Source organism: Nicotiana tabacum, chromosome 20 (assembly GCF_000715075.1).
Source record: "Nicotiana tabacum cultivar K326 chromosome 20, ASM71507v2, whole genome shotgun sequence".
Taxonomy (NCBI): domain Eukaryota; kingdom Viridiplantae; phylum Streptophyta; class Magnoliopsida; order Solanales; family Solanaceae; genus Nicotiana; species Nicotiana tabacum.
The window spans coordinates 78,996,980-79,069,068 of NC_134099.1; the positions used below are offsets into that span (position 1 = coordinate 78,996,980).

Genomic DNA, 72,089 nt, shown 5'->3' on the forward strand with positions numbered 1-72,089 from the left:
CGATCCGCGGTACACCCGGCATAGCCAAAGTGACCATCTTAGCATGACAGTTAGAATAGCACGACACAGAGATAGCCAATCCATGCCCAAAATGACATCAAAATCCACCATGCTCAATAGAAATATATCTACTCGGGTCTGCAGACCCCCAATAGTCACCACACATGACCGGTACACACGGTCTACAACAACAATGTCGCCCACCGGGGTAGATACATGAATAGGTAAAGCAAGAAACTCACGGGGCATCCCCAAATAATGAGCAAAATATGATGACACATAAGAAAGGTGGAACCAGGATCAAATAATACAGAGGCATCTCTATGGAAGACTGAAACAATACTTGTAATGACAATATCTGAAGTAATAGCATCTGGCCTGCCTGGAATAGCATAAAAACGAGCCTGGCCACCGCCTGATCTACCTCCCCCTCTGGGGCGACCCATGGCTACCTGACCTCCACCCCTAGCTGGGTGGGTGGGTGGTGAAGTAACTGGAGCAGAAGTCGAGGGCTGACCCCTTTACTGAAACTGACCATCACGAAGTCGAGGGCACTGCCTCCTCATATGTCCAAACTCTCCGCACTCATAACAACTACCCGGTGCTGGAGATGGGGACTAAAGGGAACCACTCGCACCGGAGTGACTAGCATATGCACTCAGCACAGAAGAACCCTGAGCTGATGGGGCACGAGATGATCTTTGAGTTAGGAGGGCGCTAAATGAAGGCTGGCCCTGCTGGGACCCCTAATGACCACGACCTGAAGATGCCCAACGATACTCTGAACGGGCCGACTAAGCAGGCCTTAAAGAACGACCTCTACCATGTTGGGACTGGCCCCTCGACGGAGCTCCACTGTAACCACTCGATCCTCGAGGCCTCTTGGCCTCCTTCTCCTCTCGCTTCCTACGGTGAACCGTCTTAATCTCATGAGCGATATTAACCACCTTCTCAAACTTAGCACCCAATACTCTCTCTCTAGTCATCAAAATACGGAGATGGTAGTTAAGGCCATCCACAAATCTCCTGAGACTCTCACGATCTGTCAGAATCATCTAAATGGCATGACGAGCCAACTCAGAAAACCTCATCTCATACTAGGTCACGGTCATACCCCCCTATGTCAACCACTCAAACTGCCTACGCAGCTCCTCTCTGCGGGACTACGGTACATACTTCTCCAAAAATAGAGCGGAGAACTACTGCCAAGAAAGGGGTGCCGCACCGACTAGCCTACGCCTCTCAAAATCCTCCCACCAAGTTAAGGTAGCCCCCGAGAACTAAAAGGTGGTAAATGCTACACTACTAGACTCAAGAATCCCTGATGTACGGAGCATCCTCTTACACTTGTCAAGAAAACCCTGGGCATCCTTGCCCTAAGCACCACTGAATGACGGAGGCTGTTGTCTACCAAACCTTTCAAGACGACGCTGCTCATCACCCGACATAACTGGTACCATGAACTCCTGAACTGGTGCAACCGACTAAGCTAGAGGTGCCCCCGGCGTCTGTAGTCCCTGCACTACCTGCTCAAGTGTGCGAGAAGCGGGGGTCTAATTGCCTCCCCCGGCTTGTGAAGTAGTTGCTGCGGTAGTTGCTGAAACTACCTGAGCTAGGCCAGTGCAAATTGATAAGATCTGTGCCAAGGCCTCCTGAAGACCCAGAATCACGATGGGCACAGTTGGTGCCTGAACTGGTGCTGTTGGAGCCTGATCTAGAGCCGGGGCAGCTGGGGGATCGATAGGTGCTGCCTCGCTGCTCTGCCTCTGCCACGTTCATAACCGCATCCCCGGCCTCTGGTGGCCTCAGTGGGTGGCACTGGTGGTCGTCCATCTCGTCCGGTAGCTCGCGTCCTCACCATCTGTGAGAGAATGGAATAACAGAAGTTTAGTTCTCGGATCAACAAAGTCGCACGACCAGAATTTCAAGAATATGAAGTTTTTCCTAAAAGTTCTGTAGCCTCTCGAGGATAAATACAGACGTCTCCGTACCGATCCGCAAGACTCTACTAGAACGGATCATGACTTGCGAGACCTATGTAACCTAGACTCTGATACCAACTTGTCACGACCCCAACCCCGGTCGTGATGGCACCCAACACACTGCTAGGCAAGCCTGACCAATTAACAACCAAAACCTATTTCTTATATAGTCCATTATTAGCTAACACAGTTAAAATACCAAAACACCATATTAAATGTCCGAAACCAGAGTTAAATAGACGGAGTTTCAAATGATAAAACTACTACTACATAGCCCATATAGATTCGATATCACAAATTTGAGCCTCTAATACCAGTTTATCACCCTAATACATATCAATCTAGGGAGTGCGGATAAAACAAAAGGATAGAAAGGAGAGATCAGGGCTACAGACGCTATGCAGCTACCTCGATGCTCCCGGATATGCGCTGCTCAACTGAAAATCCTCACTCAGCCTTAGATGCACCTGGATCTGCATGCAAGGTGCAGGGAGTAATGTGAGTACTCCGACCTAGTGAGTAATAAGCATAAATAATGACTGAGAATAAGAAATCACGGAGAAACACAGAGTAATCTATAATGCGGCAATTTAAACAAGTAATATGAAAGCAATAAACCAATGGAAACGAAATATGTAAATGCTACAACAAAAAAGAAGTTAAGTGACAGACATATAAAGAAAATCAATACATAGAACGGTACACTATAGTACCCGCTGCGGCGTGCAGCCCGATCCATACATTTATCGTCGACGACGCTCACTTGGGGTGTGCAGACTCCGGAAGGGGCCCCTTACGGCCCAAGCGCAATATCAAGCCATCTCGTGGCATTAAATCTAGGCCCTCGGCCTCATATCAATATTAGTATAACACTACTACGACGCACAACCTGATCCCATAGTATCCTCACATTTGGCCCTTGGCCGTACTCAGTCCAGAAATCATATAAGCCCCTCAGACATTAGTAAAACAGTAGTTCTCAGCCCAAAACAACATTTAATATATCATTTTAGTTTCAAAACCGAGTAAAAAGTGACTGAGTTGTAAAATAGTGGAAAACGGTACGACTGAGTTCAAGTAGTAAGTCAAAACAGTGAGGAAATAATGATAAAACTCCTCGGAGGGTTCAAATAATTGGCACGAACTCTAAATATGGTAGTCAGTTCAAACGTTGATGAGAACAAATAAGTTTCAACCAAAATACGCGGTAAAATCATCACTCGGGACAGACCAAGTCACAATCCCCAATAGTAAATGACCCTACACTCATCATCAAACGCGTGTCTCACCTCGATATAGCACTATGATGTGCAAATCCGGGGTTTCAAACCCTTAGGACATCATTTACATTTATTACTCACCTCGAACCGGCTAATCACTATCTCACGACGCCTTTGCCCCTCGAATCGGCCTCCACGCGCGTCGAATCTATCCAAAATCAGAACGAATACATCACAATAGGCTAAGGGAATAAAGCCCAAGCAAAAATAATCGAATTACTACAAAATTCTAAAATTTGGTCAAACCCGACCCTCGAGCCCGCATCTCAAAATTTGACTAAATTCACAAAAATCGAATCCTTATACTCTCACGAGTCTAACCGTATGAAAATTATCCAATTCCGATACCATTTGGTCCTTCAAATCACGATTTTACATTTTTGAAAGATTTCACAATTTTCTTCCCAAATTCCATCCCAAATCATGAATTAAATGATGAATTCAAAGATAGATTCATGTACTCTAGCCAAATCTGAGTTAGAATCACTTACCCCGATAAATTTCTTGAAAAACCTTTGAAAAATCGCCAAAATCCAAGCTCTGTAGGTCAAAATATCAAATAAAATCCAAAACCTCGTATTTATAGAGTACCCTCAGATCTCAGCCTCCGCGATCCGCACAGAACCACCGCGGTCCGCGTAAAAGCACCGCGGTCCGCACAAAACCACCGCGGCCCGCACAAACCACCGCAGCCTGTACAAAGCCACCACGGCCGTACTTCCTTTTGTGCAGTCCGCGCGGGTGGGTTCCGAGGCCTGCAACCCTTCTGGACCTGCTACAACTATGATTTTGGCCAAAAACATCCCGGAACTTACCCGGAACTCCTAGACTTCCAAACCAATTGCACCAACACATCCCATGACATCGTTCAAACTTGTTCAAAACCTCGAGACGCTCACAACAACATCAAATCACTAATTTAACAGGGAATTCAAGCCTAAGAACTCCAAGAACTCTTAAATTATACTTTCGATCAAAAAGTTTATCAAATCTCATCCGAATGACCTAAATTTGCACACACATCCCAAATGACTCAACGAAGCTATTGTCATTCTCGGAATTCCATTCCGACCCCTATATCAAAATCTCTCCTATCAACCGGAACCGCCAAAATATCAACTTCGCCAATTTAAGTCAAAATCTTCTCTACAACTCCAAAACCTATTCTGATCGCGCTCCTCAGTCACAAATCATCTCCCGAAGCTAACCGAACCATCGAAACTCACTTCCGAACCTTCTAACACATAAGACAACATCCAGTTCACTTTTCCAACTTAAGCCTTCTTAAAAGAGACTAAGTGTCTCATTTCTTACCAAATCCTCTCGAACTCGAACTAATCAACCCGATCACATAAAACACGGATAACGAAGCGTAAAAAAGCTAAAATAGGGGAAAACGGAGCGATAACTCATGAGACGACTGGCCGGATCGTCACATCCTCCCCAACTTAAACAAATGTTCGTCCTCGAATGAGTTAAGAAACATACCTGAAGCCTCAAACAGGTGAGGATATCTGCTCCGCATCTCCCGCTCGGTCTCCTAGGTAGCCTCCTCCACGGGCCGACCTCTCCATTGCACTTTCACTGAAGCTATATCCTTTGACCTCAACTTTCGCACCGAAGAACCTCAAAAGGCCCAATGAACCACGGACTCAACTTCCCTTTCTTCCCAAACCTTATAACACCCTTCATGGGCGAAACCTTTAGCAAGACCTTCTCACCGACCATGTAGGACACATCTTGAACCTTTAGGTCCGTATAACTCTTCTGATGCGACTGCGCTGTACGAAGCCTCTCCTAAATAACCTTCACCTTATCTAAGGCATCCTAAACCAAATCTATCCCCAATAGTCTAGCCTCCCCAATAGTCTAGTCTCGCCTCCAGTACAAAGCCTCATACGGAGCCATCTGAATACTCGACTGGTAGCTGTTGTTGTAAGCAAACTCTGCAAGCGGTAGAAACTCATCCCATGAACCTCCAAAGTCAATAACACAAGCACATAACATGTCCTCCAATATCTGAATCGTACGCTCGGACTGTCCGTCAGTCTGAGGATGAAAAACTGTGCTCAACTCCACCTAAGTACCCAACTCTCGCTAAACAGATTTCCAAAACTGGGAAGTAAACTGAGTACCTCTAAGGCATCCTGAACCAAATTTGTCCCCAATAGTCTAGCCTCTCTGGGCTCGAACCAATGAACTGGAGATCTACACTGCCTCCCGTACAAAGCCTCATACGGAGCCATCTGAATACTCGATTGGTAGCTGTTATTATAAGCAAACTCTGCAAGCGGTAGAAACTCATCCCATGAACCTCCAAAGTCAATAACACAAGCATGCAACATGTCCTCTATATCTGAATCGTACACTCGGACTGTCCGTCCGTCTGAGGATGAAAAGTTGTTCTCAACTCCACCTGAGTACCCAACTCTCGCTGAATAGATTTCCAAAACTAGGAAGTAAACGGTGTACCTCTATCTGAGATGATGGAAACCGAAACACCATGCAACCGAACAATCTCCTGAATATAAATCTCTGCCAACCGCTCTGAAGAATAGGTAGTACACATAGGGATGAAGTGTGTGGACTTGGTCAGCCGATTCACAATCACCCAAATAGCATCAAACTTCTTCAAAGTCCGAGGAAGTCCAACCACAAAGTCCATAGTGATCCTCTCCCACTTCCACTCGGGAATAACCATCTGGTGAAGCAAGCCACCCGGTCTCTAATGCTCATATTTTACCTGCTGACAGTTGAGACACCGAACTACAAATCCCACAATATCTTTCTTCATTCTTCTCCACCAATAGTGCTGCCTACAATCCTGGTACATATTCGCGGCACCTAGATGGATAGAATACCGCGAGCTATGGGCCTCCTGCAGAATCAACTCTCTAAGCCCATCCACATTGGGCACAAAAATCCGGCCCTACATCCTCAACACACCATAGTCACCGATGGTCACATCTCTGACATCATCATGCTGAACCCTGTCCTTAAGGACAAGCAAATATGGATCATCATACTGGCGCTCTCTGATACGATCATATAAGGAAGGCCGAGAAACCACACATGCCAACACCCGACTGGACTCCGAAATATCCAACTTCACGAACCGATTGGCCAAGGCATGAAATCAACTGCAAGAGGTCTCTCCCAAACTAGAATATATGCCAAACTCCCCATACCCACTGCCTTTCGGCTCAACGCATCGGCCACTATATTGACCTTTCCCGGATGATACAATATGGTGATATTCTAATCCTTAAGCAACTCCAACCATCTCCGCTACCTCAAATTAAGATCCTTTTGCTTGAACAAATGCTGAAGACTGCGATGATCGGTGAATATCTTACAAGATACACCATACGAATAATGCCTCCAAATCTCTAATGCATGAACTATGGCAGCCAACTCCAAATCATGAACAGGGTAGTTCTTCTCATGGGGCTTCAACTGACGAGAAGCATAAGCAATAACTCTACCCTCATGCATTAATACACAACCAATGGCAACTCTCGAATCATCACAATACACCGTATATGAACCTGAAGCTGATGGCAAAACCAACACTGGAGCTGTGGTCAAAGCTGTCTTGAGCTTCTGAAAGCTCTCTTCACGCTCGTCCTACCATACAAATGAAACACCCTTTTGAGTCAACTTGGTCAAGGGCAATGCGATAGATGAGAATCCCTAAACAAACCGACGATAATAGCCTGCCAACCCAAGAAAAATACGAATCGCTGTGGCTGAGGATGGTCTAGGCCAACTTTGAACCGCCTCTATCTTCTTTGGATCAACCTGAATACCCTTGCTGGACACCACGTGTCCCAAGAAAGCCACTGAATTGAGCCAAAAGTCACACATGGAGAATTTTGCATAAAGCTTCTCCTCCCTCAATCTCTGCAACACAACTCTCAAATGCTCTGCGTGCTCCCCCTGACTACACGAGTATACCAGAATATCATCAATGAATACAATAACAAACGTATCCAGATAAGGCCAGAACACGCTGTTCATCAAATGCATGAATGCTGCTGGGGCATTGGTTAGCCCGAAAGACATCACAAGGAATTCATAATGACCATATCTGGTCTTGAAGGCAGTCTTAAGAATATCTGAATCCCTGATCTTCAACTGGTGATTACCGGAACAGAGATCAATCTTGGAGAACACTCTCGCTCCCTAAAGCTGATCAAATAAATCATCAATGTGCGGCAAAGGATACTTGTTCTTAATTGTTACTTTGTTCAATTGCATTTAATCAATGCACATTCTCATCGTGCCATCCTTCTTCTTCACAAACAAAACCGGTGCACCCCAAGGTGACATACTAGGTCGAATGAACCCCTTATCTAGGAGTTTCTGAAGGTGTTCTTTCAATTCCTTCAACTCTGCTGGTGCCATACGATATGACGGAATAGAAATAGGTTGAGTTCCTGGCACCAAGTCAATACCAAAATCAATATCCCTATCCGGTGGCATGCCCGACAGGTCTGCAGGAAACACATCGGGAAAATCCCTCACAACTGGAACAGAATCAATGCTAGGAGTCTCAGCTCCCACATCCCTCACAAATGCTAAATATAAAAGGCAACCCTTCCCAACCATACGTTGGGCCTTCAAGAAAGATATCACTCTACTAGGAACATAATCAGTCACACCATGCCACTTGATCCACGGTACACCCGACATAGCCAAAGTGATCATCTTAGCATGGCAGTCTAGAATAGCACGACACGGAGATAGAAAATACATGCCCAAAATGACATCAAAACCCACCATGCTCAATAGCAATAGATCTACTCGGGTCTGCAGACCCCCAATAGTCACCACACATGACCGGTACACACGGTCTACAACAACAATATCGCCTACCGGGGTAGATACATGAACAGGTAAAGCAAGAAACTCACGGGGCGTACCCAAATAACGAGCAAAGTATGATGACACATAAGAAATGGTGGAACCAGGATCAAATAATACAGAGGCATTTCTGTGGCAGACTGAAACAATACTTGTAATGACAGCATTTGAAGCAATAGCATCTGGCCTGCCTGGAATAGCATAGTAACGAGCCTGGCCACTGCCTGATCGACCTCCCCTCTGGGGCGACCCCTGGCTACATGACCTCCATCCCTAGCTGGCTAGGCGGGTGGTGAAGTAACTGGAGCAGAAGTCGAGGGCTGACCCCTCTACTGAAACTGACCATCATGAAGTCGAGGGCACTACCTCCTCATATGTTCAAACTCTCCGCACTCATAACAACTACCTGGTGCTAGAGATGGGGACTAAAGGGAACCCCTTTCACCGGAGTGACTAGCAGATGCACTCGGCATAGAAGAACCCTAAGTTGATGGGGCATGAGATAAACTTTGAGCTGGGAGGGCGCTGAATGAAGGCTGGCCCTGCTGGGACCCCTGATGACCACGACATGAAGATGCCCCACGATACTCTGAACGGGCCGACTGAGTAGGCCTGAAAGAACAACCTCTACCATGCTGGGACTGGCCCCTCGACGGAGCTCCACTGTAACTGCTCGATCCTCGAGGCCTCTTGGCCTCCCTCTCCTATCGCTCCCTACGTCGAACTGTCTTAATCTCATGAGCGATATCAACCACCTCCTCGAACGTAGCACCCAATACTCTCTCTCTAGTCATCAGAATACGGAGATGGTAGTTAAGGCCATCCACAAATCTCCTAATCCTCTCACGATCTGTCGGAATCGTCCAAATGGCATAACGAGCCAACTCAGAAAACCTTATCTCATACTGGGTCACGGTCATACCCCCTGTGTCAACCACTCAAACTGCCTATGCAGCTCCTCTATGCGGGACTACGGTACATACTTCTCCAAGAAGAGAGCGGAGAACTGCTGCCAAGAAAGGGGTGCTGCACCGACTGACCTACGCCTCTCAAAATCCTCCCACCAAGTAAAGGCATCCCCCGAGAACTAAAAGGTGGTAAATGCTACACCACTAGAGTCAAGGATCCCTGCTGTATGGAGTATCCGCTGACACTTGTCAAGAAAACCCTGGGCATCCTCGCCCTCAACACTACTGAATGACGGAGGCTGGAGTCTACCAAACCTCTCAAGATGATGCTGCTCATCATCCAGCATAACTGGTACCATGAACTCCTGAACTGGTGCAACTGACTGAGCTGGAGGTGCCCCCGGCGTCTGTAGTCCCTGCACTACCTGCTCAGGTGTGCGAGAAGCGGGGATCTGATTTCCTCCCCCGGCCTGTGAAGTAGTTGTTGCGATAGTGGCTGAAACTGCCTGAGCCAGGCTAGTGCAAACTGATAAGATCTGTGCCAAGGCCTCCTGAAGACCCAGAATCACGATAGGCACAGTTGGTGCCTGAACTGGTGCTACTGGAGCCTGATCTAGAGCCGGGGCAGCTGGGGGATCAACAGGTGTAGCCCTCGCTGCTCTGCCTCTGCCACGTCCACGACCGCATCCCCGGCCTCTAGTGGCCTCAGTGGGTGGCACTGGTGGTCGTCCATCTCGTCCAGTAGCTCGCGTTCTCACCATTTATGAGAGAATGGAATAACAGAAGTTTAGTTCTCGGATCAACAAAGTCGCACGTCCAGAATTTCAAGAATATGAAGTTTTTCCTAAAGGTTCTGCATCCTCTCGAGGATAAATATAGACGTTTTAATACCGATCTGCGAGACTCTACTAAACCGGCTCATGACTTGCGAGACCTATGTAACCTAGGCTCTGATACCAACTTGTCACGACCCCAACCCCGGTCGTGATGGCGCCCAACACACTGCTAGGCAAGCCTGACCAATTAACAACCTCAACCCATTTCTTATATAGTCCATTATTAGCTAACACAGTTAAATTACCAAAATACCATATTAAAAGTCTGAAACCAGAGTTAAATAGGCGGACTTTCAAATGATACTTCTACTACTACGTAGCCCATATAGATCCGGTGTCACAAGTTTGAGCCTCTAATACCAGTTTATCACCCTAATACATATAAATCTAGGGAGTGCGGATAAAACAAAAGGATAAAATGGAGAGATCAGGGCTATGGACGCCATGCAGCTACCTCGGTGCTCCCGGATATGCGCTGCTCAATTGAAAATCCTCACTCAGCCTCAGATGCACCTGGATCTGCACGCAAGGTGCCAGGAGTAATGTGAGTACTCCGACTCAGTGAGTAATAAGCATAAATAATGACTGAGAATAAGAAATCACGGAGAAACACAGAGTAATCTATAATGCGGCAATTTAAACAAGTAATATGAAAGCAATAAACCAATGGAAACGAAATATGTAAATGCTACAACAAAAAAGAAGTTAAGTGACAGACATATAAAGAAAATCAACACATAGAATGGTACCCTATAGTACCCGCTGCGGCGTACAGCCCGATCCATACATTTATCGTCGACGGCGCTCACTGGGGGTGTGCAGACTCCGGGAGGGGCCCAAACGCAATATCAAGCCATCTCGTGGCATCAAATCTAGGCCCCCGGGCTTATATCAATATCAATATAACACTGCTGCTATGCGCAGCCCAATCCCATAGTATCCTCACATCTGGCCCTTGGCCGTACTCAGTCCAGAAAGCATATAAGCCCCTCGGGCATTAGTAAAATAGTAGTTTTCAGCCCAAAACATCATTTAATATATCATTTTAGTTTCAAAACCAAGTAAAAAGTGGCTGAGTTGTAAAACAGTGGAAAACGGTACGACTGAGTTCAAGTAGTAAGTCAAAACAGTGAGGAAATAGTGATAAAACTCCTCGGAGGGTTCAAATAATTGGCACGAAGTCCAAATATGGCAGTCAATTCAAACGTTGATGAAAACAAATAAGTTTCAACCAAAATATGCGGTAAAAGCATCACTCGGGATGGACCAAATCACAATCCACAATAGTAAACGACCCCACACTCATCATCAAGCGCGTGTCTCACCTCGATATAGCACTACGATGTGCAAATCGGGGGTTTCAAACCCTCAGGACATCATTTACATTCATTACTCACCTCGAACCGGCTAAATCTCTATCTCGCGACGCCTTTGCCCCTCGAATCGGCCTCCACGCGTGTCGAATCTATCCAAAATCAGAACGAATACATCACAATAGTCTAAGGGAACAAGGCCCAAGCGAAAACAATCGAATTACCACAAAATTCTAGAATTTGGTCAAATCCGACCCCCGGGCCCGCATCTTGGAATTTGACAAAATTCACAAAACTCGAATCCTTATACTCTCACGAGTCTAACCATATGAAAATTATCCAATTCCGATACCATTTGTTCCTTCAAATCATCATTTTACATTTTTGAAAGATTTCACAATTTTCTTCCCAAATTCCATCCCAAATCACGAATTAAATTGATGAATTCAATGATAGATTCATGTACTCTAGCCAAATCTGAGTTAGAATCACTTACCCCGATGAATCTCTTGAAAAACCTTTAAAAATTGCCAAAATTCGAGTTCTGTAGGTCAAAATATCAAATAAAACCCAAAACCTCATATTTATAGAGTACCCCTCAGATCTAGCCTCTTCGGTCCGCACAGTACCACCGCGGTCCGTGCAAAAGCACCGCAGTCCGCACAAAACCACCGTGGCCCGCACAAAACCACCGCGGCCACACTTCATTTTGTGCGGTCCGCACAACACATACTGCGGCCGCACTTCCTTTTGTGCGGTCTGCGCGGGTGGGTTCCGAGGCCTGCAACCCTTCTGGACCTCCTACAACTATGATTTAGGCCTAAAACATCCCGGAACCTACCCGGAACTCCTGGAATTCCAAACCAATTGCACCAAACATCCCATGACATCGTTCAAACTTGTTCAAAACCTCAGGACGCTCATAGCAACATCAAATCACTAATTTAACAGGGGATTCAAGCCTGAGAACTCCAAGAACTCTTAAATTATACTTTCGATCAAAAAGTCTATCAAATCTCATCCGAATGACCTAAAATTTTGCACACACATCCCAAATGACACAACGAAGCTACTGTCACTCTCGAAATTCCATTCAGACCTCTATCAAAATCTTGCCTATCAACCGGAACCGCCAAAATATCAATTTTGCCAATTTAAGCCTAAATCTTCTCTACAACTCCAAAACCCATTCCAATCGCGCTTCTAAGTCACAAATCACCTCCCGAAGCTAACCGAACCATCAGAACTCACTTCCGAACCTTCTAACCCATAAGTCAACATCCGGTTGACTTTTCCAACTTAAGCCTTCTTAAAAGAGACTAAGTGTCTCATTTCTTATCAAATCCTCTCCGAACTCAAACTAATCAACCCGATCACATAAAACACGGATAACGAAGCGTAAAGAAGCTAAAATAGGAGAAAACGCAGTGGTAACTCATGAGACGACTGGCCGACTCATCACATAGCATGAGGAAAATACATCTCTATGACTTCATGTCAATGTGTATGAGAAGTTATAAATGTCACAATACCGTATAACATGAGGAAATGCTTTTATATGTCTACATGCCAAGTATGCATGTCAAATGTAATGCACCACAATGATAAACTCATATACTCACACTCTTAGAGTACTCAATCTCACTCTCTCACACTCAATCACTCTATAGTCTCAATCACTGGGTACACTAAATCACTCGGCACTCCTTACCTGCGCTCACTACTGGTATGTCTGATGCTAGAGGGGTGGATCTTGTCCATGCGCTGATATAAACCAACATGGTATTTTGCGGTATGTAGCCCAATCCCATCATGAATCAATAAAGCATGCTACAATGCGCAACCCGATCCCATAAATATCACTCGCAATCAGGCCCTCGGCCTTACTCAGTCATTAATCTATCTTGCCTCTCGGGCACACAAATCTCATGCCAATCAACCCAAACAATGATACATAATGTAACAATAAATGATAACAGAGACTGAGATATGATATACAAATGAATGAATATGACTGAGTGTGTAATTACAATTTAAGAAAATAACTCAACAGCATAAATTACCTCAGTGGGTCCCAATAGAATATGCATATAGCCTAAAAATGGTTTCTAACATGGATCACTTCCCAATTACTCTAGCACATAGAAATTGCATGGATAAAAACAAAATTAGGTAACTACACAGTATCATTGAGTCAATAGAGTCACAATTCACACGGTGCACACACTCGCCTGTTACCTAGAATGTGCGTCACCTCAACACCAAACATATAACACGTATATTCAGGGATTCGTACCCTCAGCATCAAGTTTAGAAGTGTTACTTACCTTGAACAAGCCAAATCAAATACTGAGCAGGCCAAACAATACTCTAAAAATGCCATCCTGTGCATACCGACCTTTGAACGACTTGAAGCTAGCCAAAGGCAACTCAAGAACATCAAATAATGCCAAAGGACACAAACCCAATCGATAAAGGTTGAATCTTTAATCAAAAGCCCAAAGTTAACCAAAAAGTCAAACATGGGGTCGTACCTTGGAACCCAATAAAACTCACAAATTCTGACAACCGATTCAATTACGAGTCAAACCATACTAGTTTCACTCAAATCCGACTCCGAATCGATGTTGAAAAAAAATTCACTTTATGAAATTTTAGACAAAACCCCCCAAATTCTGCTTTAAAATCATTAATCAAATGCCAAAAATGAAGATGGAATCACGAAATAAAATCAATACCGAGTAGAAAATACTTACCCCATTGATGTGGTAAAAATCGCTTCAATCCAAGCTCCATAGCTCAAAATATGCTAAAATGGCCGAAACCTCTGAAAATAGAGTACTTATAATCACTAAACAAATTAATGAATCGCGATCGCGGAAATACCATAGCGATCGCGAAGAAGAAAGATGCACTGCCCCTGAAATACTCTATGCCTTCGTGAGCCTCCTCATGCAAACACAATGCTCATAAATGCCAAATCTCTGCGAACGTGGACTGACCCACGCAAACGCGGAAGAGGAATAACCAGCACCTAGCTCACATCTCAACTTTATGCGAACGCGGCCTCACCTATGCGAACGCGCACTGTAACCAACACAAAGCTCAGCGAACGCGGTCATCCTGTCGCGACCACAATGAAGAAATTTCCCAACTCCGAATTTTCCTCTAAGCGATCGCACCTCCACCTTCACAATCGCGAAGAACTATTGGGCACCAGACACCAACAACGAAAATATGAAGAAAATGGTCCCAAATCAATCTGAAACACGCCAGATCTTCTTGGGACCCCGTCCGAACAAACCAAAAAGTCCTATAACATAACACAGACCTACTCGAGGCCTCAAATCACACATAACAACATCGAAACGACAAATCACACCTCAAATCAAGCTTAATGAACTTGTGACCTTTCAACTTCCAAAACACGTGTCGAACCATATCAAATCATTCCGGAATGGACTCAAATTTTGCGCACAAGTCCCAAATGACATAACGAAGCCATTCCAATTCACGGAACCACAATCCGAACCTTATATCATCAAAGTCAACTCCCAATCAAACTTATAAATATTCCAAACCTTCAAATTTCCAATTTCGCCAAATAGTGTCGAAACCTTCTAGAAATATCCAAATGCAACTCCGGGCATACGCCCAAGTCCAAAATCACTATCTGTACCTAAGGAAACCATCAAAACTCTAATCCGAGGTCAAATACTAAAAAGACAAACTTGGTCAACTCTTCCAACTTAAAGCTTCTTAATTGAGAATCATTCTTCCAAATCAATTCTGAATCACCTAAAAATCAAATCCGATGATTCTCTCAAGTCATAATACATCATACAAAGATGCTCAAGATGCCAAATAGTTGAATGGAATGCAAATGCTCAAAATGACCGTTTAGGTTGTTACATTCTCCACCACTTAAAACACACTTTTGTCCTCGAAGGTGCCTAGAGTCATTCCAAATCCATTAAATCATCGTGTAACCTTATCATGCACATACCCGGGGGTGATCCCACGTCACCCCAACCCATATAAGTTCGTCAACTCAACATAACTGAAGATTCTCCCTTCAACCTTAGCCCATAAGCCTTAGAACCAAATTTCCAACATCCGAAATTCCTTACAAGAACTGAATCTCGCATCTACACACTGTATAAGTCTAAACAAACTGTATCAAGCTATAACCATAACCCAAGATGTAATAACATGATATACCACACAACTCTCATACTCGTAGCAATAATTCCGGATCACAGTAGCTACTCAAAACAAACCCAATACCAGTAGTAAACCTCATATCAAATAAAACCTCGTTCAAAACCTTTGCACACTACTGATGATGAAAGAAACACGCAGAAACTCATAACGACTCATCAGATCAACAAGTCATGGATCTCTCTCTCTCTATTTCATCCCACAATAACCAAAGCCAAATCCGAAGCTGACTTTCGATATTATTCTTCCAAATATACCATAATCAAATCCGATAGTATCCATTCTAGGTCCAATGAACTTTTCTCATCAAACACAACTATTATATTGACATTCCACACCAATACAACCTAAAGCCAACATCGTATAATCTATGCACCAATAAGCAACAATTCAAATACACCCAAGAAAGGAAAATGACTCAAATGAGAGACCCAGTGTAGAATATACATCCTCACTGGGCCTACTAATGGGCCCCAAATCAACTCAGGTCTTCCCCAAATGGATTAGTGGCCAAACAAAAGTACACAATGACCTAACCATAGCATGTAATACCATCTATCTAACTTTGGCCACATCTTCACAGTTCGCAACCCCAAAAAAATCTGCTTCTAAGAACTCCCAGTCTCCAAATACATAGAACACATGAATCACCATACCCGATCCCAACTCTACCACTCAAATGACTAACATATGTATCACATATAATCATCATTCCTACAAGAAATACTTCTAAATTCTTCCATACCATATAGCAAACTCTAAACATCAGCAGTCAATCAACCAGGCGAGTCCCACAATACCAATGAAGCATCCGTAAGTCAAACATATTGCGCCTTCTGAGATGCGCAACCTTCTCAGGTAATACCAAATAGTAATAGAGTTCATCTAATCATCTGAAACCGTTCATGTTGTCTAAGATTTCATGACCTTCCCTTCAACTGAATCGTGACATTGCACATACAAATCTCATTCTCACAAACACACTGCATCTATCATGCATCATATGAAAACATGAGAATCACATTATCGACCCTGTGTCACTAGCATAATACATACACGATCAGTCAGAAACCTTCCATTTAATCCCATCAAGTAGAAAAACACAGTATGCTACATGCTCTTCACGCTGGTAGGAATTAACCATCTCAAACCATGGTAGAAACCCTCGAGAACTCTTCGAAACCCATTTGCATATAACCAAGCCATCATATTTGAATACCTGTAATACGACCAAGTCACGCCGGTCGCCAAACCCAAGAGTATTACCACAAAACACCTGCAAAGCCTCATCACATCGTAAGAACCCAAAGAACCGAGCATACCATTACCATACTGATCCAAATACTACCAAGATATCTTATTTCCTCTGAGTTTCTTCTGAATTGTCTTCAAGTTAACACTTATCTTTGTTAGCACACGATGACCATTAACTCAACGCTCACCACAAGAGATCCTAGCATAAAACCACATCACCCTAAGGTCCATAAGCCGTTATATTCCCATTTAAACACCCAAAATACAACACTTCTCTACAACTGATTCCTTTACCTTCCTGATACTGAAATTTGAATACACAATGATATAGAAATATCGCGAGTCTCGATACCATCCAATGCAAACCTCAGATTCTAGCCATATACCCATCCGAAAAATGCTCAATTGTCACATATAAATCTTGAATCCATTAAAACCTTCTCGAGAGTCATCCACTCTACTCAAATCTCAATTGCACTACCCAAGCGGGCCAAATGATCTGTGCCCTATCGGCACGACAACACCTAAAGAAGTAACCCCACCTTAAGGTAACCAAGTAAATTCCTACTCCATGCGTACTACGTCCATCACGAATAACAACTCAAATCATTCCATGATTCTCATATACCCATAAAGTGTAATACACCATGCATCTAGAAATTTTCTAGCTTAAGTCATCCTCAAAACCAACATCTACAAGTCATAACCGATCCACAAGCATGCTTCTGACCGAAACCAATACAACACATAACCATACAATCAAATCATCATTAACAGACTCCCCCACTTGGCTCAAAGCTATAGAACAAAACATTCCCTAACTCCCAACACCCATACTCTATTACTGCCATAATCCCACAGTGAGATTCAACTAAATCCTTCATAAGCTCACGCAACACAAACCATAAAAATAATTCAAATCATTTTCTAAGCTTGCATTCATCCTCGTGACAGTCAGGTTAACTTCCTCAACTGATCCAAACTCAAATCACAACACACATGACCCACTGGTAGAAAGAAACTCTCCACGTAATATCATAAGGGTCACACATCCGTAGATTACCCTGCAGGAGATAACCCATATGCTTATCCTCAAATTAGCATTTTACTATACCCCTTTCACAGCCACAACTACTACACCATCACTTAATCTTCCGAAGTCTAAACTCATCCACAAGACATGCTAATCTATTTCGTTCCACAAATGGACAACATGAAAGAATCCATCAAAACACTCATAACTCAAGACTGTACAACACATCATAGAAATCAAGCACCCAATAGTCCTTTTCACATCTCAAGCAAAATCTTCCCGTCACATTTAAACCATCTAAACACATCCTGCAGTCACATCCTACTCATCATATAGCCATCCAACCACTCACCGAGCCACCAGTACCACTCAAAGGTACACCACTTGACATAGAAGTCCAAAAGCACATGCTCACACAACTGAAGCTACTAAGCCTAAGCTTCGGTCCAAACTAGGCCTCAAGTCCTCCAGACTATCCCATCACCAAAAATACATCTCGCACCTAGTCCGTAGAATCCACAAGATGCCAATGTACAACTGATACCGACCGCTCACATGCGCATACGAGTGAGTGGAAGGAATTCAAAGAGATACACTTCAAGCTGAATCAATGTTGCACGATAAGGAAAGAATGATGATAAGTTTATCCTAAATGCCCAGTAGCCTCTCGAAGATAGGTATGGATGTCATCATACCGATCCGCAAGACTCTACTAGACATTTGGTCATGACTCATAGAACTTATGAACCTAGAGTTCTAATACCAACTATCACGACCCAAAATCTAGCTAGTAGTGATGACACCTAACCTAATCTGCTAGGTATGCCAATTAGCAATAATCCTATTTAAATGAGATTCACTGAGAAAATAAATATTGAAATAACTAAACTTTTACACAGAATCCCAAGGATGGGTAGTACAAATAATGAGCTTATAAGATTTAGAGTTTACAAAGCTAGTATGAAATAAATACATCATTTGTTTGAAATTTACATAAACAGATTTTTATAAATCTAAAGTTACCATGAATAAGAGGCAGCTACAACCGAAACGTAGGTTCATCTTCAAGCTAGCTCCCGCCATACACAACAATATCAGCTCCAAAATCTGAACGCAAGGTGCAAAAGTGTAGTATGAGTGCAGCCGACCCCATATACTCAATAAGTAACAAACCTAACCTTAGGTTGAAAGTAGTAACGAGCTTGGACAATGATCATAGTCCAACACAAATAGCCAAGAACAACTCATAGCAATATAATGAAAACAATACAATTAATACTCAAAGATATGATGCTTAGATCATTTATAATTATGAAAAATAGGCATGCTTTTAAGGTATAACAGTAAAAACCCAAATCTTTCACCGAAATCACCAAAATGTGAGTATGTTAGAAAACTATAATTTTTTCCAAAAACTTTCAACAACATGTAAGATGTTCCATTATCAGATAGCATGAGGAAAATACATCTCTATGCCTACATGTCAATGTGTGTGAGACGTCATAAATGTTACAATATCGTATAGCATAAGGAAATGCATCTTTATGCCTACATGCCAAGTATGCATGTCAAATGTAATGCACCACAGTGATAAACTCATGTACTCACACTCTCAAAATTCTCAATCTCACTATCTCATACTCAATCAGTCGGTACAATCGATCACTCCGCACAGTCAATCACTAAGAACTCGACACACGGTACCTGCGCTCACTGTTGGTATGTCAAACTATAGAGGGGAGGATCCTGAAAAAGTGCTAATATAAACCAATATGGCATGCTGCAGCGTGCAACCCGATCCTATCATAAATCAATAAAGCTTGTCGCGGTGCGCAACCCAGTCCCATAAATATCACTGACAATCAGTCCCTCAGCCTCACTTAGTCATTAATCTTTCTAGTCTCTCGGGTTCACAGATCTCATGCCAATCAGCCAAAACAATGATACATGATGTATCAATAAATGATAACAGAGATAGAGATATGATATGCAAATGAATAAACATGACTGAGTTTGTAATTGTAATTTAAGCAAATAACTCAATAGCAAAAATGACTTCAGTGCGTCCCAATCGAATACACATATAGCTGCCTAAACATAATTTCCAACATGGAACACAGCTCAATCACTCTAGTACGTAGAATTTTTCATGGATAGAAGCAAGATTAGGTGACTACACAGTACCACAAAATCAACCAAGTCATAATTCACACGCTGCACACCCACACACCCGTCACCTAGCATGTGCATCACCTCAACACCAAACACATAACACGTATATTCAGGGATTCATAACCTCATCACCAAGTTTAGAAGTGTTACTTACCTCGAAGAAGCCAAATTCAATACCGAGCAAGACAAACAATACTCTAGAAATGTCATCCTATACGTACCGACCTCCAAACGGCTCGAGACTAGCCAAAAGAAACTCAAGAACATCAAATAATGCCAAAGGAAACAAAACCAATCAATAAAGGTTGAGTTTTTAAGAAAAAGCCCAAAGTCAACCAAAAAGTCCAACGTGGTCCCACACCTCTAAATCTGACAAAACTCACAAACTCCGACAACCCATTCAACTATGAGCCCAACCATACTAGCTTCACCCAAATCTGACTCCAAATTGATTTTTAAAACTAAAAAAATTCACATAATAAAAGTTTATATAAAACCCCCCAATTTCTCTTTTAAACTCATCAATCAAATGCAAAACAAAGATGGAATAAAGAAATAAAATCAATACCGAGTAGAAAATACTTACCCCGTTCCATGTGGTGAAAATCACCTCAAAGTTCGCCTCAATCCGAGCTCCATACCTCAAATATCCTAAAATGGCCGAAACCTCTAAAAATAGAGTACTTATAATCACTAAACGAATTAATGAATCGTGATGCCCGAAATACCATAACGATCACGAAGATGAAAGATGCACTACCCTTGAAATGCTCTACACGTTCGCAAGCCTCCTCATGCGCACACGAAGACCACATAAACCATATATCCGTGAACGCGGACTAACCCACGTGAACGTGGAAGAGGAATCACCAGCACCTAGCTCACAGCTCAACTCTATGCGAACGCGACCTCTTCAATGCGAACACACACTGTAACAAACACAAAGCTCCGCGAACGTGGTTATCCAATCACGACCGCGATTAAGATAGTGCCTAGCTCTAGATTTTCCTCTATGCGATCGCACCTTCATCTTCGTAATAGCGAAGAACAATTGGGGCACCAAACACCGGAAGAAACAAACAATGAAAATATGAAGAAAATGGTTCGAAATCAATCTAAAACACGCCCGAGCGCCTTGGGACCCCGTCCGAACATACCAACAAGTCCCATAACATAATAAGGACCTACTCGAGGCCTCAAATCACAGATAACAACATCAAAACGGCATAACGCGCCTCAAATCAAGTGTAATGAAGTTTTGAACTTTCAAATTCCAAAACTTGCGCCGAACCATATCATCAATCCAGAATGGACTGCAATTTTGCACACAAGTCCCAAATGACATAACGAAGCCATTTCAATTCCTGGAACCACAATCCGAACCTGATATAATCACAGTCAACTCATGGGCAAACATATGAATATTCCAAACCTTTAATTTCCAATTTTGCTAAATAGTGTTGAAACCTTCTAGAAATATCCAAATGCAACTCCAGGAATATGCCCAAGTCCAAAATCACCATCTGGACCTTACAGAACAATCAAAACTCTGATCAAACTTGGTCAACTATTCCAACTTAAAGCTTCCTAATTAAGAATCATTTTTCCAAATCAAGTCCGAATCACCTAAAATCCAAAAACCGAGGATTCATACAAGTCATAATACATCATATGAAGCTACTCATGACTTCAACTAGCTGAATGGAATGCAAATGCTCAAAACGATTGGTCGGGTCCTTACATTCTCCCCCTCTTAAAAGATACGTTTGTCCTCAAACGTGCCTAGAGTCGTTCCAAAGCCATCAAATCGCCGCATAATCTTACCATGCACATGATTGGGGGTGATCCCATGTTAACCCAACCATATACGTCAGTCAATACAACATAAACGAAGATTCTCTCTTAAACCTTACCCCATAAGCCTTAGAACTAAATTTCCAACATCCAAAATTCCTTACAAGAACCGAATCTCGCATCTACACATTGTATAAGTCTAAATAAACCGTATCAAGCCATAACCATAACCCAAGATATAGTCACATGATATACCACACAACTCGCATACTCATGTAATAATTCTCGATCACAGTAGCTACTCAAAACAAACCCAATACCAGTAGTAAACCTCATATCAAATAAAACCTCATTCAAAACCTTTGTTCACTACCGATTATGAGAGAAACACGCAAAAATTCATAACCACTCATCAGATCAACAATTCATGGATCTCTCTCTCTCTCTTGTCCGACAAGAATCAAAGCCAAATCCTAAGCCGACTTCTGATATTATTCTTCCAAACATACTGTAATCAAATCCGATAATATCGATTCTAGTTCCAATGACCTTATCTCATCAAACATAAGTATACTATTGACATGCCAAACCAATACAACCTAAAGCCACAATCGTGTAATCTATGCATCAATAAGCAACAAATCAAATGCACTTAAAAAAGGAAAATGGCTTAAATGAGAGAACCGTCCCACAAGCTCAACAAGTACCACACAACCGCAATGTTATAAACCAATCATACATAGTGGAACCAAGACACAGAATCTAACAAAAGGATCATGTCCCAATATAACTCTACTGCAATGCGTGACCCCATCCAAACACTGGTCTTATGAAGTACCTCAAGCCATAATACTCGAAATCAACAGACAAATGCAATTCGACATCACGTACACGAAGTGCATGACCATAACCATGGAAAAGCGAATAACACAATATATCACAACCCGAAAAGACCATAACTAAGGCATAACCAACTATTGAACACCCCAATAACCATTTGATCGAATCCCACTACCACGCCCAAATAGAACCGTATCAGGTGTGCCTATAACTAATAAATAACAACCCCTCGTAGCGTAGAAGAGTAACACATAGAACATATCAGAACATGAACAAGCTCAACTCTAATGGAATGACACACCTTTCAGCAATAACGGTGTTGAGTCTTCAAATTTGCCCCAGTGTAGAATACACATCCTCATTGGGCCTACCAATGGGCCCCCAAATCAACTCCGGTCATCCCCAAAAAGATAAGTGGCCCTCCAAAAGTCCATAATGACCTAACCATAGCATGTAATACCATCTATTTAACTTTGGCCACATCGTCATAGTCCGCAACCTCGAAAAAATTTGCTTCTGAGAACTCTCAGTCTCTAAATCTAAAGAACACATGAATCACCATAGCCGATCCCAAACCCACCACTCGAATGACTAACACATCTCTCATACATAATCATTCCTATGAGAAATACTTCTATAATTCTTCCGTGCTACATAAAAACTCTGAGCATCAACAGTCGATCAACCAGGCGAGTCCCGTAATACCAATGAAGCATCCGTAAGTCAAACAATTGCGCCTTCTGAAATACGCAACCTTCTCAGGAAATACCAAGTAGTAATAGCATTCATCTAATCATTTGAAACTGTTCATGATGTCTAAGAATTTATGACCTTCCCTTCAAAAGTGAATCGTGACCTTGCACATACAAATCTCAATCCCACACAACACACCACATTTATCATGCTATCATATGAAAACACGAGAACCACATTATCAACCTTGGGTATCTAGCATACTACATACACGATTAGTCAAAAACCTTCTATTTGATCCCATCCAGGAGAAAAACACAATATGCAACATCCTCTTTACGCAGGTAGGAATTATCCATCTCAAATCATGGTAGAAACCATGGAGAACCCTTCGAAACCCATTTGCACATAACCAAGCCATCAGGACTGAATTCCTTTAAATCAACCAAGTCACGCAGGTCGCCAAACCCAATAGTATAACCACAAAACACCTGTAAAGCCTCATCACATCATAAGAACCCAAAGAACCGAGCATACCATTACAATACTGATCCAACCTACTACCAGGTTGTCCTATTTCCTTTGAGTTTCTTCTAAATTGCCTTCAAGTTAACACTTCACTTTGCTAGCACACTACGACCCTTAACACAACCCTCACCACGAGAGATCCTAGCATAAAACCACATCTCCCTGAGGCCCATAAGCCGCTATATTGCCATTTAAACACAAAAATACCACATCCAATATATCCACTATGAAGATACCCAAATGATTTGTGCCTCATCAGTATAACAACACCCAAAGAAATAAACCCACCTTAAGGCAACTGAGTAAATTTCTACTTTATGCACACTATATCTATCACGAATAACAACTCAAATCATTCCATAATTCCCATATACCCATAAAGTGTAATACAGTATGTATCCAGAAATTTTCTTGCTTAAGTCACCCTCAAAACAAACATCCATAAGTCATAACCGATCCACAAGCATGCTTCGGATCAAAACCAATACAACACATAACCATACAATCAAATCGTCATTAGCAGACTCCCACACTTGGCTCAAAGCTATAGAACAAAAAATTCCCTAACTCCAATACACATACTCCATTACTGCTATAATCCTGGAGTGATATTTAACTAAGTCCTTCATAAGCTCACGCAACACAAACCATAAAAATACTTCAAATCATCTACTATGCTCGTATTCATCCTCCTGACAGTCAAGTTATCTTTCTCAATTGATCCAAACTCAAATCGCAACAGACATAATCCACTAGTAGAAAGACACACTCCACATAACACCATAAGGGTCACACATCCAAAGATTACCCTACAGGGGATAACCCATCTGTTTATCCTCAAATTGGCATTTTACTATACCTCTTTCACAACCACAACTACTACGCCATCACTTAATCTTCCTGAGTCTGAACTCATCCACAAGACATGTAAATCTATTTCGTTCAACAAATAGACAACATGAAAGAATCTATCAAAACATTTATAACTTAAGATTGTACATCACATCATAGAAATCAAGCACCCAATAGTCCTTTTCACATCTCAAGAAAATTGTTCCCATCATATTCAAACCATTTGAACACATCCTGCAGTCACATCCTACTCATCATATAGCCATCCAACCACTCACCGAGCCACTAGTCCCACTCATTGATACACCACTTGACATAGAAGTCCAAAAACACATGCTCACAGTGTTACACCCCATGTTTTCGTACGTGGAAGTATGCCATAAGTAAATTGATGGAAGCTCAGAAATGAGATGTTACATCCCGCATTTTCGTATGTTAAAGTTTTGTCGTAAGTTAATCGACTTAAGTCCAGGAATGAGATTATTTTGAGATTATAAGCATTATGCTATTTCAAACAAATGATGAGTAAATTCGTGAAGGTGAGAGGGTAAGCAAATCAAAAAAAATGAATTTCATCTGTTACAACCCGCAATATTTCGTCGATATCACGTTCCGCAGTATCATATTAAGATGATGTTGTGCCTTGCAGTATTATATTATGGTGATGTCACACTTCACAGTATTAAGTTACGACGATGTTGCACCCTAAAGTATTCTACATTAAAATTTCGTTTTCAGTTAACTGATGTAAGAATCGGGGATGAGATCATCTTGATGTTAACGTACTTACGCTATTTATAACAAGCGATAAATAAGTATTATGAAGGATAAAGGGGTACACGGATCAAAGCCTTGAAGTCGGTCTTGGCTTCTGACCCTACGCATTCAATCAAAGTTCCTGAGATCTGAGCAATAATCAAGTAACGTTAGCCTCGATGAAATAAACAATTAAAGCAAAAACTAGCAAGTAGCTAATATTCAAGTCCCCGACAACGACGCCAAAAACTTGTTGCTCCCAAACACACACGCAAGTATACGTGGTCAACAAGTAATATAATGAAAAGTTGAGTGTCGCACCCACAGAGACTTGTATAAACTACTCACTAAATCACTAAAATTGTTATTCAATCCAGCTAAAATCAAAGTCCAATAATATAATTATATTATACTACAATTCTAAATAATAACTAAGTTATCAAGTAACGAGTTGATTGTTGTGTATTCAGTAGAGACAAATATTCCAGAGTTGTGATCGATTCACCAATCGTATTGTGTTCTAATTAACTCTCCCTTTCATATAATTCACTCATGGTTGCTAATTAATCGATAAATGCTCTCATAGCCTTCTCCCGAAGTACTACTCACCTATTCTCAATAGATTAACGCTTATATTCCTATGAAATCAATCTATTAAGAACGCATTAAGATCACTAAATTTAATTAAGCATGGTGAGTAGGTATATTCCTATCCTAACCACAAATCTGCTCCACCTAAGGGTTAAGATCATGCTCTCTTCAATTTTTCTCTAATCTAAACACGACTTTCCCAAGCATAGCATAGATAGTAAATAGAACCTATTTGTTGGCCAGACAATTAAGAAATTAAACGCAGAATTGAAGAAACAATCATATATTGGTGAATTATAATCAAGGTCAAGCTAATATAAAACAACAATATTCATGGCTAAATCACAACCCAGAATAATGGGTGTTTAGCCACTCATGATATAATCAAACAATTGCATAAGTGTTGAATCAATTGGAAATACTAGAAAAAATGAAGAAAACTGAGAATTATTCGCTTCCTCACGATCCCGTGTGTATCTCTACTCCAGAGTGGGTCTCCCCCCTCAAAAATAGGTTTAGTCTTGCTTTTATATCAGTTGGGTAGGTCTAGGGCCGAAATAAACTTGTCCCGGGCAAAATAGGACACGATTCGCGTCACCGGCGCCCAGCCCGACGCCAGGCGCCCTCCATAGCGCCCCAATTTTTGAGCCTACTGTTTTCAGCGCCACAGGTGGCACCAGGCGCTGCCTGTGGCGCCCAACTGCTTCCTTTCCCGATTTTGTTCGTTTTAGCTTCAAATATTTTTACGTTTTGCCCCAAATTGCTCCTGAATCATTCCTACAAGTAAAAACACTTCAAATCAATATAATTCATTGCATTTAACATCCCAAATTCACGAAACAAGAGTAAGATACGAGGCGATATACATAAAAATATATATACTTTAAGCTAAAGGTCAACACCCCACACTTAGGCTCTTGCTCGTCCTCGAGCAATAGGACTATCTAATAAACCCCCAACTACGTACAAGTATCAATTATAGAGGAGCACTTTAACCTTTAACTGCACTCTATACCCTTGACTACGATCAATACCGCCACACAAGCATGAACACACAAAAATTCACATTCTTCCCGTTTAAGCAAGCCCAAGTATAATATTTCAATTCAATAATTTCCAATAACCTATTTGTCACCACCCAACCTCACAAGCCAACTTGCAACCACTAAGTACCATCAATTTATGCACTTACCCAACAAGAAAGTTTACAACATTACCAATCATTCATGAGATCATGTGCCCTCACCAACAAATCGAGAGTGAATATAAATTGGTCCACACATTCAAATATGCTTTTGAACATAATTTAAGAACATCACACAATTGAACAAAATTCGCTCACTCTCACAAAGAATTCATATGCATCCCGTGGTCATTCCATAAGCTTGCCCGTAGTGTATATTTCCACAAATTTAAGCTAGCCAAATCTAGGATCAATTAGGACTTTTAGGTTGTAATGTAGGCTAAGGGACGGGTAGGATATATTTAGAAATAGTAACTCACCCTCCTAAGCACTTTAATACAATACATTTACACTTCAAGCACATATTCTTCTCAACCAAATCACTTGCCATATACAACATAGCCCTCTTTTCACTTAAGCACTTCTCTATTTTGTCACTAGCACAAATCAATAAGAATTGGAGGTGTGTATTTTTCTACATTATTTGAACTATCATATTTTCTTTTTTGTCTTTTCTTGCAATTTTTCTTTTCCTTTCTCTCTCTTTTTTTTTCTTCACACACTCCATACATTAAAGTTCACCGGCTAGTGACTTTTGATTTCAACTTTAGTGCACCAACGAGCCCTTCCATGTTTCCACTCGAAAGCTACTCCCCAATATCTCACCTTGCTTCTTTTAGCGACTAAGTGCCTTAGAAGGTAAAGGCTCAATCAATATCAAATTAAGAACAAAATAGGGGTATGGCTTATATGTGGGTGCCAAAAGAAAGGTCTATAGGCTCAAAGGGGCTAGGAACAGAAAATTTTACTTTTATGTGACAAGCACATCTATGATCAAGCAAGAAAATCCCTACGTCATCTCCTAGATTAGAACAACTCACAATTTCGCTTCAATTAACACACGGGGCAAGTTCTAGACTACACAGGATAGCACAGAAACTCACGAATCCTCACACACACGTTGCACATGACTCAATCAAGATGGTTCTGTTCAACTCTCAAGTCAAGCAAGCACAAATAAATGAGAAATTTAAGCAACATTGCACTATGCGGCATACAAGTCAGACAACTGAGAAAAGGTGTCACAAAACAGGCTATTTACTTTACTTAGGCTTTATAATTCAAACCAAATACACGGGAAAACAGAATGTATGTCGTAGCCTATTGTGCCAACATCAACCATACCAGTGAGTATCTCAGAACAACTCAGTTCCTTCCTAAATTACTCCTAAAAAGAAATTAAAAGTGCCTGTTTCGAGCTACATCCTTGGAAAAGAACCGGTGCCCAAAGAAAAACCAAGGAATACCACCTAGATATTCTAAGAAAATAAAATGACACATAAAAAAAATTTGGTGTTTTTAAATCGGACTTTAATCCCTCAAGAAAATTGTCCAAAAGATCCATCGTCAGGAACAGTCCGAGCTTTTTTAACTTTTTTTTGAACCTAGACTATGTCTACTACGAGTTATAAAAGAAAGAAAATTATACTCCAGAAAGTAGTTTCCCTACCCCACACTTATATTATGCATAGTGCTCGATGCATGACCATAGAGAAATATTAAAACAAGGGTGAGAAATACTCCCTGAGACCCTCTCAGACCTAACTCGGACATGATCCTCAATTAGGGCTGGGACGACCCCACACTTAAGATCAAACATGCTCCTCAACTTCAACTTTGGGTACTTAGACTTCCCCTACTCTGCAAAAATAAAAAAAAAACAACACAAAACACAGTAAAAAGAAATAATCAATAGATAAAAGATACACAGGTTGGGTTGCCTCCCAACAAGCGCCTTATTTATAGTCGTGGCACGACTCTGCTACTCTGCTCAGGTTGGGCGCTTTCTCTTCTTCTTTCTCCCATGAATTCTAGCCTTTTTGCGCGCTCTCAGATGGTCTCCTCTTTCATCTCTGGCTCTTTTCTCAATCATCTTTACACGCTCAGCTAGAAACACAACCTCATTTAACTCAGTTGTCCCATCCGGATCACTATAATTCACATAAGAACTCTGCTTTATCCCCTTCGATTCTACCATAGTAATCATGCACAAGTCCTCATAATGCTTAGGAATCTTAAGTGCCTTGTACACATTAAAAGTGACCTCCTCGTCGTCAACTCTCATTTTTAACTTCTCTGCTCTCACATCAATAATTTCTCCACCAGTAGCTAAGAATGGTCGCCCCAAAATAATGGGCACTTCCTCATCTGCCTCGTAATCAAGAACAATAAAATCAGCAGGAAGAATAAATGTTCCCACTCGAACTAACACATCCTTAATAATTCCTTCGGGCATGACTAGTGACCTATATGCTAGCTATAAAGTGATTGTAGTAGGTCTAAGCGTCCCCAATCCGAGTTGCTTGAACAAAGAGGATGGCATCAAATTTATACTGGACCCTAAATCACACAAGGCTCTACCAACCTCTTGTTTTCCAAGAGACAAAGGAATTGTGAAACTCCCAGGATCCTTCAACTTAGGAGGAAGTTTACTCTGAACTCTGGCACTACACTCTTCAGTAAGTGCAACTATTTCAAACTCTGCATGTCTTCGTTTGTTTGCCACAATATCTCTGAGATACCTTGCATACTTAGGCACTTCCTGCAAAATTTCCACCAAAGGCAGATTCACGCTCACTTGGCTCAAAATATCTAGGAATTTCTTATACTTGGCATCATCTTTTTGCTTCTGCAGTCTTTGTGGAAACGGAGACGGTGGCCTAGTCTCAATTACTGGCTTGGGTCCTTTATCATCTTTTTCATTCCCCTCAACTGGCTTGGGAGCTAATTCTCCTTCAGGATGATCTATATTCTTCTTTTTCTTTGGTACTTCTTCTAGTGCTCTTCCATTTCTCAAGGTAACCGCATTGACTTGAGCTTTAGGATTGGGCTCAGTATCACATGGAAGAGCTCCAGCTGGTCTAGTGTTTTGAGCACTGGCAAGCTGTCCCATTTGATGCTCCAAATTTCTCACTGTTATGGCGAGGGCTTGCTGTTCAGCCATCACTTTTTTCAACATATCTTCAAGGTGACTTGTAGGACTCGCTTGTTGTTCAACCTGAGGTGGTCTATATTGTTGTTAAGGTGCTTGAGGCCTGTATTGATTCTGAGTGCCCTGGTTTCCACCCCAAGAGAAGTTTGGGTGGTTCCTCCAGTTGAGATTGTAAGTGTCCCCATACTGACTTGTTTGGCCTCGATTTGCATTACCCACAAAATATACAGACTCTGGATTTGCTGGGCATAGATTGCTCATGTGACCCTCTCCACATACTTTACAAAACATTTAAACTAGTTGCACTGGTTGGGCTTGTTGCTTGTTGATACTCAAGTTCATCTGGTTGACTTGATTGGTCAGTGTAGAAATCTGCGCTGATAATACTGAGATGACATCTAACTCAGGAACCCCTGCAGACTTTTGCATTGTGTGTCTGCCCATCTCTCCTTGACAATTCGGATTGCTCTTGGAGAATTTGTTCAATAATGCATATATCTCGTCAAAGCTTTTCTCCAACACTTGACCCCCAACTGTATCATCTACCACGATCTTTGTTTTAGCATGTAGCCCTTCTATGAAAGTGTGAGCTAACACTTTATTCGTTTTATTGTGATGAGGACAGTCTCTGAGTAGGCCCTTGAACCTTTCCCAAGCTGAGTATAAAGATTCTCCCGCTTTCTGTTTGAAGGCCACTATCTCACTTCTGATCTTTGCAGTTTTGCCTGAAGGAAAGAACCTTGCCAGAAATTTTCTTGCCAAATCATTCCATGATGTGATAGAGTTAGCTGGTTTTGCCTTTTGCCATCGCTTAGCCTCGCCCAACAGAGAGAATGGAAAAAGTGTGAGCCTCACATAATCTGGAGTGACCCCGTTAGTGATATAAGTATCACTAATCTCCAAGAAGTTTAGAATATGCTGCTGTGGATCCTCGTGTGGAAGACCCATAAATTGCCCGTTTGCATGAAGTAACGGGATCATGCTCTGTTTCATCTCAAAGTGCCCAGTGATCCTGGGCTTTACTATACTGGAGGTGACATTAGCAATGCTGGGCATCGCCACCTCCTGAACAGCCATAAATTGCTCCTATGCCATGTCCATAGGAAATTGAACAAGTGCCTAAATATTATTCGTATCCCTTGCTTCCCTCAACCTCTTGTGAAATGTTCTCTAAGGTTCAGGATCAAAGCCTTGAAGTCGGTCCTGGCTTCTGACCCTACACATTCAATCAAAGTTCCTGAGATCTGAGCAACAATCAAGTAATGTTAGACTAGACTAAATAAACAGTTAAAGCAAAAACTAGCAAGTACTTAATATTCAAGTCCTCGGCAACGGCGCCAAAAACTTGTGTAAACTACTCACTAAATCACTAAAATTGTTATTCAATCCAGCTAAAATCAAAGTCCAATAATATGATTATATTATACTACAATTCTAAATAATAACTAAGTTATCAAGTAACGAGTTGATTGTTGTGTATTCAGTAAAGACAAATATTCTAGAGTTGTGATCGATTCACCAATCATATTGTGTTCTAATTAACTCTCCCTTTCATATAATTCACTCATGGTTGCTAATTAATTGATAAATGCTCTCATAGCCTTCTCCCGAAGTACTACTCACCAATTCTAAATAGATTAACGCCTATATTCCTATGAAATCAATATATTAAGAATGCATTAATATCACGATATTTAATTAAGCACGGTGACTAGGTATATTCCTATCCTAACCACAAATCCGCTCCGCCTAAGGGTTAATATCATGCTCTCTTCAATTCTTCTCTAATCTAAACACGGCTTTCCCAAGCATAGCATAGATAGTAAATAGAACCTAACTGCTGGCCAGACAATTAAGCAATTAAATGCAGAATTGAAGAAACAACCATATATTGGTGAATTATAATCAAGGTCAAGCTAATATAAAACAACAATAATCATGGCTAAATCACAACCCCAGAACAATGGGTGTTTAGCCACTCATGATGTAATCAAACAATTGCATAAGTGTTGAATCAATTGGAAATACTAGAAAAAGATGAAGAAAACTGAGAATTCTTCGCTTCCTCACTATCCCGTGTGTATCTCTACCCCAAAGTGGGCCCCTCCCCCCTCAAAAATAGGTTTAGTCTTGCTTTTATATCAGTTGGGTAGGTCTAGGGCCGAAATAAACTTGTCCCGAGCTAAATAGGACACGATTCATGTCACCGGCGCCCAGCCCGGGACCAGGCGCCCTCCATAGCGCGCCAATTTTTGAGCCTACTGTTTTCAGCGCCATAGGTGGCTCCAGGTGCTGCCTGTGGCGCCCAACTGCTTCCTTTCCCGATTTTGTTCGTTTTAGCTTCAAATCTTTCACGTTTTGCCCCAAATTGCTCCCGAATCATTCCTACAAGTAAAAACACTTTAAATCAATATAATTCATTGCATTTAACATCCCAAATTCACTAAACAAGAGTAATATATGAGGCGATATACATAAAAATATATATACTTTAAGCTAAACATAAATTTTAAATTGTGTGGGTAATGGATTAATTATCAGGTAATGAAACATTACCCGGTTAACTAATAAGTGGATAAAATTTAATAAAATTAACCCCAATAAAACGTGGCACAAGGCCACTACTCAAGAAAGGTGAGTCACTAATCCTAAGTCTAGGTGTCTACCTAATAACCTAACGTGACTTAAAGTCTTAGCAAGACTTGTAAAAGTCTTCTCCAATTTAGACCATCTGGCCTTAAAGCTTTAATTCATTTTCTTGGTCTAATACGAATTGAGCCCTTAAAGCTTCTAAAAGTAGGAGCTTGAAAATAGAAACTTTAACCAAGCTTCAAAAAAACATTGAAGTCAAGTTTTAGTTTAAAACCATTATTTAGTTCAAAAACGTTGGAGGCAGAACAAATTCATTCGAGATTTCAAGATTTCAAGCAGAATGTCGTCCATATTTTGCAGTTCGTTCAAATAATTCCAGGAACAGGTATGTTAAGGCTATCCCCTCTATTCTTTGGCATGATCCATACGATACGAACGAAACGTGCAAATGCACAAATTCCATTAATGACTCTATTCATAGATGTATTAGAGATATCTATGTTCTAGAATTTTCACGTGCCATAATATTTTATCATCTGTTCATGGGTCTTAGAAAAATACGAAAGTTGAAAAGAGTTTACTTTATGATATTGCTCAAAGACAAAATGGTCTTACGAAATTCTGAAAGATTTTATTAACGTACTTTTCATTCATTGCATTCATGTGCATTGACCCATGAACAGATGACATTATATACGCATATATATGTAAATATATGTATATGGGATATGGGAAAAGGTTACGACGTTATATACGCACCATCACCTGATCAACTGGTATATGATGATGATGTTGCCCACAGTGGCTGAAATATGATTCAAAGATGATGTTGCCCACAGTGGCTGAAATATGATTCAAACGGCGTTATATACGCATATATATATGTATATATATGTATATGGGATATGGGAAAGGTTATGGAGTTATATACGCACCACCACCTAATCAGCTGGTATACAATGATGATTTTGCCCACAGTGGCCGATATGATATGATGGGATGCCCTCAGAGGCTGATGATGTTATGAAACATGTACCTATGCACTACATGACATTCATATGCATATGCATGACGGTAAAAGTAATTTATGATTTACAAATTTATTCAGACTTACAGGTTGAGTCATGTACTCTATATTTCTTCCATGTTTCTTATGTACTTATTTATGTGCCTTAAATACTCGGTACATTATTCGTACTGACGTACCTTTTGCCTGGGGATGCTACGATTCATGCTCGTAGGTCCAGATAGACAGGTTGAGAGCTCTCCAAGTAAGCTATCAGCTCAGTGCGCTCCATTTGCTTCGGAGTTGCGTGATTGGTTAGTATGAGTTAGACGTGTATTGTTTGGTATGTCGGGACTCTATATTGACCTTTATGACAATTATGTACTCTTAAAGGCTTGTAGATATATGTCGTGTACGTGAAAGATTGTACGGACTTGTCGGCCAATGTTTTGAGTTTATACATAATCATGTTGGCCTATTAGGCCCGTATGTCACGTGTATATGATAATGTAATAAAAGAAATACGTTACGTTGGTGCTCGGTTGAGTAAGGTACCGGGTGCCCGTCGCGGCCCATTGGTTTGGGTCGTGACATCATCGAAGTTTGATATCTTGTGATAAAATACGGCCCGAACTAAAATACCCGGTATTTGTAGACTAGTGTCACACAAGGTATCACATGACCATGATAGTAAGGTATATAAAGTGTGTTGAAAAGTGAGTAGTATTTTAAGTAATTTGAGATAATTCTTAATTATATGGATAATTGATTAATTGTGGGAATAATTGTGGTATTAAATAAGGATTACGTAGATAATAATCCTTTTAGGGGCTATCACATGGCAGTTAGCCAAGCCAAAGTGGGACAAATGTGCATGATGAGTCATGAGACATAAATTGCCTTGTTTACATGTAAGATCCATTAGATAACTGCCTTGGTTTAATTCTTTATTTGATAAACGAAGCTGCAAACAAAAAAAGGCTTGTTGAAATTAGCATTAAGAACTAAGACTCACAAATCTTTACATGACAGACGTAAAGATTTCCTTACAAACCAAGACCACTATATTCTTTCCCAATCACTTTGATTTCACATTCTCAAATTTTTTGTCATTCTTTAAATACTTTTTGATAACAATAATAACTTAGAGAACAGTTATGGCACCATTAGAAGGAATCTTGGCTAAGCCATAAATGTCTCAAATTCACAAAAGAGAGTACAAGAATATGATCAATTCATGTAAATAGCTTCAGCAAGAGATTCATACGAAACTTCTTATCATAATAGCAATGTGATTTTGCAATTCTAAGGGAGTACGGTGCAATCTTTCTCAAAAATATCATACGGATTCTCCCCTACTTCGATCCGCTGTCACGTGTTTTCGTAAAAGATGTGTGTTAGAGGATTTGTCAAGAGAATCGGTTCAGGTATGTTAAGGCTATCCATTCTTTCTTTTGGCATGATTTATACGACATAAACAAAACGAGCAAATGTACAATTTCCATAAGTGACTCTATTCATAGAAATTCTAGATATGCTTATGTTCCTGATTCCCCATATGTCGTACTATTCTATCATCAGTTCATGAGTCTAAAAAAATATGTAAGTTTAAAAAAGTTCAGTTCATGATATACTCATAGGCATAATGGTCTTATGACATTCCGAGAGATTTTATTGACGTACTTCTCATGCATTGCATTCATTTATACATGTACATTTACCCATGACCAGATGACATTATATATGCATGTATATGTATATTATATGTATATGGGATATAAAAAAGTTATGGCATTATATATGCACCACCACCTGATCAATTGGTATACATTGATAATTTGCCCATAGTAGCCGAGATGATATGATGTGATGCCCTCAGAGGCTTGATGATATTATGAACACATATACCCATGCATTATATGACATTTATATGCATATGAATGACATTATAATATTAAATGATTCACATAGCTATTCAGATATACATGTTGAGTCTTTTACTCCATGGTTCTATCATGTCTATTGTTTATGAATTTTCATTCCTTACATACTCAGTACATCATTTGTACTGACATCCCTTTTGCTTGGGGACGCTGCATTTCATGCCCACACATCCAATAAACAGGTTGAGAGTATTCCAAGTAGGCTATCAGCTCAGCGGAAGATGTTGGTTCGCTCTATTTGTTCCGGAATTACTTATTTGGTTAGTATGATTTAGACATGTATTGATTGGTATATCGGGGAAATGTCTCGTCCTTATGACATTTATGTACTCTTAGAGTCTTGTAAACATATCATGTATATGAAAGATTGTATGGCTTTGTCGGCCTATGCTCAGTGTACGAGTGTAACGACCCGGCCGATCGTTTTGAGAATTTAAGCTTCGTTTTGAGGCATAAGGTCTCTAACAACTTTATATTATGTGTATCAACTTGCGGACATAGTTGAATTGAGGTGATGGATGATTCAGTGTCAAATTGGAAGAAGGAATCTAGTTTCGGAAGTTTAAACAGTGAGAATTTGACCGGAATTGGACTTTTGAGTAAACGGCCCCGGAATAAATTTTTGATGATTCCAACAGCTTTGTATGGTGATTTTTGACTTAGGCGCGCATTAAAATTCAGATTTAGAGGTCCGTAGGAAAAATTGAGGCATTTTGGCGAAAGTTGGAAAAGTGGAAGCTTGGAAAATGGAGAAGTTCCCACAGTTGACTTTTGCAATATCAGCATCGAAATATGATTCCAAGAGTTGGAACAGCTCCGTTATATCATTTTGGACTTGTCTGTAAATTTGGCGTCATTCCGGATTGATTTGACAAGTTTCGGCACGAGTTTAGAAATTTGAAGATTTGAAAGTTCATAAGTTCGATTTATGGTTTGAATCATTGTTTCGGCGTTGTTTAATGTGATTTGAACCTCGAGCAAGTCTGTGTTAGGTTATGTGACTTGTTTATGTGTTTAGACAAGGTCCCGGGGGCCTCGGGTGTGTTTCGGTTGGGCCACGGGTCATTTTTCCCTATATTTAAACTGTTGTTCTGCTATCTGGCATTTCCTTCTATGCGATCGCATAGGCATAGCCGCGATCGCGTAGTGTAATGTCAACTTGTCATATTTTCCTTCATCTCGTTCACATAGGTAGGTTTGCTATCACATAGTGTAGCTCTAGGCCTCAACATTGTTTTCCTTTTCGCGATCGCAATGTCCTATACGCGATCGCATAACACAAAATTGGGTAGTAACATTTTTCTTTCTACGCGATCGCATAAGCTCTTCCGCGATCGCGTAGCACACTTTGGGCCAACAACTATTTCTTCTACGTGATCTCGTCTACTCTCTCGCGATCGTGGTGCTTAAAAATCTTGGCAGACAGAATATATTCCAAAATCGAGGGTTTCATCATTTTTATCATATTTGGACTTGTAGGCCTCGGTTTTGAGCGATTCTTGGTGGGGTTTTTTAGATAATTCGATTGGGTAAGTATTATTCACTTAGACATTAATATATTACATGAATTAGTCTTTGTTTTTATCATTTAAATTGCGTTTTTAGTTAGAGAAAATGTTGGTTTTTATAAGAAAATTTTTAAAACGAAATTTCATGATTTGAGGGACGAAATGGTATCGGAATTTGGTAATATTTGTATGGTTGAACTCATATTGGAATGGGTATTCGGATTTTGTAAAATTTGTTGGGTTCCGAGGTGTTGTCCCGGGGGTCGACTTTTGGACTGATTTTTAGATTTTGTTAAAGATTGAAACTTTAGGATCCAAAATAGTTTCATATGTGTTTTATTTGTGCTTTGAAGTTAATTTTGTTAGATTTGAGCCGTCTAGAGATCTTTTCACCTGAGAAGTGCATTTTCTAGTATCGGTGTGTCGTCTTTGAGGTAAGTATCTTTCCTAACCTTGTGTGGGGGACTTCCCCTTAGGATTTGAGTCTTCTATGATTGATTGTAGTTCGTGTACGCGAGGTGACGAGCGCATGCTCGGACTTATCTGTGAAAAATTGGTCTTTTAGAGTTGTTAGATCCTTATATTCACTGTGTATAAATGTGTTCTTGACATGTCTGAGTTTCCTATTTACTAGTTTCACATCTTCATGCTTGATTGGAAATAATTTTTTCATGATTCACTCTTATTGCTTAACTGACTCCTATTTGATTTAATTGAAGAATTTTGCCTCTCCTATTGTCATGCTATCTTTTCGTAGTTGTTTGTCTTATTTGAGAACTATTAGCATCCTTCCTGAAACTTGGTTTAGTCTTAAGTGAAGCTAAAGATCATCATTCCCTAATTGAAGTGTCGAACATCCTCGGAATTGTCCAACCTCAAAAAGGAGTTAGATAACCTATATACAGTCCTTAAGTTGATTACTTGTCTTACCTTGTATTATTGACATTTTTGTTGTTGTTATATGTATCATGGTGATTTACGAGCTTTCTGTTGTGCTGCGACTATTATTTTGGTTGGTTGCGCAGCGTATTTACTTTTGGGACTACGGGACTACACCCGGGAGATTCCCCTGCACATATATTGATTTTGGCTGTAGTGCGGGATACCAGGAGATCCCCAGCACATATGTTAAGGATACAAAGAGATCCCTAGCACATATCTTGGGGATACCAAGATATCTTCGGGATACCAAGAGATCCCTAGCACATATATTGAGTATACCAAGAGATCCTCAAGATACCAAGAGATCCGTAGCACACATATTTACCTTCGGGACTACGGGACGATATCCTGGGAAATCCCCTGTTAAATCATTGTGTTCTGAGCTGATGTTTTCATTGATTCTATCCCTGTGTAAACATTATAGGTGTTGTCCGTTCCATTCCTTACACTTACTAGTTGGTATGAACTATGTTTGGACACTTGCACAAGCATAAACGTGGTTAATCACCCTTATCGGGTAGGAGGCTCTTTGAGATTTCTGAGTATAGACGCATCCCTTGTTTATTTTCCTCCCATGTGAGAATGACTCTTTGGGCACGTGAGTTGTCAGTATGATTATGAAGGGTGATAAGGGCTCAGGATGCCAAGTGTTAGGGTTCAAGTATTGAGACCCGTATTGTATGATTATGAGATGAGGTGTCACAGGGTGACTTATATTCGAAGGTTATCTTTTTTGGAAAATATTATATTTGAAAGCATTATTTTTGAAAGAAACTCTTTTGCAAAAGGGCACTTATTTGAAGGAAGTATATTTCAAACCAATTTTTTTTATCACTTGAAAAGAGTTTTATTATTTGATTGATGCTTGCTGGTTAAGACTCAAGGTGAAGGCTACCGTAAATGCTGAGTTATGACTTGCCCTTACTGCATTTGTGATTTCGAGTTTAGGTTGTATTATTTGTTCACTTTTATGAGTTTTATTATGGTTTTCCACTATTACTTGTTGTTTCCTTTCCTTATTGTAGTTTTTGTATTGTTAGAAATATCACTTAATCTTTATGTAGATATCATGTTCGGTTTTTTTCTATACTTATACTTGTATTGCTTATTAGACCAGTAAATGTCTTGACTGTTCCTCATTACTACTCCACCTAGGTTAGTCTTGATACTTACTAGGCACCGTTGTGGTGTCCTCATACTACAGTTCTGCACATTTATTTGTGTGTGCAGATCCAGGTATTATTCGCTTGTAGCTATGCATATTTTTGCTGAGGAGACTCAAGGTAAACCTGCTGCTGCATTCGCAGGCTTCAGAGTCACCTTCCTATTTTATTTTCATACTATTATACCTATTTCCATATGGTTGAGTTTAGAAGTTGTAGCGAAAACTCTACAGAGCTTATGACTTGTACTACCGGGTTTTGGGAAGACGTTCATTGTATAAAGGGTTTATTTTAGAAGAATTTTTGATGTTATTATATATTGTTGATATTCCGAAATTGTTAGGCTTACCTAGTTCTTTAGACTAGGTGCCATCATGATACCCAAACGGAAGAAAAGTTGGGTTGTGACAAGTTGTTATCAGAGCTTTAGGTTCATAGGTGCTACGAGTCATAAGCAAGTTTAGTAGAGTCTTGCGGATCGGTACAGAGACATTTGTACTTATCTTCGAGAGGCTACGAAACTAATAGGACAATCTCACTTCTTTCATTCCTATCGTGCAAGCTTATTGATCCCGGAGTTTGAACTTTTATCATTCCATTCTCTCACCAACGGTGAGGACACGAGCTGTAGTTATCGATAACGCTTCTCCCTGAGCAGGTATCACTAGAGGCAGAGGCAGAGGCCGATTAGGAGTATGTGCCGCAACTACACCACACTCAGAGTAGTGAGTTGCTATTAGTCAGGTACCAGGTGTCATGGCGACACAATTTATGGTCCCAGTTCAGCCCATGGTCAGGGCAGCAACATCCAAGGGAGAACAACTTAGATTTGCAAGGTTCAAGAAAATGTGACCATCCTACATTCAGTGGGCTGGCTTAAGAGAGCACAATGGGTTTCATAGAGTAGTGCCATTGCATTATCAGCACTATCGGTATTGCAGAGACGAGTGGGGCTGCTTTTACTACGTTCTAGCTTGACGGAGCAGTTTATCATTGGTGGTGAACGCATGAGTTGGGTAGCTGGCCGATGTAGCTTCACTTACATGGGTTCAGTTTCCAGAGATGTTTTGAGAGAGTTTGTACCTCAGTCACTTCGGTATGCATGGCACGCAGAGTTTGAGCAGCCGCGTTAGGGCACCGTGTCAATAATAGATTATGTTGTTAGATTCAGCGATTTAGCCAGACATGCACCTGCCTTGGTCGCTACAACTAGAGAGAGAGTTTGTGGATTCATTGAGGGGCTCATCCAGGATATTTCGTTCAGCATGGCTCGAGAGTTGGAGTCAGATATTTTATCACAGCAGGTTGTAGGGATCGCTCGCCAGTTAGAGGACATGTGGGACCGGAAGTAAGAGGATATATGAGATCAAGAGAGAGAGAACAGGGAGGCAAGGAGGCCTCGTAGACTGGAGAGATCTGGTGGCACTTATTCTGGAGGCAGGGTGCGACATGGTAGAGGTTTCATGGGTCAGCAAGTTCAGTTTGCACTTCAGGCTTCACAGTGATTCAGGTGTTCATAGGTCTCAGAGTACCCATACCGCACATTTCCCACAGCCACGTCAGTAGAGGGGTTGCTTTGAGTGTGGAGATGCTAGCCACATGTTGAGAGATTTCCCCAGATTTCAGACAGTTGTGTCATAGCAAGGTATTCAGGTGAGTAGAGGGCACCCAAGAGGGGGAGAGGCCGACCCGTTGATATGTTTCATATAGTAGGCTTAAGGCTGTTGCACCAGATGATGTCATTCAGGTATGAATTTGATGTGTTATAGAGGAGCACCATCCGTAGTTCATACAGTTCTACTTATCGAGGTGAGTTCCCCTATTTGTTGCTCCACTTATGGGTGCGTTTCATGATTTGCACTCTGTTTATGTGTTACCCTGTTGGGAGGTTCTATGAGTTATAGTCGTGTCTATCATCTGTTTTTAGTCATTTCGGGAGTTATGAGACTAATAGTAAATTCCTGTTGTCCATTTCGGTAGGTTTGATGTGATTTTTGAGTATTTTTGGCTACAAACTGTGATTTTTATGCTCCACCGGTGTGGGGGCCAGTACATGTTGTAATTTTGTTGACGGAACTGATCTAGTAAAAGGTTTTAGCTGTTTTGATATACACCCTACTTGTGATTTAGAGTAGAGGGCGGGACCTTCGTGATTTTATGTTATTTGATGTGTTGAGACCGGGCAGTATACCCTTGTGGGAGTTATATCAGTATGAGATACTTGTGATTCTTTTATATGCTTTAATTCTTTCTTGTTAAATTGTTTTTGTAGATTAGTATTGATTGAAAAATTTGTGCTTGCCGGGCTTGTTTGATAGTTCCCTTATGTGTTTCCCTTTCCATATTCAGTCATTTTCGTTCTGTGCTTTTTGAGTTTTAGCTTGTGGGGTGTGTGACTGTTGGTATTAGCTGAGATTTAGTTATTCGGGTGTTTAGTTATGTGGTTTTCGTGGTTATTGTATCATCGCCAGTGTTATGGAGGTTTGAAATGGGTTCCTATTGAATATGAAGTATATGGCCGGTGCTGAATTTGATTTCGGACGATGTTGTTATTAGAAATGTTATTGTGGGCCTATGTGTGATGTGTCATGTTGTGTGGTTGTACCCTATGGGTATTGGCACGAGTTGATGTAGCTGGTCGAGACTGGTACCAGATATGGATTTAGAATCAGGTCTCTTAGAAGTGAATGAGAGGTGAGAATTATGGCTCTAAGACTTATTGGTATTGGCAGAAAAGGCTAAATTTTAGTTGAGATGGTGTCGTCAGGTTTATGTGGATTGGGGTGACGTGGGATCACCCGCGGGGTGTATGTTGGAAGTGTGAATTAAGTGATTTGAGGACCTCGAGGCGAAACTTATCACGTTCGAGGACGAACGTTTGTTTTAAGAGGGGGAGGATGTAACGATCCGGCCGGTCGTTTTGAGAATTTAAGCTTTGTTCTGAGGTGTAAGGTCTTAAACAACTTCATATTATGTGTATCGACTTGTGGTAACGGTTGAATTGAGCTAACAGATGATTCAGAGTCAAATTGGAAGAATGAATCTAGTTTCGAAAGTTTACGGTGAGAATTTGACTGGAATTGGACTTTTGAGTAAACGGCCCTAGAATGCATTTTTGTTGATTCCAACAGCTTTTTATGGTATTTTTGACTTAGGTGCATGTTTGGATTTAGATTTCGAGGTCTGTAGGGTAAATTGAGGCATTTCGGCGAAAGTTGAAAAAGTGGAAGTTAGGAAAATGAAGAAGTTTAACCCATAGTTGACTTTTGTGATATCGGGGTCGGAATGTAATTCCAAGAGTTGGAACAACTCCATTATGTCATTTTGGACTTGTCTGCAAAATTTGGCGTCATTCCGGATTGATTTGACAGTTTTCGGCATGAATTTAGAAATTTGAAGATTTGAAAGTTCATAAGTTCGATTTATGGTTTGAATCATTATTTTGGCGTTGTTTAATTTGATTCGTAACCTTGAGCTAGCCTATGTTAGGTTGTGACTTGGTTATGTGTTTAGACGGAGTCCCAGGGCCTCAGGTGTGTTCCGGGTGGGCCACAGATCATTTTTCCCTATGTTTGAACTGTTGTTATGCTATCTGGTGTTTCCTTCTATGCAATCGCATAGGCATATCTGCGATCGCGTAGTGCAATGTCGACCTGTCATATTTTCCTTCATCGCGTTCGCATAGGTGGGTTCACTATCGCATAGTGTAGCTCTAGGCCTCAATATTTTTTTCCCTTTCGCAATCGTAATGTCCTGTACGCGATTGCATAACACAAAGTTGGGCCGTAACAATTTTCCTTCTATGCAATCGCATAAGTTTTTCTGCGATTGCGTAACACACTTTGGGCCAGAAATCATTTCTTCTACGCGATCGCGTCTACTCTCTCGCGATCGCGGTGCTTAAAAATCTGGGCAGACAGAATATATTCCAAAATCGAGGGTTTCACCATTTTTATCATATTTGGACTTGCAGACCTCGGTTTTGAGCGATTCTTGGTGGAGTTTTCAGATAATTCAATTGGGTAAGTATTCTTCACTTAGACTTAAATATATTACATGAATTAGTCTTTGTTTTTATCATTTAAATTGTGTTTTTAGTTTGAGAAAATGTTTGTTTTTTGAAGAAAATTGTTAAAACGAAATTTCATGATTTGAGGGACGAAATGATACCGGAATTTGGTAATTTTTGTATGGTTGAACTCATATTGGAATGGGTATTCGGATTTTTTAAAATTTGTTGGTTCCGAGGTGTGGGCCCTGGGGTCGACTTTTGGACCGATTTTTAGATTTTGTTAAAGATTGAAACTTTAGGATCCGGAATAGTTTCTTATGTGTTTTATTTGTGCTTCGAAGTTAATTTGGTTATATTTGAGCCGCCTGGAGATCTTTTCACCCGAAAAGTGCATTTTTGAGTATCGGTGTGTCGTCTTTGAGGTAAGTATCTTGCCTAACCTTGTATGGGGGACTTCCCCTTAAGATTTGAGTCTTCTATGATTGATTGCAGTTCGTGTACGCGAGGTGACGAGCGCATGCTCGGACTTATCTGTGAAAAATTGGTCTTTTAGAGTTGTTAGATCCTTATATTCACTGTGTATAAATGTGTTCTTGACATGTCTGAGTTTCCTATTTACTAGTTTCACATCTACATGCTTGATTGGAAATAATTGCATTATGATTCACTCTTATTGCTTAACTGACTCCAATTTGATTTAATTGAAGAATTTAGCCTCTGCTATTGTCATGCTATCTTTTAGTAGCTGTTTGTCTTATTTGAGAACCATTAGCATCCTTCCTGAATCTTTGTTTAGTCTTAAGTGAAGATAAAGATCATCTTTCCCTAATTGAAGTGTCGAAAATCCTCGGAATTGTCCAACCTTAAAAAGGAGTTAGATAACCTATATCCCTTGTTGACTTTCCCTTATTTGAGACTACTTGACTCACGTTGATTTCCTTGTTATTGACTTGTATATTGTGGGATCGTCGTTATACATTAGCTCTCCCATGTTAAACTATTCCCTTTATATCATTATTCTTTTCTGTGGTTATTCCTTGTGAGTTGGTTCTACCGTTTCCTTGTTATTTATAGTCCTTAAGTTGATTACTTGTCTTACCTTGTATTATTGTCATTTTTGCTGTTGTTATATGTATCGTGGTGATGTACGAGCTTTCTGTTGTGCTGTGACTATTACTTCGGTTGGCTGCACTGCGTATTTACTTTAGGGATTACAGGACTGCACCCGGGAGATTCCCCTGCACATATATTGATTTTGGCTGTAGTGCGGGATATAAAGAGATCCCCAGCACATATATTGAGGATACCAAGAGGTCCTCGGGATACCAAGAGATCCCTAACATACATATTTATGTTTGAGATTACGGGACGATATCTTAGGAGATCCCCTTTTATATCATTGTATTCTGAGCTGATGTTTTCATTGATTCTATCCCTGTGTAAACATTATAGGTGCTTTCTATTCCATTCTTTATACTTACTAGTTGGTGCGGACTATGTTAGGACACTTGCACAAGCATACACGTGGTTAATCACCCTTATCGGGTTGGAGGCTCTTTGAGATTTCTGAGTATAGACGCACCCCTTGTTTATTTTCCTCCCATGTGGGAAGGACTCTTTGGGCACATGAGTTTTCAGTATGATTATGAGGGGTGATGAGGGCTCAGGATGCCAAGTGTTAGGGTTCAGGTATTGACACCCGTATTGTATGATTATGAGATGAGTTATCACATTGTGACTTATATTCGGAGGATTTTCGTTTTTGGAAAAGATTATATTTGAAAGCATTATTTTTGAAAGAAACTCTTTTGCAAAAGGGCACTTATTTGAAGGAAGTATATTTCAAACCCATTTTTTTATCACTTGGAAAGAGTTTGATTATTTGATTAATGCTTGTTGGTTAAGACTTAAGGTGAAGGCTGTCGTAGTTGTCGAGTTATGACTTACCCTTACTGTATTTGTGATTTCGAGTTTGGGTTGTATTCTTTGTTCACTTTTATGAGCTTTATTATGGTTTTCCACTATTACTTGTCGTTTCTTTTCCTTATTGTAGTTTATGTATTGTTAGAAATATCACTTACTCTTTATATAGATATCATGTTCGGCTATTTTCTAAACTTATACTTGTTCTGCTTATTAGACAAGTAGGTGTCTTGACTGTTCCTCATCACTATTCCACCTAGGCTAGTCTTGATACTTACTGGGCACCGCTATGGTGTGCTCATACTACACTTCTGCACATTTTTTGTGCGGATACAGATATTGTTCGCTAGTAGCTGTGCGTATTGTTGCCGAGAAGACTCAAGGAAAATCTGCTGCTGTGTTCGCAGGCTTCAGAGTCACCTTCCTATTTTATTTTCACACTGTTATACCTATTTCCATACGGTTGAGTTTAGAAGTTGTAGCGAAAACTCTATAGAGCTTATGACTTGTACTACCGGGTTTTGGGAAGATGTTCATTGTATAAAGGATTTATTTCAGAAGAATTTTAGATGTTATTATGTATTGTTGTTATTCCGCAATTGTTAGGCTTACCTAGTTCTTAAGACTAGGTGCCATCACGATACCTAAACAGAGGGAAAGTTGGGTCGTGACAACGAGTGATTATTTGGCCTTATAGGCCCATACGCCATATGTATAAGTCAGTATATCAAGTTGGGTCATTTTATGTCGATTGTTAATTCTCTCTTATTTTATTCTTGTTACGTCATACAACCCTTCTATCCCACTTACATGTTGATGTAATGAGAAAGATACGTTAAGTTGGTATTCGATTGAGTAAGGGCACGGGGTACCCATCGCGGCCCATCGGTTTAGGATCGTGACACACAACTGAAGCTATTGAGCCTAAGTTGTGGTCAAAACTAGGCCTCTAGTCCTCCAGATTGGCCCATCACCAAAAATACATAAAATACATCTCGCACCTAGTCCATGAAATTGTGATGACCCAAAAGGTCATCACTTGTGTTGCAAGTGAATTCAGTGTTTCGAGGCCTAAAAACCTCCTTTTACCCCACCTTGATTTACGTGCATGGTCCGGACCTATATCCGGAACGCCTTCTATGTGACAATATGAGAAATAGAAATTTTAGAGTTACAAATTTAATTATGGTTGAATTTGGTCAACATTTTTAGCAAACATACACGGATCCGTGTTCCGACAATTCTGGGAGGTCCTCTGTAAAATATGGGACTTGGACGTATGCCCGGAAATGAATTCCGAGGTCCCAAGCCTTAGAAATCAATTTTTGAAAGAAATATTTTTACTAAATTATCTAAGAAATAAAGAAAAGAATTAATGTTTGAAACCATTATTATCGGGCCCGTATTTTTGTTCCATAGCCTGGTACAAACTTGTTATAGTATGTGAAAGATAACTATGAAATTTGGTGAAAAACAGAGTTTATTTTTCGTGAGTTGGACTTCCGGTTGAAGAGTTATAAACTTTTAGAGTTCTTGATGAAAATGTTGAGTTTTGAGGTTTAAGTCATGATTTTACATGTTATTTTGATGATGTGATCACACGAGTAGGTCCATATGATGTCTTTGAGTTAGTATGCTCACTTGGTTTGGAGTTCCGAGGGCTCGGGTGAGTTTCGGGTAGGTTCCGGGATGTCTTAGGCTTAAAAACATACATGTTGCAGTTTCAGAGAAGTGGAAGGCCTTTGAACATACCAGTGCAGTCCGCACAAAAAGGAATGCTGTCGCGGAGGGGCTTGTATGGCCGCACTGGATTTTGTGCGGACTGCAGTGAGGGCTTTGCGACCGCACTAGATTCTGTGCGGTCCGCGGTGAAGAACATTTCACTGGTCAGAGTTCGGGACCCAAAATCTTTTGATCTACAAGGCATTTTGCGATGATTTAAAAATTAAAGTTGTAGCCCTTCATGTCTAGTTTCCAGAAAGCTAAAGAAATCACAATTTGGACATCTGTAGAGAACGTTATATCTAAAATACTAAAGCATATCACTGCAGTCCACATGGGAGCTGTGCGGCCGTAGTTGATTTTGTGCGGTCGCACATGGCAGCTGAAAGTAGTATATTAAGACGGGATTTTTAGTTAATTTTTATTTTTCAAAACCCCAAAAACATAAGAGGCAATTTTTCAAATAACCTTTCTTCTCCAAAACATTGGTAAGTTATTTCTAACTCATTTTCTTCAATCATTAACATCTCTTAACATGATTTCAACTCAAAAATCAATGATTTTCATGGGGGAAATTGGGTGTTTTGGGTAGAACCTAAGTTTTTCAAAAATTGGGGATTTGGACCTCGATTTGAGGTCTGATTTCAAAATAAATTATATATTTGGGTTCATGGGGGAATGGGTAATCGAGTTTTGGTTCGAACCTCGGGTTTTAACAATGTGGGCCCGGGGGCGATTTTTGACTCTTTGTGTAAAACTTTAGAAAATTCATTTTCATGCATTGGGGTTGATTAATTTAGTGTTTATCGACGTAATTAAGTAACTTGTGACTAAACACGAGCGAATTGGTGGTGGAATCAGGGGGTAAAGCTATAGTTGAATCGTGAATTGTATTCATAGCATCGAGGTAAGTGTTTGGTCTAACCTTAACTTGAGGGATTAGGAGTTGTGTCTTATTTGTTACATGTTAATTATGGAGTACGACGTATAGGCATGGTGACGAGTATCTATACGTTGGTGTCAAGCATGCCTGTGAGTCTTGTATTATAATTGTTATGACTCCGTTGTGGTTTATTACGCTTCATATGTTATTATCACCATTGTTCCCTTGTCGGGATATTTGTTTGATATTAATAATCCCTTGCCGGGATGTTTGTTATGATAGTATTGTTCCCTTGTCGGGATGTTGATAAAATATCATTGTTCCCCTGCTGGAAAGTTGTTATATTGCTCTTGTTCCCTTGCCGGGATTCCTTACGATTATTGTTGGTTTGTAACTGGGAGCGGATAGTACGCCTACCATAAGATATAATGAAATGGGAGAGGGTGGTACGCCTACCATAAGATGTAATGAAATGGGAGCGGGTGGTATGCCTACCACAAGATTTGATGCAATGGGAGCGGATGGTATGCCTACCACAAGATTTGATGAAATAGGAGCGGGTGGCATGCCTGCCATAAGAGTAATGGAATAGCAGTGGGTGGCACGCCTGCCATGAGATACAGGAAATGGGATCGGGTTGCATGCCTGTAACAAGATGTCAAAAGAAAGTGAAATCTTTCTTTGTTTTCCTTATTCTTGTTAGTGGTTTATTTGATTCCTTTATAATTCTCTTGATATTCTATTTTACCTGTTATTCCCTGAAGCATGTTTCCCCTTCCCATCTTTATTTGTTTATTCTGCTTTACTTTCCGCTGTATATTATATAACTGCAGAGGTTTATTTGGTAGTCTGGTCCTAGCCTCGCCATTACTTTGCCAAGGTTAGGCTAGACACTTACCAGCACATGGGGTCGGTTGTGCTGATACTACACTCTACACTATGTGTAGATCCCAGAGCAGCTTTCAGACCGCAGTGTGGAGGCTACCTTCAGTCCACGCGAAGATCCAAGGTAGACCTGTAGGTGCCCGCAGGCCCTGGCGTCTCCTCTATTCCTATTTCCTGTTTCATTTTCCTTTTATTTAGAAATAGTGTATTGTCATTTTCTTCAGACTTTGTATGTAGTAATCTTTTAGACAGTCTGACGTTGTGACACCAGGTTTTGGGTGGTTAAGGCTTAAGTGTTTGAAATAGATGCATTTTTCATAAATCTTATTGTTATCTTCCGCTTAAATTTAAATTTCCATTGTTACCACGTTATCTTCTTATATTTATTAAAAAGAAATAATTGGTTAATGAAGTAATTAAATTAAAGGTTTGGCTTGCCTAGCTCATATTAGTAGGTGTCATCACGACTCCTGAGGGTGGGAAATCCGGGTCGTGACAAGTTGGTATCAGAGCTCTAGTTTATATGGGTCTTACAGTTTACAGACAAGCTTAGTAGAGTCTGAGGGATTGGTACAGAGATGTATGTATTTATCCCCATATGCTACAGAGTTAGGAAGAACTTCACATTTATCTTTCCTATCGTGCGGTTTGGTTCTTCAATGATAATTGAATTTCTACTCTATTCTTTTGTAGATGGAGAGAACACACGCTTCCTCATCCACTGACCGGCAGCCCGAGCCCCCAGCAGCAGCTTCCACGAGGGGCAGAGGGCGAGGTCGAGGCCGTGCTAGAGGCCAAGGTAGGGGCAGAGCTCAGCCCCGAGAAGCAGCACCAACGGCGAAGCCTCAGGTAAATTTTGATGATGAGGTTCCGGCCCCAATAGTTCTGGTGGGCCCAACTCAGGTACTAGAGGAGTTTATTGCTACCCCAGTTCTTCAGGATGCTTTTGTCTATTTAGTGAGCCTTATGGAGAGTGTCACCCTAGCAGGCTTGCTTCCTGTAGCACCAGCCATCTCTCAGGCTGGAGGAGAAGCCCAAACTCCTGCTACTCGTATTCCGGAGCAGGTAGCTCCCTTAATTCAGACTCCAGCGGTTTAGCTAGTTGGAGCAGTTCAGTCGGGTATGGTAGCCCAGATCGGTGATGGAGCAGCTATGTTTGCTGATGCCTTATGGAGGTTGGATAGGTTCACCAAGCTCTTCACTACCACTTTCAACGGTGCATCTACCAAGGATCCCCAGGATTATCTAGACAACTGTCATGAGGTTCTCAAGAATATGAGGATAGTTGAGACCAATGGGGTTGATTTTGCTACTTTTCACTTGTCTGGATCTGCCAAGACTTGGTGGAGGGATTTTTGTTCGGCTAGACCAGTCGGATCACCAGCTTTGACTTGGGAGCAGTTTACTCAGCTATTTATGGAGAAGTTTCTCCCCATCACTCAGAGAGAGGCCTATAGGAGGCAGTTTGAGCGTCTCCAGCAGGGTTCTATGACTGTTACCCAGTATGTGACTAGATTTATTGACTTGGCTCGTCATGATCTTGTCATACTTCCCACCAAGAGAGAGAGGGTGAAGAGGTTATTGATGGTTTTATTCAGCCGATTCGTCTTCAGATGGCTAGGGAGACTGGGAGTGAGATATCTTTCCAGAAGGCGGCCAATGTGGCCCGAAGAGTTGAGATGGTTCTATCACAGGGAGGTGGTCATGGGTCGGACAAGAGGCCTCGTCATTTAGGTAGATTCAGTGGTACCTCATCTAGAGGTAGGGATTCATATGGTAGGGGCCACCATACCAGGCCTTTCTAGTCAGCACTTCAGGTTTCTCATTGTGCTTCAGGTGGTCATGGTTCTCAGATGCAGTATTCTGATCAGTAGTCCTACAGTGCACCACCAGCTCTATCGGTGCACTGCCACTTCATACTTTCCAGGGTCGTCAGCCCCAATAGCCGAGGGCTTGTTTTACTTGTGGCGACCCGAGGCACATTGCTAGGTATTTCCTTCGAGCATCGAGCAGTTCTCTGTATCAGGGTTCCCGTGCTATGGTTTAGGCACCAGGTGTTCCACAGGCTGCCCAGCCAGCCATAGGCAGCGGTAAAGGTGCTAGAGGTAGAGGTAAAGGTGCTACCGGTAGATCTCAGACCGCTAGAGGTGGAGGCCAGCCAGCAACACACCGGCCAAGAGATGTAGTTCAGGGTGGTACGGCCTAGCACTGATGTTATGATCTTCCAGCCAGGCCCAAGGTTGAGGCTTCTGATACAGTTATTATAGGTACGGTTCTGGTTTGTGATAGAGATGCTTCAGTGTTATTTGATCCAGGGTCTACGTACTCGTATGTGTCCTCTTATTTTGCACCATATTTGGTTATGCCTAGTAATTCTTTGAGTGATCCTATTTATGTGTCTACGTCGGTGGGTGATTCTATTGTGGTAAATCGAGTCCATCGTTCATGTATAGTTGTCATTGGAGGTTTTGAGGCTCATGTAGATTTGCTTCTTTTGGATATGGTTGATTTTGATATCATCTTATCACCTTACCACGCTATCTTGGACTGCCATGCCAAGACTGTTACCTTAGCCTTACCGGGTTTACCTTGTTTAGAGTGGAAAGATACTCTTGGTCATTCTACTCGTAGTATTATCTCTTATGTGAAGGCTAGGCGTATGGGCGATGAGGGGTGTTTTGCCTATTTGGCATATGTTCGTGATTTTAGTACTGATGTTCCTTCTATTGATTATGCGCCTGCTTTTTGTGAGTTTCTTAAGGTTTTTCTTTCAGACATGCTGGGTATGCCACCCAACAGGGATATTGACTTTTGCATTGATTTGGCTCCGAGCACTCAGCACATTTCTATTCCGTCGTATCATATGGCCCCGCCTGAGTTGAAAGAGTTGAAGGAGCAGTTGCAAGACTTGATTGAGAAGGGTTTTATTAGGCCGAGTGTTTCGCCTTGGGGTGCGCCGGTGTTGTTTGTTAAGAAGAAGGACATATCGATGAGAATGTGTATTGATTACCGGTAGTTGAATAAGGTTACAATCAAGAAAAAGTATCAATTGCCGAGGATTGATGATTTGTTTGATCAGCTTCAGGGTGCCAAGGTATTTTTGAAGATTGACTTGATATCTGGCTACCATCAGTTGAGGATTAGGGCATATGATGTCCCTAAGATAGCTTTCCACACTCTGTACGGGCATTATGAGTTCTTGGTTATGTCATTCGGGTTGACAAATACCCCAACAACTTTTATGGATTTGATGAACCGAGTGTTTAGGCCCTATTTGGATTCATTCGTGATAGTCTTCATTCATGATATTTTGATATATTCCCACAGCCGGGAGGAGCACAAGCAGAATCTTAGAGTGATTCTTCAGACCTTGAGGGATAGTCAGTTATATGCTAAGTTCACGAAGTGTGAGTTCTGGTTGAGTTCAGTTGCATTCCTAGGTCATGTCGTATCAGTAGAGGTCATTCAGGTTGATCCGAACAAGATTGAGGCAGTCAAGAACTGGCCTAGACCAGCATCAGCTACAGAGATTCAAAGTTTCTTAGGATTGGCAGACTACTATCGTCGCTTCATGGAGGGTTTTCATCTATCTCAGCCCCGATAACTAGGTTGACCCAGAAGGGTGCCCCGTTCATATGGTCGGATGAGTGTGATGCGAGCTTTCAGAAGCTCAAGACAGCTCTGACTACGGCACCGGTGTTGGTTTTGCCCACAGGTTCAGGGCCTTATACAGTTTATTGTGATGCATCCCGTATAGGATTTGGTGTAGTGCTGATGCAGGATGGAAAGGTCATTGCCTATTCTTTGCGACAGTTGAAGATTTATAAGAAGAATTATCTGGTTCATGATTTGGAGTTGGCAGCCATTGTTTACGTGTTGAAGATTTGGAGGCATTATCTGTATGGCATGGTATGTGAGGTGTTCACGGATCATAAGAGTCTTCAGTATTTGTTCAAACAAATGGAGTTGAATTTGAGGCAGAGGAGGTGGTTGGAGTTGTTAAAATATTATTATATCACCATCTTATATCATCCGGGAAAGGCCAATATGGTGGCCGATGTTTTGAGTAGGAAGTCAACCAGTCTGGGCAGTCTTGCTTATATTCTGGTCTGTGAGAGACCGCTTGCTTTGGATGTTCAAGCTTTGGACAATCAGTTCGTGAGGCTGCATGTTTCTTGAGCCCAGTCGTATGTTAGCTTGCACGGTCGCTCGTTCTTCTTTATTGGAGCGTATCCGTGATCGACAGTATGATGATCCCCATTTATGTGTCCTTAGAGACATGGTGCAGCACGGAGGTGCCAAGCAAGTTACCTTAGGTGATGATGGAGTCTTGAGATTGCAAGGTCGAGTTTGTGTGCCTAATATGGATGGTATCTGAGAGTTGATTTTAGAGGAGGCCCATAGTTCCTGGTACTCTATTCATCGGGGCGCCGCTAAGATGTATCAGTATTTGTGGCAACATTATTGGTGAAGAAGAATGAAGAAGGACATCGTTGCATATGTGGCTCGGTGTTTGAATTGTCAATAGGTCAAGTATGAGCATCAGAGGCTTGGTGGTTTGTTCCAGAAGATTGAGATTCCTGAGTGGAAGTGGGAGCGGATCACTATGGATTTCATTGTTGGACTCCCACGGACTTAGAGGAAGTTCGATGTGGTGTGGGTTATTGTTGATAGGCTGACCAAGTTAGCGCATTTCATTCCTGTGGCAGTCTCATATTCTTCCGAGAGGTTAGCTAAGATCTATCTCCGAGAGATTGTTCGTCTTCATGGTGTGCCCGATCTATCGTCTCGGATAGAGGTATGCAGTTTACCTCCCATTTCTGGAGAGCAGTTCAGCGAGAGTTGGGCATGCGGGTTAAGTTGAGCACAGCGTTTCATCCTCAGACGGACGGGAAGTTCGAGTGGACCATTCAGATTTTGGAGGATATGCTCCGATCTTGTGTCATTGACTTTGGAGGCTCGTGGGATCAGTTTTGGCCTTTATCAGAGTTTTCCTATTACAAGAGCTACTAGTCGAGTATTCAGATGGCTCCTTATGAGTCTTTATATGGTAGGCGGTGTCGGTCTCCGGTTGGATGGTTTGAGCGGGGAGAGGCTCGGTTGTTGGGGACGGATCTAGTTCAGGATGCCTTGGACAAGGTCAGAATTATTCAGGATAGGCTTCGTACAGCTCAATCCAGGCAAAAGAGTTATGCCAACCACAAGGTTTGAGATTTGGCATTCATGGTCGGTGAGGGGGTATTACTTCGAGAGTTTCGCCTATGAAGGGTGTGATGAGAATTGGGAAGAAGGGCAAGCTTAGCCCTAGGTTCATTGGCCCGTTTGAGATTCTTGATCGAGTGGGAGAGGTGGCTTATAGACTTGCATTGTTGCCGAGCTTATCAGTCGTGCATCCAGTGTTTCATGTGTCCATGCTTCGGAAGTATCACGGCGATCCCTCCCACGTGTTAGATTTCAGCACTGTCCAGTTGGACAAGGACTTTTCTTATGAGGAGGAGTCGATAGCCATTCTAGACCGGCAGGATCGTCAATTGAGATCGAAGAGTCTTCCTTCTGTTCGTGTTCAGTGGAGAGGTCAGCCTCTTAAGGCATCGACCTGGGAGTCCGAGTCCGATATGTGGAGCTGTTATCCCCTTCCTTTTCCCGACTCAGGTACTTCCTTCTTATGTCCGTTCGAGGACAAACGATTGTTTTAGAGGTGTAGAATATGATGACCCAAAATGTCATCACTTGTGTTGCAAGTGAATTCAGTGTTCCGAGGTCTAAAAACCTCCTTTTACCCCACCTTGATTTACGTGCATGGTCCAGACCTATATCCGGAAAGCCTTCTATGCGAAATTATGAGAAATAGTAATTTTAGAGTTAAAAATTTGATTATGGTTGACTTTGGTCAACATTTTTAGCAAACGAACCCGTATCCATATTTCGACGATCCTAGTTGGTCCGCTATAAAATATGTGACTTGGGCGTATGCCCGAAAATGAATTCCGAGGTCCCAAGCCTTAGAAATCAATTTTTGAAAGAAATTGTTTTACTGAATTATCTAAGAAATTAAGAAAAGAATTAATGTTTGAAACTATTGTTATCGGGCCCGTATTTTGGTTCTGGAGCCCGGTACAAACTTGTTATAGTATGTGAAAGATAACTATGAAATTTGGTGGAAAATAGAGTTTATTTGACGTGAGTTGGACTTCCAGTTGAAGAGTTATGAACTTTGAGAGTTCTTGATGAAAATGTTGAGTTTTGAGGTTTGATTCATGATTTTACATGTTATTTTGATGATGTGATCGCACGAGTAGGTTCATATGATGTATTTAAGTTAGTATGCACACTTGGTTTGGAGTTCTGAGGGCTCGGGTGAGTTTCGAGTAGGTTCCAAGATGTCTTAGGCTTAAAAATATAGTTGTTGCAGGTTCAGAGAAGTGGAATGCCTCTGAATAGACCAGTGCGGTCCGCACAAAAATGAATGCTGCCTTTGAGGGGCTTGTGTGGCCGCACTAGATTTTGTGCGGACCGCGGTGAGGGCTTTGCGGCCGCACTAGATTCTGTGCGGTCCGCGGTGAAGAACATTTTACTGGTCCGTCTTCGGAAGCCTATATCTTTTTATATACGAGGAATTTTGAGATGATTCATACATGGAGTTGTAGCCCTTCGTGTCTACTTTCCAGAAAGCTAAAGAAATCACAATTTGGACATATGTAGAGAAAGTTATGGCCAAAATACTAAAGCATATCACTGCAGCCCACATGGGAGTTGTGCCGCCGTAGTTGATTTTGTACGGTCCGCATAGGGCAGCTGAAAGTAGTATATTGAGACGGAAATTTTAGTTATTTTTCATTTTTCAAAACCCCAAAAACATAAGAGGCGATCTTTCAATTAACCTTTCTTCTCCAAAACATTGGTAAGTGATTTCTAACTCGTTTTCTTCAATCATTAACATCTCTTAACATGATTTCAACTCAAAATCAATGATTTCCATGGGGGAAATTGGGTGTTTTGGGTAGAACCTAAGTTTTTCAAAAATTGGGGATTTGGACCTCGATTTGAGGTCCGATTTAAAAACAAATTATGTATTTGGGTTCGTAGGGGAATGTGTAATCGAATTTTGGTTCAAACCTCAGGTTTTGACCATGTGGGCCCGGGGGCAATTTTTGACTCTTTGGGTAAAACTTTAGAAAATTCATTATCATGCATTGGGGTTGATTCATATAGCGTTTGTTGACGTAATTAAGTAACTTGCGATTAGATACGAGCGAATTGGTGGTGGAATCAAGGGTTAAAGCTATAGTTGAATCGTGAATTGTGTTCATGGCATCGAGGTAAGTGTTTGGTCTAACCTTAGCTTGAGGGATTACGAGTTGTGTCATATTTGCTACATGTTAATTGTGGAGTACGACGTATAGGTATGGTGACGAGTAACTATACGTTGGTGTCAAGCATGCCCGTGAGTCTTGTATTATAATTGTTATGACTCCGTTGTGGTTTATTGTGCTTCATATGTTATTATCACCATTGTTCCCTTGCCGAGATGTTTGTTTGATATTAATGATCCCTTGTCGGGATGTTTGTTTTGATAGTATTGTTCCCTTGTCGAGATGTTGTTATATTACTCTTTTCCCTTGCCGGGATTCCTTATGATTATTGTTGGCTTGTAATTGGGAGCGGGTGGTACGCCTACCACAAGATATAATGAAATGGGAGCGGGTGGTACGCCTACCACAAGATATAATGAAATGGAAGTGGGTGGTACGCCTACCACAAGATATAATGAAATGGGAGCGGGTGGTACACCTACCACAAGATGTGATGAAATGGGAGCGAGTGGTATGCCCACAAGATATAATGAAATGGGAGCGGATGGTACGCCTATCACAAGATAAATGAAATGGGAGTGGGTGGTACACCTTCCATGAGATAAATGAAATGGGAGCGGGTGGCACGCCTGCCATGAGAGTAATGAAATGGGAGCGGGAGGCACGCCTGCCATGAGATATAGGAAATGGGATCGGGTTGCACGCCTGCACCAAGATGTAAAAGAAAGTGAAATCTTCCTTTGATTTCCTTATTCTTGTTAGTAGTTGATTTGATTCCTTTATAATTCTCTTGATATTCTGTTTTACCTGTTATGCCCCGAAGCATGTTTCCCCTTCCCATCTTATTTGTTTATTCTGCTTTACTTTCCACTGTATATTATATAACTGCACAGGTTTATTTGGTAGTCTGGTCCTAGCCTCGTCACTATTTCGCCGAGGTTAGGCTAGACACTTACCAACACATGGGTTCGGTTGTGCTTATACTACACTCTGTATTATGTGCAGATCCTGAAGCAGCTTTCAGACCGTAGTGTGGAGGCTTAGTTCAGTCCACGCGGAGATCCAAGGTAGATCTGTAGGCATCCGCTGGCCCTGGCGTCTCCTCTATTCCTATATCCTGTTTCATTTTCCTTTTATTCAGAAATAGTGTATTATCATTTTCTTCAGACTTTGTATGTAGTAATCTCTTAGACAGTCTATGACACTGTGACACCAGGTTTTGAGTGGTTAAGGCTTAAGTATTTGAAATAGATGCATTTTTTATAAATCTTATTATTGTGCTCTGCTTAAATTTGAATTTCTGTTGTTACCACGTTATCGTCTTATATTTGTTAAAAAGAAATAATTGGTTAATGAAGTAATTAGATTAAAGGTTTGGCCTGCCTAGCTCATATTGGTAGGCGCCATCACGACTCCCGAGGGTGGGAAATCCGGGTCGTGACAGAAATCCATAAGCTGTCGATGTACAACTGATACCGAGCGTTCATATACACATACGAGTGAGCGAAAGGAATTCAAAGATATACACTTCAAGCCGAATAAATATCGCACAATAAGGAAAGAATGATGAGAAGTTTATCCTAAATACCCTGTAGCCTCTCGAAGATAGGTATGGACGTCATTATACCGATCCGCAAGACTCTACTAGATATTTGGTCATGACTCGTAGAACCTATGAACCTAGAGCTCTAATACCAACTATCAGGATCCAAAATCAAACTAGTCGTGATGATACCTAACCTAATCTACTAGGTATGACAATTAGCAATAATCCAATTCAAATGAGATTTACTTAGAAAAAGTTGATGAACTAACTAAACATTTACACAAAATTCCAAGGATGGGTAGTAAAAATCAATAGCTTTTAAGATTTAGAGTTTACAAAGCTAGTATAAAATAACTACATCATTTGTTTGAAATGTACATAAATAGATTTTTATAAATCTAAAGCTACCATGAACAAGAGGTAGCTACAACCGAAACGCATGTCCATCTTCAATCCAGCTTCCGCCATACACAGCAATATCAACTCCAAAATCTGCACGCAAGGTGCAGAAGTTTAGTATGAGTACAACCGACCCCTTGTACTCAATAAGTAACAAACCTAACCTTAGGTTGAAAGTAGTGACGAGCTTGGACAGCGGTCAGAGTCCAACACAAAAGCCAAGAATAACTCATAGAATATAATGAAAAAAGTACAAGTAATACTCAAAGATAGGATGCTCAGCTCGTTTATAGTTATGAAAAATAGGCATATTTTTCAGGTATAACATTAAAAACCCAAATCTTTCACCAAAATCACCAAAATGTGAGTATGTTAGAAAACTGTAATATTTTCCAAAAAATTTCAACAACATATAAGATGTTCTATTATCAGATAGCATGAGGAAAGTACATCTTTATGCCTACATGTCAATGTGTATGAGAAGTCATAAATGTCACAATAACGTATAGCATGAGGAAATGCATATCTATGCCTACATGCTAAGTATGAATGTTAAATATAATGCACCACAGTGATAAACTCGTGTACTCACACTCTAAGAGTACTCAATCTTACTATCTCATGCTCAATCACTTGGTACTCTCAATCACTCGTCACACTCAATCTCTCGGAACTCGGTACATGCGCTCACTGCTAGTATGTCAGACTCCAGAGAGGCGGATCCTGCCCAAGTGGTAATATAAGTCAATATGGCATGCTGCAGCATGCAACCCGATCCCATCATGAATCATTAAAGCCTGCTGCAGCGCGCAACCTGATCCTATAAATATCAATGATAATCAAGCCCTCGACCTCACTTATTCATCAATCTTTCAAGTCTCTCGGACTCACAAATCTAATGCCAATCAATCAAAGCAATGATACATGATGTAATAATAAATGATAAAAGAGACTGAGATATGATATGCAAATGAATGAATATGATTGAGTTTGTAATTGTAATTTAAGCAAATAACTCAATAGCAGAAATGACCTCAGTGCATCCCAACAGAATACATATATAGCCTAAACATAGTTTCTAACATGGAACACAACTCAATTAATCTAGCATGTAGAATTTTCATGGATAGAAACAAGATTAGGTGACTACACAGTACCACAGAATCAACCGAGTCATAATTCACATGGTGCATACCCACACACCCGTCACCTAACATGTGTTTCACCTCAACACCAAACACATAACATGTATATTCGGGGATTCGTAACCTTAGCATCAAGTTTAGAAGTGTTACTTACCTCGAACAAGCCAAATTCAATACCGAGTAAGCCAAACAATACTCTAGAAATGCCATCATGCGTACCGACCTCCGAATGGCTCGAAACTAGCCAAAAGAAACTCAAGAACATTAAATATTTCCAAAGGAAACAAACCAATCAATAAAGGTTGAATCTTTAAGCAAAAGCCCAAAGTCAACCAAAAGGTTAAACCCGAGCCCGCACCTTGGAACCCGATAAAACTTATAAAATCCGACAACCCATTCAATTATAAGTCCAACCATACTTGTTTCGCCCAAATCCGACTCCAAAGTGATGTTCAAAACTCAAAAAGATTACTTTATGAAATTTTAGACAAACCCCTTAATTTCTCTTTTGAAATCATCAATCAAATGCCAAAAATGAATATGGAATTACATAATAAAATCAATACCGAGCAGAAAACACTTACCCCATTCCATGTGGTGAAAATTGCCTCAAACATTGCCTCAATCCAAGCTGCATAGCTCAAAATATGCTAAAATAGCTGAAACCTCCGAAAATAGAATACTTATAATCACTAAATGATTAATGAATCGCGATTGTGAAAATACCATAGTGATCGCGAAGAAGAAAGATGCACTGCCCCTGAAATACTCTATGCGTTCGTGATACTCCTCATGCAAACGCGATGCCCACTGATGCCAAATCTCTACGAACACACACTAACCCATGCGAACGCGGAAGAGGAATCACCAGCTCCCATCTCACAGCTCAACTATATATGAACGTGTATTATAACCGATACAAGCTCTGCGAACACATTCATTCAATCGCGACCACGATGAATAAAGTTCCCGACTCCAGATTTTCCTGTAACGTGATCGTACCTCCACCTTCTTAATCACGAAGAACAATCGGGGCACTAGACACGAGCAGAAACCAACAATGAAAATATGAAGAAAATGGTCCGTAATCAATTCAAAATACGCCTGAGCCGCTTGGAACCCCATAAAACATATCAACAAGTCTCATAACATAATACAGATCTACTGGAGGCCTCAAATCATGCATAACAACATCAAAATGATGAATCGCACCTCAAATGAAGCTTAATGAACTTTCAACTTTCAAAACTCGTACCGAACCATATCAAATCAATCGGAAATGGACTCAATTTTTTTACACAAGTCCCAAATGAAATAATGAAGTCATTCCAATTGCCGAAACCACAATACGAACTGCATATCATCAAAATCAGCTCTGGGTCAAACTTATAAATATTCCAAACCTTCAAATTTTCAACTTTCGCCAAATAGTGCCGAAACCTTCTAGAAATATCCAAATGCAACACCGGGCATATGCACAAGTCCAAAATCACCATTTGGACCTAACAAAATCATCAAAACTCTAATCTGAGGTCATATACTAAAAAGTCAAACTCGGATAACTCTTCCAATTGAAAGCTTTCTAGTTGAGAATCATTCTTCTAATCAAATCCGAATCACCTGAAAGCCCAAACTGACGATTAAAATAAGTCATAATACATCATACAAAGCTACTCAAGACTCCAAATAACTATACAAAATGCAAATGCTCAAAACGGATGGTCGGGTCGTTACAAGTAGTATTAATATTAGCTTCTTATTTTCAATTTGTAGCGAGATTTTGATGTTCGCTTGCTTTTTATAATTATTTGTACACTATTATAGACATGTTATAGAGTGTTAGTTGGAAAAAATTGGGAAAAATTCAAAAACATTTGAAATATTTGAAATTTCCTAGCGATGGATCTCTTGGACAACTTTCTTGAGGGATTAAGGTCCAATGAAAATTTTAAAAAAATATATTTTTTATTTTATAATTAGTCATAGGTAAATAATAATCTTCCTTGGTTTTTATTTGGGCATCAGTTATTTTCTAAGGGATGTATCTTGAATTGAGTATTTTTATTTTTTGAATAAAGTTGAAGGAAGAAGACTTGATTGCTCCTATGTGTCTTTTGACCTATTTGATGCTAGCATAGTTAGGCCTTCACGTTTAAATTACCTTTCTAACATGTTTTGATGAAAATTGATATCGTAAAAAATTGAATAACCTATTTGTGATGCCTTCTCTCAGTTTCTTGACTCTTTTGTTCATTCAGTGCTCTAAAGCCTAATATTTCTTGACTATGTGCTTACTTGCTTTAACTCAAGAGGGTCATGTCCATTTATAATGTGAGGTCTAGATTTTATTCTGTGCTATCTGTGTTAGTATAGAACTTTTCTCGTGTATTAGTCGAAGCGAAATAATAAAGTTTCGTGAGTCAGGAAGATGACATAGGCATTTATTTGATTGTCCATTGAGCTGTTATGCCACCATTACTACAATTATCCTTAGTTAGACCATTTTAGCCTATAAACCTTTTTCTTAGCACCCACATTACAAGACGAATCCCATTTTATTCTTGATTAGATATTTTTGAACCTTTACCACTGAATGAACTTAAGTCCCTAGAAGAGTAAGGTGAAAGTTAGGGATATCTTTTGAGTGAAACCATAGAAAAGTCAAAACGGTACACGTATATTTTGAAAGACAATTAGCCTGGTAAAACAAAATTATGGAGAGTGTTGAAAAAAAACCCAGGAAAAAGCAAGAAAAAAAGAGTAACAAAACCCAAAGAAAATACAAAAAGATCAAAATAGAAAATACACCCCAATTCATCTTGATCCGGGCTAGTGAATGTATAGATATGCTTAAAGAAAAATAGGGCCAAATTATGTATGGTTGTGACGATCCGATAGGTCGTTTTGAGTACTAGCCTTTATTTTTGTGCTTCGAGACCCCTCATAGATTAATTAGATGTTTATAGATTTGTGTGTTTAGTCCGTGTCATTTTCTTAAATGTTTTTACTAAATATTTGTAAAAAATATGATTTTGACTTAAAATGATGCTAGAGTTGGACACAATCAATATTTTTGGTAAACGATCTTGGATCAGTATTTAGACTATTCTGGTAGGTTTGTATGATACTTTTGGACTTGTACGCCTGTTTGGTTGGGGTCCGGGGTGACCCGAGCGCATTTTGGCACCAAGATTGTGAAAATTGAGTCTTAAGTTGAAATTTAGAGTTTTTGTGATCGATTCATGTTATTTGATATTATTTTGATGATTTGAGATAGAGAGAAAGTTTGTAGGATGCTATTACACTTGTGTGCATGCTCGGTTTTGAGCCTGAGAGGCTCGAGGAAGTCTTAAATATGTGTTTGGGAAGTTTTGGAATGGCTGGTAGCAGTTGTTGCTGCTATAAGTCATGTTCGCAAATGCAAGCATTGCTTTTACGATCAATACATCGCATATTAAAAATGGGGCCAGGCTGGATATCTTCGCATTTGCGAGGGCAGGTTCGCTTTTGCGGATGTTGGACATTCGCATATGCGAACATTTTGGTCACATTTGTGATCCCAGAGCATTTAGGACAACTTTGCATATACAAAGCATTTATCCGCATTTGTGATGGTGGGCTCTTCACATTTGCGATAAATATCTCGCATTTGCGGACATTGAAATTCCGTACAAGTGTTCACTATTACGACATCTGCAGCAGGGTAAAAGATTGGAAAATCAGGGCTTACATCATTTTATACCTTTTTTCAAACCTAAGCTCTCTAGAGGCGATTTTTGAAGAATTTTTTCTCTCAAAATTCATTGGTAAGCATCTTTAACTAGTTTTTAATCAATTTCATTTGCTTTTCGTGAACTTTTAACATCAAATCTAAGAATTTTATGGTAGAAATTAGGGGTTTTGGATAGAATATAGGGATTTTGCGAAAAATTGAGATTTCGGCCTAAAATTGAGGTCGATTTCAAAACAAAATATATATCCAGGCTCGAGGGTGAATTGGTAATCGAGATTTAGTCCGAATCTCAGATTTCAACCAAGCGGGCCAGGGGTTGACTTTTGTTGACTTTAAAAAAATGATCAAAATTGAACCTCTTTCATTTGTGGGTAGTTTCTAAAGCTTATTTTGAATAGTTTGAATGATAATTGGCTAGATTTGGTTGGTTTGGAGGCTTGTTCGAAAGGCAAGACTGTGATTGGTTATTGATTTAGTTGCGGAACGAGGTAAGCGTCGTGATTAATCTTGACTTGAGGGAATTAGAACTTGTTGGGTCTATTTGCTATGTGAATTATGTGTGGGGACGACATATATGTAAAGTGACGAGTATGTATACGTTGGCATGGGTTAAAACATGAGGGTGAAAATTTTCTTATTGTACTATGTTGTTTCATTTACTATGCCTTCCATGCCTTAGTTGGATTATTGTTTTTTAACTGTTCACTTTCATGTTTATTTCTTATATTGAAGTTGCAGTGATATTGGAAGTTGAACTTGCTTATTCTAGCACCATGGTTGAATCTGAAATTTGCTTCCCACCTTACTTGATACTTTGGGTTATTAATATTGCTTGTTGAGGAAGAGTGAAAAGCACGAAGGGTGTTGCCATGCAATATTTGCATATTGTTATTATTGATTGAGCGAATGTGAGTATTAAAGCACGAAGGATGATGTCGTGAACATGCTTTATTCATATATATTACATGGTGAGAATGAGAGTAAAAGCGTGAATGGTGATGCCATTCAATTGCATTTATATTATATGATGAGTATGAGAGTAAAAGCATGAAGGATGATTCCGTGTGATTTGATGATTTCATTGCTTTTACTTGATACTTGGATTGTGAATTTAACTTGGTTGTTTTGTCGATTAATTCAGAAAGAGACTTACTTGGTGATTTTGTGCTTATTGTTTCGATTGTTATCCCTTATTATATGCCTCGACCCCGTTATTACTTTTATTGCTTTACTTGTTATTTTTGTTGCTTTATATATATATATCTGCATGGGTTTTTAGTAGGTGTCTTGTCTTAGCCTCGTCACTACCTCATCGGGGATAGGCTTGACACTTACTGAGTACATTGGGTCGGTTGTACTCATACTATATTTTTTCACTTCTTATGCAAATTTTGACGTTGGTACCGGCAGAGTCCCAAGAGGCATTTAGCATATACCAGTCAATGATTCGAGGTAGAGCTACATTCCATTTGGAGGACTTAGAGTCACTTCCTATTTCTTGTATTGTTCCCATTTCATTTCAGACATTGATGTATGTCTTTCTGTCACGACATGAACCGATGGACCGCGATGGGAACCTGATGCCTCACTCAACCGAGTACCAACGTAACGTATTTTTCTTATTATATCATCATGGGTAAGTGGGCCATAAGGGCCGTATGAGGCAACGAGAATAAAATATGAGGAAACACTCGACATAAAATGACCCAACCTGATATAGAAACTTATACACGTGATATACAGGCCTATAAGGCCAACATGATAATTTGTAAACTCAAAACATAGGCCGACAAAGCCATAAAAGTATTCATATACATGACATCTGTCTACAAACCTCTAAGAGTACATAAGTAACATAAAGGTCAGGACTGCGCCCCACTATACTAATCAATACATGTCCTAATTATACTAACCAAATAAGCAACTCCGAAGCAAAATGGAGCGCACCAACACCTTCTCCTAAGCTGATAGCCTACTTAGAGGATACTCAACCTGTCTATCCAGACCTGTGGGCGTGAAACGTAGCATCCCAGGCAAAAGGGACATCAGTACAAATAATGTACTGAGTATGTAAGGAATAAAAATCAGTAAATAATAGACATAAGAGAAACATGGAGTAAAAGACTCGACATGTAAGTCTGAATAACTCTGTGAATTATTAATATTTATAATGCCATGCATATGCGTATAAATGTCATACTATGCTTAGGTACATGTGTTCATAACTTTATCAAGACTCTGAGGGCATCCCATCATATCATCTCGGCCACTGTGGGCAAAATCATCAACGTATACCAGCTGATCAGGTGATGATGTGTATATAATGCCGTAACCTTTTCCCATTTCCTATATACATATTTATACATATATATAGGCGTATAGAACACCATCTGGTCATGGGTTAAGGTACATGTATAAATGAAGCAATGCATGAGAAATACGTCAATAAAATCTTTCGGAACGTCATAAGTCCATTATGCCTCTAATTAATATTATGAAATAGACTTTATCAACTTACGTATTTTATGAGACCCATGAACATATGATAGAATAATAGGACACATATGTAATCAAGAATATAAGCATCTCTAGCATTTATATGAATAGAGTCATTTATGGAAATTGTGCATTTGCTCATTTCGATTGTATCATATGGATCATGCCAAAAGGAAAGAAGGGTTACCCTTAACATACCTGAGCCGATTCTCTTGACAATCCCTCTAACACACGTCAATTGCAACAATGCGTAAAGGCGGATCGAAGTAGGGGAAAATCTGTATGATATTCTTGAGAAAGATTACACCGTACTCCCTTAGAATCGCTAAATCTCGTTGCTATTACGTAGTGTAATTTCGTATGAAATTTTTGCTGAAGCAAACTCACGTCAGTCTATCTTACTTTGTAAAAGAGTCATATGAATCTTGTTTGAGATTTTCATCCAGATGTGTCTCACTTAAAGATATATGAAGGGTCTTATATTTAGATTGGTATGGGCCCCACTTCATGTGGTGGCTTAACCACATAATCCTTTAGTTTGCCACCTTTTCTAATGACTTAAAAGTCATGAATGTTAAGGTTGTTTGCTGCTACATGGGTGATTATCCATCTCAACAATAAACCACCAATCATCCTAATTAATATTAATCTCCCACTAAAATCAATAATTACCCGATTATTCACACAATTAAGAATTATCTCAAATTACTTATAATACTACTCACTTTTAACACACATTATACATCTTACTATCATGGTCATGTGGTACCTTGTATGGTACTAGTCTATAAATATGGGGTATTGTAACTTGGACCGTATTTTATCTCAAAATGTCAAACTTCAACGAAATTCATTTTCTTCAATTTGCTTACCCTCTCACCTTCACGAATTTACTCATAACTTGTTTGAAATATCATAATGCTTATAATCGCAAAATAATCTCATTCCCGAACTTACAACGAAACTTTAACGTACAAAAATACGGGATGTAACATCATGATGTAACATCTCATTTCTGAGCATCCATTAATTTACTTATGGCGTACTTTCACGTATGAAAACATGGGGTGTAACATCATTCCCCCGTTTGGAACATTCGTCCTTGAATGTTGAATGATGCACTTATTGTTCTCATAACCAAATAGCTCTTACAAATACTTTAATACACTTCATGCCATCTAGGTAATTATTCTGTGACTAAAACCAAAGTCCAGGGTATTCCCCATTTAGGCCTCTTTCTCTCACCATGACGTATGGTCGGAATCCTTCCAATCTCATAATTGTTGCTACCTTCTATCATGTAGCCTGTACCACTTATTTTCTTGTATGTATGCCTATACGACTCTTCCCTCCAACTTTTTCCTCCAGTTTTTAGCCACTCTCTAGGCCTCACTTTGTAAACATATATAGATCATGCGAGATATCCCTCTAGGCATCTATAGGTATACTGAAGTTCTTTGTTTGGTACTTTATTGAACTTATGAATATTGTTATATTTTATTTCATAGACCCGGTTATCTATCTGTTTGACTTTACTACATCTAGGTAGGTCATACAACAACAACAACAACAACAACCCAGTATAATCCCACTTAGTGGGGTCTGGGGAGGGTAGTGTGTACGCAGACCTTACCCCTACCCTAGGGTAGAGAGACTGTTTCCAAATAGACCCCCGGCATCCTTCCCTCCAAGAACTTCCCACCTTGCTCTTGGGGAAACTCGAACTCACAACCTCTCGGTTGGAAGTGGGGGTTGCTTACCATCAGAGCAACCCCTCTTGTCTCATCAAGGTAGGTCATACTATACCATAAATCTTACTTCGACGTATCGTTACTGAGGTCTGCTACCAAACTCCAGGTTACTCTTTCACCGCTTATCATATATGTATAAGTCTAAGTCCTTTAGTGCTTCCTCATTACTATTCGTCTTAAGAATGATAGCCTACTCTCATCTCATACTTTGTAACTCTTATACATCCCTTGTTGATTCACCTTAATATTGATCTATAATCTACCATTGATAATTTGACCTTTTATGTAATACTGCCGCTAAGGCTCACATCTCATCGGGAAACATCTGAAATGATTAGACTGATCCATCTGGGGTGATACCATGCTTCCATGACCGTATTTCATAGCATCCAAATATGATTCACCTTACGTGGTTATTTTTGTCAAGCCCCAAACCTGAGGGGTAAAACCGACACCCAGTGCCTCACCTATCCTTGCGTACCAACTTGCAACTAAGGTACTCTGAACATATGATATCATACTTTGGCCATAGGCCACATTGCAAGACAACTGCGAATGCTGACTAAATGTCAATATAAAATTGGGCTGACAAGGCCGTCATAATTATTACAGCTGACAAACCAACCGATTATACATACAAGGACTTTAAGCCAATATACTGCACTAACTGACAAGATATGTCTACAAGCCTCTACTAATAGATATACTATAATTGGAACAGCTCCCCGACCTACTCATAACATATATACATATATATACAAGATGTACATAAGGCTCTAGACTCGGAGACTCCGAAAGGCATGGAGCTTACCGATCAAGCTAAACTCGGGCAACACTTAATGAGGACGCTTGCCCGTCTGTCTGTCTGAACATGCACGCATGAAATGTAGCGCCCCAGAAAAAGGACGTCAATACAAAATAATGTACCGAGTATGTAAGGCAATATACTGAAAGCTAAAACTGAACTGATAATATAATAATTGCAAGTAGCTGGAAGTCAAAGATAATCTGAAGATATGCTTACCTACTGATACTGACTCAACTCTCTCAATATAGTAAGTAAAATAGCTATCCGACCCTATAAGGCTCGGTATATATATATAACTACTCTGTCGTAGTAGGCTCGCTCATAGGTGCTCGGCCATACTAGGCTCTGTATCTCGATCGGCCATACTAGGCTCGGTACCTTGACCAAATGGGCTCGCTCATAGGCGCTCGACCACAGTAGGCTCGGTATATAACTTACCATCTAATCAGAGGTTGCCCAATAGGAGCCTACCCATCGATTATAGCTCGATAGTAATGAAAATACTTTAATACTGTATATATAACTCTCTGCTCGATCTATTAAAGATCTGTATCCTTCTATGTTAGCTTCAATTTGCTTTAATGTTGGCTTATGGTAACGTTCTTGATGGCTTCAAAGAGTCTCATGGAGATCTCTTTTTATTTCCTTAAATGTAAGTTATATGAATTCATTATTTTGCTAAAGGTTATGAAGCCTTTCATGGTTTTGAAGACTTATATCTCAACTAGTTTCCACCTATTTAAATATGACTCTTAGTCATGAATTATGACTAAGAGTCATACAGTTGGTGTAGTGGCTTGTTGACATGTGGACTTTTATATTATCCAACAATCAATCCATTTAATTAGGTAATATCCCGCTACCTAATAATTAACCAATTATCCGTATAATTAAGAATTGTCTGAAATTACTTAAAATTCTATTTATTTTTAATACACATTATACATCTTACTATCATGGTCATATAGTACCTTGTATGGTACTAGTTTGAAAATATCGGGTGTTATCGCTCGGCCCGTATTTTATCCCAATATACCAAACTTGGACAAAAATTTATTTTCTTTAACTTGCTTCCCCTCTCACCTTCACAAATTTTCTTATCGCTTATTTGGAATAGCATAATCCTTATAATCTCCAAATAATCTTTTCCTATAACTGATGTTAATTTCCTCATGTGAAATTCAACATATAATACTACAAGGCACATCATCGTCGTAATTTAATACTGCACAGTGTAATATCAACGTAATATTGCGGGGCGTAACATCATTCCCCCCTTGGTAACATTCATCCTCGAATGTTGGCTGATGCACTTATCATTCTCATAACCCATAGTTTTTGTGAATACTTTAATATTCTCCCTTCCATTTAGGCAATTGTTCTTTGAATAAATTCAAAGGCCAAGACATTCCTCCCTTTAGGCCTCTTTCTCATACCATGACTTCTGGCCAGAATCCACCTAATCTCGTAACTGTTGCTACCTTCTATCATGAAGCTTGTACGATTCTGACCTTGTAAGTGCGCCTATTCGACTCTTCTTTCCTTTTCTTTTCCTCCGATTTTTAGCTATTAATGAAGTTCTTCACTTGGTAGTTTGTCGAACTTATGAATATTGATATATCTTATTTCATAGACCTGGTTAACCATTCATATGACTTCACTGTATCTAAATAGGTCATACTATACAACAACACTTGCTTCGATTTATCATTGCTGAGGTCTGCAACCAACTCCAGGTTACTCCCGTTGCTTATCCTTAAGACTGATGGTCTAATTTCATCTCATATTGTTGAACTTTCATCCATCTATTGTTGATTTACCTTAATGTTGATTCATCATCTGCCACAGATAACTTGATCTCTTATGTAACACCGTCGCTAGGGCTTATAGGGGACATCTGGAGAGGTGATTCTATACTTCCACAACCATACTTTATAGCACCCCAATATGACTCACCTTATATGGGTATTTTATTCCCTTACGATTCATGAAATCCTCTTCCCCTCCCCCTTTTTTCCTTCAAATCATTACTCAAGCGAAGGCCCAAACATCATCTTTTGTTTATTACAATTACACCCTCATTCTGCTACCAGGGTAGCATTCCATCTCTTCTAAATGCTACTAGTCTTAGACTCCTTTGAGTTCATTCAGGCTATATTGAGATTTCTATAACTTAAAGGAACCATTAGCTCCCTTGTTTTCACGGGCTTAATCCCGAGAAATTATCTATTTTCATCACCTTTTCACTTGCTTTCTTCTTATCCTTACTCTTGTCTTTCTAAAACCTTGTCATTCTATCATACTTTAGCTTACGATTGATTCCCTTATGTTTTTTTTTGGAACATCAAGCGAGACATCTCATTGTCTCTAACTCTTCTTTACTCTCTAATTAGACCTTTTGGTACTTAGAAGCCATAGGTTGGAAGGTATGCCACTAAGGACGCTGCTATTATTCCTAGATACTGAATCCCCATTCTTCTAGCCTTTTATCCATAGTATGGACTATTCACAACCTTCTACATTTGAGTATCTCGTACGTTGTCCACCTTTACCTTTCTTACCTTAAAATCTTGCATCGTATCTTTTATCTCTTTCATGAACTCCCTTCCACATAAGTATAATTCACGTTCACAACTTGAAGCTCTATTATAATATTTGCACCTCTACGGCATACACATTGGATGAGAGCTTCATACCAACTTCTTATGAGGTTGGTACTTCTTCTAATGGTGTTATTGTAGAGCTGTTATAAAATATAGTTTTTGTACTATCTCTCTTGTACCTTTTATATTAACATTAATTCTGGAATATTCTCAATCATGATTTCTATAATTTTCTGGGTCCAATAATCAGACTCTTAATTTGCTTCGTTGATGTAACTCTTTAATTTCGTCTTTCTTTTGATCAACCTTTATGTAGGCTTAATCCATCTTTCGCTCTTTGGCTCATGGTATTGCTTTAGCCCTTTCATGAACGCTATGGAATATTTAGGATACAATCTTCTAACAATTCAATCCTTTGTCTATGACCTGGACTCAAATCTTTCTTTTAAATTATACCGGAGTCTTCTACGACTGTATGATTGTCAACATATATATGTCGCATGGCTTATCCGAACTCTTAAGTATGTTCGTAACATAACTAATTCATGATAATTGATTGAAATAATTCATTTCGTTCCTTATTATATTTCTTTAGCGTAAGCTATTACTTTTCCTAGTGTTTCTGCCCCTTTGTTGTTTGCATACTTATCTTAACTTAGTTCCCACTCATGCCGGAGGTTTCGTGCAACTCATATAATCTCAAATATTACTTTTAATTTTTCTTCCCATTCATTAGCCATGGTAGGTTCCCCTTTCTTTTGGAGTACTTACAATGTTGTTTTGAGACTGTTGTTACACGACCATTTCCTTTTTAGGTTATTGTGCTTAGGTTGCAGCCTTCTTCCTTATTTCCTCAGCTAGTCTTTCATTGTAGTGGTTAGGGAGAACCCTTGACTCTTGTAAAGTTGTGAGATTATTTCATACCTTTTGATGTCCTTCCTTGCTTATAATCATCCATAGTTGCTTACCTTTATGCCCTTGTGCTTGTAGGGTTTCTCCTGAACTAATATTTTAACTTTCTTCCCAGTGGCACTTTCTTTTATCCCCGTAACACTTATATGGTACCTTTAGCTAACCCAACTCCTATTTGAATATATCTCAAGTATTATAATGACATTACTACAGGGTTGCATTCACTATATTAGGTTTTACTATATTTATCTTGCACGATCTGTTGATTTGTTTACAACCTCCTATCTAGCCATAACTAGGTTCTTCCTGAATCAACTGCCAACTACTCATCGGCCAATTTTCATAGCCAAATTCCGCATAATCTTCCTTGGGTTATTTCCTTGTCTTAACTTACCTCACGTACTGGCTCCTTACCAACCAGTAACATCCTAGGCAGTAACCCTTACTTTCTTTTCTTAACATCGTGCTTACATAACGTTTTGGAATCATAGCATATCTGTAGGATTTGGATTAGTGCAATCCCATCCCTTTATTATTTCTATCGCATTCTTCCTTTATCATTCCATATTCCCCCCTTTGGGGGAGTACTAATACTTGGAGCTACGACGACCTGCCTATAGATGTTTTTCCTCTTCATTTTTGGCATCCTTCCACATCATCAATGACCTTTACTCGCCTTGCGGTAATCCTTCTGTGCCAAGGATAACAAA

The 72,089-nt window shown here is 40.2% G+C and overlaps 1 non-coding gene across 1 annotated transcript; it reads left to right on the top strand.

Annotated features, from left to right (window-relative positions):
- The first annotated feature begins 30,703 nt into the window (after nucleotides 1-30,703).
- LOC142174975 (small nucleolar RNA R71) lies at nucleotides 30,704-30,808 on the top strand. Its single transcript, XR_012704173.1, has one exon. It is a non-coding gene; the product is annotated as a small nucleolar RNA R71 (small nucleolar RNA).
- Nucleotides 30,809-72,089: the final 41,281 nt, after the last annotated feature.